Raw genomic sequence first — 60,125 nt, 5'->3', positions numbered from 1 at the left:
GTCCTGGTGTGTGTCCACCTAGTCAGTTAAAGGGGTGTGTGTTCAAGATTGGCATCCCTGGACTGGGAGAAAGGGACAGAGCAGAGGTCATGCATGTCAGGACCCTTCTGTGTCAAGCCTGAGGTGCAGCCCTGGGGCCCCCTCCTTGGGGAGACATGGTGGCAGTCTGTCCCTCCCAGGCTCCTGGGTTAGGGTCTTCCTGGGTCAAGGATTTATAAGGCCTGGGCTTTCACACAGGAGGCTCAGTCACATGACACCACCCCTGTGTGTCCTTCCTGTCACTAGCAAAGAATGGCAGGAACAGAGCCCAATGGCCAGGATTCGGATCCTGGCATTAGGGGGACACGAGGGCTCATAGTGTGTCCTCAGGCAAGTGTCCAATCTCTCCAAAGCCCCATTTTCTCTCAGTGAACATCACCTGCCGCCCGATTGCTGTGAAGCTTAGACGATCTTCATCAATATCTGAAACACGGTAGGCACCTACTGATGATGGATATTAGAATATATTAAACTCCTATACATCTTTCAAAACCCAGCTTCAATGTCCTCTTTTCCAAGAAGCCTCCCTGACTTCCCCCATTCAAAGCCCGGGTCTGCCTCTGGCCTTACCCAGCCCTGGATCCCTCCTGTGGTTCCATCCAGGCCCCGGGGGCTTTAGAATTGGGGGTCTGGATCTCAAGGGCACAGTTAAGTCTCTTTGCTTTGACATGGACAGTGGGTTAAATGAGCTCATATGTGTGATTCTGACAGCTCTGGTGCCACAGAGATTTATTGGCAAGCAGCTAGAGAGAGAGGGATCAGGCTGCTTCCAGCCTGATTTGGGGGCTGGGACCAGGGGCAGGCAGCTGGCTGTGCATCCACGAGAAGCAGAGAAGAGCCCAAGTTTAGCAGAAACGTGAACTGTGCCAGGGACCCAGGCCCTAGCAGGGTGGACACTGAGCTCTAGGACACAAAGCTCCGCTGGCCGCTGGGCAGGGCTGCAGTTGTCCCTTTCTCTGCGTGGCCTGACTTAACCTGCTGTGACCGGGAGGAAGAAACTGGGGCACTGGAAGGAAGCTCGCCCTGCACGGAGCCACGGGGTCACAGCCCCCAGGGACCAAAGGAAGCAGGGGACCTAGAAGGACCTCAGAGTTCAAAAAAAGGAAGGCAAGATGTGTCTTCTCCACAGCCAGGCCCAGGAGGGGCCTGCCCACACCCCGTGTGACAACACAGGTAAACTGGGTTGGTCCCGGGGCAGCCGGGAATCCTAACCCCAAAGGTGTCAGGGCATGGTGTCCACAACCATGGTGGGAGCGCGTTTGGAGTGGCGGATGCCCATGGTGAACGCTGGCGCCCGGGCTTTGGTCATGGTGACCTGCTCAGGGCTGTGGGTGCCAGGGCCAGGAGTCTCCTCTGGGGGCCGGGGGGCACGGGGCCGGCCCAACATGGTGAAGGCGGGCTGGCGCTGACGGTAGGTGTTCGGGTCGGGGCTCTCGTACTGGCCCGGGCCTGGGATCTCAGCAGGGTCCTGAGGGGGACGGGCGGGGGGCGTGCGGCCCACCACTGTGTAGCTGGGGCTGCTGGGCTTAATGAATATCTGGGAACCCCAGAGGGAGGGCAGGGTATAGGTGTTAGGAGCAGGGGTGGAGGTGTCCTGGAGCTGTGGGCGCAGGCGGGAGCCCAGGGTGAAAGCTGGGGGTGTCCGCTGGTGCACAGGGGCCACCTTCTCTGGGCTGTAGGCCCCTGGGCCTGGTGTCACCTCCAGACCTGTGAGAATGGGGCAGGAGGGTTGATTGGAGTCCTCACCAGCTCAAAGACCTTGCATGGCCTCCCACTGCCCCTACACATCCTGGAGCTCACAGCACTTGTCAGGCAGCCCCAAGGTGTCTCTGCTGCTTCCCAGACCCCCCCCCCACACACACACACACTACCTGTTGTCTTTCAAGCCTCCAGGCCTTTGCCCATGCTCAACCCTCTGCCCCGCATACCTTCCGTTTTCCCATTCCCACCCCCCAGGGGCTGCTCCTCACCCTTCCAGACAGCCCCACAGCCCCCTCCTCCCTGCAGCCTTCCCCACTCCCTCCTCCTAGGCAGGCCCTCACAGCCCTTCCAAGGGCCCTCCAGGGTCTTCCCCTCCAGACATGGGCACAGTGAGGTGGGATGGTCTCCATGTAGGCCTAACTCCATCACCAGACTGGGGTCTCATAAAAAGCAAGGGCAACTCCTCAGCTTAATACATGTTTGGATGAGTGAGTAGAAGGATGGGAGGTGAGTGATTGAATGGGGAGTGGATGAGTAGATGAATGGATCCATGGATATACAGATAGAGGGATTAAGAGCTGACTTGTGGGTGGCTAGATGGATGGATGATTGGGTGGATGATAAATGGGTTGATGGATTGTGAATGGAAAGATCATGGTGGATGGATCAGTGGATGGATGGAAGGATGGACAGATGGGTGGATGGATGGTTGGATGGAAGGAAGGGTGAGTGGCTGGTGGGTGAATGGATGGATGGACGGATGGATGGATGGATGGATGGATGGATGGACTCATGGTTGGATGGATGGATGGACAGACGGACAGAAGGATGGATGGATGGATGAATGGATGGAAGGAAAGGTGGCTGTCTGGTGGGTGGGTGGGTGGATGGATGGATGGAAGGATGGTTGGATGGATGGATGGATGGATGGGTGGGTGGATGGACGGATGGATGGAAGGAAGGGTGGGTGGATGGATGGATGGAAGGAAGGGTGGGTGGGTGGATGGACGGATGGAAGGATGGTTGGATGGATGGATGGACAGATGAACAGACAGATGGATGGAAGGAAGGGTGGCTGTCTGGTGGGTGAATGGATAGATGGAAGGATGGTTGGATGGATGGAAGGAAGGGTGGGTGGATGGATGTATGGAAGGAAGGGTGGGTGGGTGGATGGATGGATGGATGGTTGGATGAATGGATGGGTGGATGGACAGATGGACGGATGGATGGATGGATGGAAGGAAGGGTGGGTGGCTGGTGGGTGAATGGATGGATGGACAGATGGAAGGATAATTGGATGGATGGATGGATGGATGGATGGATGGATGGATAGAAAGGTGGCTGGGTGGGTGGGTGGATGGATGGATGGATGGATGGATGGATGGATGGATGGATAGAAAGGTGGCTGGGTGGGTGGGTGGATGGATGGATGGATGGATGGAAGGATGGTTGGATGGGTGGATGGACGGATGGATGGAAGGATGGTTGGGTGGATGGATGGATGGATGGATGGATGGATGGAAGGATGGTTGGATGAATGGATGGACGGATGGACGGATGGATGGATGGATGGAAGGAAGGGTGGGTGGCTGGTGGGTGAATGGATGGATGGACAGATGGAAGGATAATTGGATGGATGGATGGAAGGATGGATGGATGGATGGATGGATGGATGGATGGATAGAAAGGTGGCTGGGTGGGTGGATGGATGGATGGAAGGATGGGTGGATGGGTGGATGGACAGATGGATGGAAGGAAGGGTGGGTGGCTGGTGGGTGAATGGATGGATGGACAGACGGAAGGATAATTGGATGGATGGATGGATCGATGGATGGATGGATGGATGGAAAGGTGGCTGGGTGGGTGGATGGATGGATGGACAGTTGGATGGATGGATGGATCAGTGGATCAACAGATGGACTGGATGATGAGCAGTGGGTTCATGGATAGGTTGGTGAGTAGATAGATGGGTGAATGGATGGATAGATGAACTGATTGATCAGTGAGTAGATGAGCAAATGGGTGACAGGTCAAAAGAGGAAAGGGTGGATGGGAGACTGGAATCAGGTTATTAAATTCGGCACTTAAGGTGGAAGTGAGTTTTTTGGAGTCTGTGGAGGGAATTGCCACATTTGCCACAGTCCCCACTGTGCCCTGTCATCCCCTGATGTCACGGATGAGCCCCAGATGCCCTCTTGGCACCATATGTACACAGGGTCACTGTCACCCTGGCCCACTTCCTCATTCCGGTTCTCGGGGCCCCCAGCCCCTCCTTGGAGTCCCTTGATTTGTCATTCCAAAGACACCGAAATTCTAAGAGCCTGATGATGGGAGGAGGAGAGGACAGAGGTGGGAGCCTGAATGGGTGGGGTCCTTGTGGGGAAGCATTGATCAGATACTCACCCCGAGACTTGCCCCGGCCCTGCATGGAGTAAGCAGGGGTGCAGCTTCGGCCAAACCGGGTGACTTTTGGGTCCAAAGAGTAGACTGGCCCAGGGCTGACGTCCTGTGGAGACACTGGGGAGAGGAGCCCCCGGTCCTAATGGCACCTCTGATGGCCCCACCGACCCCGCTCAGTGCCCCTGGTCGGCCCCACCCCCAGCCCCATCTTGGAGAGCAGGGACCTTAGACCACTGACCTGGGGGCCCCGGGTACCTGCTTTGACTTCGTCTGACGAGCACATCAGTGCCCTTGTGATCACAGCTGTGCCCCCCTCGACCTCTCTTCTGCCGCAGACTAGGAAACCAGCTGGTGGGTGGGTCAGGACTGTGCCACAGTAAGAGTAACTAGGCTCTGAGGAGGGCCCTTTGCATGCTTGGGCTTGTCATGGGGCATGCCTAAGGGGGCCTTGAGTCGGACCTCGGGGGTCTCAGCAGGGCCTCCGTGAGCTTTGTCTGTGGGCAGGCCATCTCCCTGTCTCTGCCTCTGTTTCCCCACTGGCGGGGTGAGTGAGGAGATTGAAAGCTGAGAGGGTCCATGGAGGGCAGCCTGGCACAGGGCACTTCCCTGCTGGGGCCAGTCACTGGGGCCAGTGCTGTCACTGCCGCTTCCAAGCCATTCGGGCATAAATGCACGCGCATCGGTGTGTGGCGTGTGGGACATACACTCACTGGCTAGCGGCTCTGTGTGCATGCGGCACACACACGCAGGGAGCACCTTTGCTGACAAAGGAAGGGCGTCCCTCCCCTCATCAAGGCCTCTGCCTGGGCTGTCCTTCCTGGGCCTCTTGTCTCCTGAGGCTCCATGGAACTCCTCCTTCTGCAAGCCCAGACCGTAGGCCTCCTCCTCCAAGAAGTCTTCCCTGGGCATTAGCAAAGTCTACACTGGCCACCACTCACCCTCAACTCCCCAATCTGTCCCTCTGCCCCAGAGTGTGTCCTGTGACAAGGACAGAACCTGGGAACCCAGGTCGCCCCGGGCCACAGGCCAAGTTCTTAACCCTTCTGGTGATAGATGTGATGCTCATTCCCTTCTTTGCCTTCCTGGGGACCCCTTGGAGTTGCCTGAGTTGGGTTTCAGTTTGGTTTGGGGTTTTTGCTGATTCTGAAGATGTCAGCCGCCCCCTCCCCACGTGCCTTCGTCTAGGTGAATCAAAGTCCTCATTCAGGGCCCTCCCCACCCAGGTGCACTTGGGACCTCAGAGCAGCTCTAGAAAATGGGGTGATGGAATTTGTGGGCATTCATATGAAGGGCACAGTCTTGCTAGAACGTGACGGTGACACTGCCAATAGGCGTGGACGGCGTGCTGGGGCCAGGGCCACCCACATTAACAGCATCGATGCCCGTGACGTTCACTCACATCCTGACGCCGTCAGTCCAGCCGGGAGAAGGGTGCACCACGCGGAGGCGAGGACCCCGCTGACGGGGCCAGCCCCACCGCCCGCTGCCTGCCCAACAGCAGGAATTGTCACCCTGTCCTCTCCACAGCTGCCTGTGAGGGGCCTCGTCTTGCCGACAGAGAAACCCCTCCGCACCCACTTCTACTGAGCACTGTGCAGATCCGCAGACTGTGGGAGCTACTCGTGACGGATGTTTGTTTAACCCCGAGGACAGCTCTGTGAGGAGCGTGGCACCACTCCTCACAGAGAAGGAGACGAGGGCACAGAGCGGTTAGGACGCTGGTCCGAAGTCCAGGGGTCTGCAGCGGCCCAAAGACACACTCGGGCCCTAAGCACCACGCCCTGCTGTCTTCTGCCTACCAGGACGCAGCTTCTCCAGGCTCCCCCAGCAAGCTGCCTGCCTCCCTCGGGGGGGCCTGAGGGGACACAGGGGGCTTGGGAGGCCCCCGCCCCCACCCGCACCCCCTGCTGGCCTTACCTGGGCTGGGCCTCCGGAAGAGTGAGTAGGCGGGACTGACCACCCTGGTGCAGTCGTGCTTGACGTAGCCCACGGTGGACGGCAGGACATACAGGCCCGGTCCGGAGCCTGCGACCGAAGCCCTCAGGTGAGGGCCTGGGGCCGGACACCCTGAGACTTGGGGGAGAACCCGGGGCCCAGCCCCTGAGCCCCCGCCTGGGCTCCCAACCACCCTCCGTGGCACGTGGAGGTGGGGGAGCTGCCCCCACTGGAGGGGGAAAAGTGAGGGAGGGGCATTGTGAGTCACATCTGAGTCAAAGGTAGGAGGGGCTGCAGGCCCAGACAGAGAGACGCTGTCACATTGGGGAAACTGAGGCCCAGACAGAGATACACTGTCACATTGGGGAAACTGAGGCCCAGACACGGGGATACACTCTCACGTAGGGGAAACTGAGGCCCAGACACAGAGATACACTGTCACGTGGGGAAACTGAGGCCCAGACACAGGGATACACTGTCACGTTGGGGAAACTGAGGCCCAGACACGGGGATACACTCTCACGTAGGGGAAACTGAGGCCCAGACACGGAGATACACTGTCACGTAGGGGAAACTGTGGCCCAGACACGGAGATACACTGTCACATGGGGAAACTGAGGCCCAGACACAGAGATACACTGTCACATTGGGGAAACTGAGGCCCAGACACGGAGATACACTGTCACGTTGGGGAAACTGAGGCCCAGACACGGGGATACACTGTCATGTTGGGGAAACTGAGGCCCAGACATGGGGATACACTGTCACGTTGGGGAAACTGAGGCCCAGACACAGAGATACACTGTCACGTTGGGGAAACTGAGGCCCAGACACAGAGATACACTGTCACGTGGGGAAACTGAGGCCCAGACAGAGATACACTGTCACATTGGGGAAACTGAGGCCCAGACACGGGGATAGACTCTCACGTAGGGGAAACTGAGGCCCAGACACAGAGATACACTGTCACGTGGGGAAACTGAGGCCCAGACACAGGGATACATTGTCACGTTGGGGAAACTGAGGCCCAGACACGGGGATACACTCTCACGTAGGGGAAACTGAGGCCCAGACACGGAGATACACTGTCACGTGGGGAAACTGAGGCCCAGACATGGGGATACACTCTCACGTAGGGGAAACTGAGGCCCAGACACGGAGATACACTGTCACGTGGGGAAACTGAGGCCCAGACACGGAGATACACTGTCACATTGGGGAAACTGAGGCCCAGACACGGGGATACACTCTCACGTAGGGGAAACTGAGGCCCAGACACAGAGATACACTGTCACGTGGGGAAACTGAGGCCCAGACACAGGGATACACTGTCACATTGGGGAAACTGAGGCCCAGACACGGGGATACACTGTCACGTGGGGAAACTGAGGCCCAGACACAGAGATACACTGTCACGTTGGGGAAACTGAGGCCCAGACACAGAGATACACTGTCACATTGGGGAAACTGAGGCCCAGACACAGGGATACACTCTCACGTAGGGGAAACTGAGGCCCAGACACAGGGATACACTGTCACGTTGGGGAAACTGAGGCCCAGACACAGAGATACACTATCACATTGGGGAAACTGAGGCCCAGACACGGGGATACACTGTCACGTGGGGAAACTGAGGGCCAGACACAGAGATACACTGTCACGTGGGGAAACTGAGGCCCAGACATGGGGATACACTGTCACGTGGGGAAACTGAGGCCCAGACACAGAGATACACTGTCACGTGGGGAAACTGAGGCCCAGACAGAGGTACACTGTCACGTTGGGGAAACTGAGGCCCCAACAGAGACACCCCACCACAACTGCAGTGCTTGGTGTCCTCAGCAAGAATGTCAGGGCCACGGAGCTTAACTCCTGCTGTCTTGCTACACACAGATAAATGAGGCAGGGGCCTCGACCCTCACTGAGAATGCACAGCGTCAGAACCAGAGTGCCCGTGGCCCCTGCAGAGTGTCCAGGTCTCAAGCCTCCACACCCGCCCGTTCTCTCCTTGCCGCTTTACGCTGTCGAAGGCACTTATCACTAATATGCTACAAATTCTGCTTATTGGTTTTGCCTTGTGTGTGTCTCCCCCACAGACCTTTGCTGCTCTGTCACTGCTGTAGCATCAGCCCCTGCAAGGGTGCCTGGCCCATAAAATGCTCAGTCCTTGCCGGGTGGAGGGCTGCACAAGAGCCAACAGAAATGCTATGTTCACACCCATTCCGCTGGGAGGAAAACTGAGGTTTGGGGAGGAGCAGGGAGTCATCAGAGCCTCCCCCCTCCAGGTGGCTCCCAGAATATTCTAGAAGCCCCAGCACAGCTGGGGAGAATAGAGGACGAGATCCCACCACCATGGCCTCCCTCCCCCACAGTTGGTGCGTACCGTTCTCCGAGGTGGCCGTCCCACAGGACTTCCTCAAGCCGGTCTGAACACTCTGGCACTCAGTGGTCAGCCGTGGAGCAGGGTTGCAGCCAAGGGTCCCCATGGTGAGCAGGGGAGGTGGCTGCACGAGGCACAGGGGCCGGGCAGGTCCTGCGCCTGGTGTTTTCTCCTCAGCTGCAGCGGCTCCGGGCCGCAGGTCAGGTACTGTCCTCAGTCCTTGCAGCCTGTGCTGGTGTCGGCAGAGCCCCAGCCTCACCACACCCCCCCCTGGGGACGGCACAGACAGTCCCTTGTCCCGCAGCACAGAGTCTTGGGGCCCCGGCCCTAGCAGGCTGGTCGGCGGACGTTGGCCTGGAAGTGAGGCCAGGATCAAGTGTCGGCCCGGTGGCTGGATGGTCCAGGGAAGAATCCGGTGTCAGCAGAGCAGGTCCCCGGGGAGCCGCCAAGCTGGGCAGCCGGGGCCAGAGAAGGCTCCAGGGAGCCAGAGCCACAAACACAACACCTACAGCCATGTAGCAGAAGGGACTGGTGAGGTCATGGGCGGTGTGGCCCCATTTCTACAGCTGGGGAAACTGAGACGCAGCCCAAGGTCGTACAGTGAGTTTACCACTCTGGGGGTTGCAACTTTAGGCCAAGAAGCCTGCCTGCATTCCTCCTTCCTTCTTGCCTTCATCCAATAAGCACCTATTGAGCACCTACTGCATACAGGTTCTGTTTGGGTTGGTGGGGATACAACAGGAATACACAGACAAGAAGGTAGTGTTCTCAGGAGAGGACAAAGCACATAGTATATATAAACACAGAGTAATATAAATAAGCACATAGTATATAAGAAGGCGTCAAATGTGCTAGAAAACAGGGGCGCCTGGGCGCTCAGTCGGTTGAGTGTCAGACTTCGACTCAGGTCATGATCTCGCGGTTTGTGGATTCGAGCCCCGTGTCGGGATCTGCGCTGACAGCTCAGAGCCTGGAGCCTGCCTCAGACTCTGTGTCTCCCTCTCTCTCTGCCCCTCCCCCACCCCCGCATACGTGTGCACCCACACGTGCTCTCTCTCAAAATAAATAAACTATTTTAAAAAATGGAAGAGAGGCATTACTACAGACCCCACACATTAAAGGGATAGCATGGTCTGTGTGAAGCCACCAGAAAATTCCCATGTGCTCAGGCACTTCATGTGCCTCGTGTTGTTTAATTATCTCAGCATCTCACTGACGGAAATGCAGCTGCTAAAACCTCACCTGTGGTTACAGGTGGGGAAACTGAGGCTCAGAGTTCAGGTCCCTGAGTAACATCAGCAGAGCCAGGAGTTGAATCCAGGGCTCTCTGACTCAGATTTTAGCTCGAGGGTCCAGGTCTTCTCCCAGACTGCAACCCCAGCTCAGCCTTCTGGGAGTGCTGGGGGTCCACTGCCAGCCCTCCCTGGCACTCGAGGCCCCACGGGGCCCAGTCTTGCCCCCTCTGCCCTCGCCCCCTCTCCTCTGGCCACAGTAGCAACCTCCCAGTCCTTAAAGCCACTCAAGCCAGTTCCCACCTCAGGGTGCTTACCTGGGCTCCCTTCACCTGGGGAGACTCGGCCAACAAATCAGCCCATAACCAGTCCCATCCTCAGTAACCTGTGGGCCCCCAAAGTACACAAGCCATTGCTTCCTTCCAGAAGCAGCACAAACTCCAGAGCTGTGACCAGAACTGGGCACTGAGGATGGAGATGGGAGATAGACACCCCTACCTCCTCCTCTCCCTCCTGGCAGAGTCTCTGATTGACCCAAGCTGGCCAGAAGTGCAGGATACGGCCGCTGGGGTCAGCCTCAAGGACCCTAGGCCAGGCAGAGAAAGAACCAGCGTGCCGGCCGGAGGACAGTCCTTCATCCAGGTGCTAGCTGGGACTCAGCCCCAGCTGCCTTAGTTTCCCCACTGTGACATAGGAAGGAGCCAAGAGCGAGTGTGGGGTGGGGAACAGACTGGAATGATTGCCTGAGCCTGAAAGGGAGGTTTTGGGGGCCTCAAGTTCCAGCAACATCACCAGACTGAGCTTAGGCACCCCAGCCGGCCTCGATCCATGACCACTCGGCTCCTCCAGCTCTCACTTTCAGCTCAGAACCCGCACAACTGCCAGGTAACAGCATGTGAATGAGAAGCTAATTAATTCTAAGCCCATGCACATGAGCCACGTTTTTAATCCAATGTATTCACTGGCAGAAAAGAGCAGATCAGCAAACTGAAACAAGGAAGCCCGGACTGGGATGGGGCACGGGGCTCTGCCCTGGCAACACGGCGCCGCGTGGGGCCGCGTAAGGCCGCGTAAGGCCGCGGGCCTCAGTGCCTCGGAGGAGGCTGCAGGGTCTGAGCGCATAAGGGTTAACCCGACCTTTACCCATCTGTGTGCCCACCGCGTGCAGGCGCTGTTCAGGTGCTGGGAAAAGACGTGTGCACAAAACACACAAACTCCCTTCCTCACCCTTTTGTTGAAAGAAGCAAACAAGTGAGTTACACTGCTTTAGAAGGCAAAGCAGTGCCGTGGAGCAAAACCAAGGCTGGGGCGCCCCGGGGGGGCTCCGCCGGTTAGGCGGCCCACTTGGGCTCAGGTCGTGATCTCACGGTCCGTGAGTTCAAGCCCCGCGTCCGGCTCTGTGCTGACAGCTCAGAGCCTGGAGCTGCTTCGGATCCTGTGTCTCCCTCTCTCTCTGCCCCTCCCCCACTCAAGCTCTGTCTTTGTCTCTCTCCAAAATAAATAAACATGGAAAGAAAGAAAGAAAAGAAGGAAGGAAGGAAGGAAGGAAGGAAGGAAGGAAGGAAGGAAGGAAGAAAGAAAGAAGGAAAGAAAGAAAGAAAGAAAGAAGGAAGGAAAGAAAGAAAGACAGGAAGAAAGAAAAAGAAAACCAAGGGTAAGGAGAGGTTGGAGGTGTGGAGAGTTTCCAGTCTGACATGAAGTGGTCACTGAGAAGGTGACATTCACGCAGAGACTTGAAGGAGGTTGGGGGTGGAGGGGGCGGTCTGGGGAGAAGACACAGCAGGCAGAGGCACAGCGGGTACAAAGGGTCTGAGCCTCGAGTGCACCGGGCGTCTGGCAGGAGCAGCGAGGAGGCCCGTGGTGAGTGGAACCGAACGAGCGATGGGGAGAGAGGGAGCGGGCCGTGCAGGGTCCCTGGGGAGGCACCGCGGAGCCCCCGAGGGCCGCGGGCAGAGCTGGCACCTGCTCGAGCCGGTGCTCACCGGCGCCCTCTGGCGGCCGCGGGGAAACAGACCGTGAGCGGGGCTCAGGGGAGGGGGCTGGTCCCGGACGGGCGTGGGGAGGTGGGGGGCTTGGTGGGCGGTGGTGGAGGAGGAGGTGAGAAGCAGGTGGGTCCTGGATCTATTTTAAAACTACAAGCAACAGGGTTTGTGGCACATTTGAGGTAGGGGTGAGGGGACCGGAGGTGTTGGGGACGCTCCCTGTTACTAGGAGGGAACACGCAGGGGAGGGGCAGGTTAGGAGAAGGTCTAGAGCTCAGTTTGGGAACTGTGAGGTGTGGACTCTCCGGTGGACAGCCAGCTACGCGGGTCCAGGCTGTTGGCTCTCTGGGCCACATAACAAATCCCCCCCCCCCCCACAACACAGTGGCTCAAAAACACCCACATTTCTTACCTCACAGCTTCTGAAGACAGTCCATAGACAGAGTTGGGTCCTCTGCTCAGGCTGCAGTGCTGCTGTTGGCCAGGGCTGAGGGCTCATCCGGAGGCTCCCCCGGGGAGGGGCCCACGTCCCAGCTCCCCGGGGTTGCTGCAGGATCTGTGGCTGTGGGACTGGGGGGCCCACCTCCAGCTGGCTTCTGGCCAGGTGGCCTCCAAGCGTGGCTGCTTAGTTTCTCAAAGCCCCAAAGGAAAAAGTCTGCGCAACATGCAGGATGGAGCTTATGTCGTTTATAACAGTAACGGGAGCAGGTGTCCCACCCAGGGCCCGGGTTCTTCTTCCCTCTCTCAGCCCATCTCTTCCTGAATCCATCAGATCCTTCTTCAATCACGTATCACTGCCCCCAAATCCCCTCGCGTCCCTTCTTCCCCTGCTACCCGCCTTCTGCACAAGAACAAAATGGTCTTTTGAAGTCAAAAAGTCACCCCGTACCTGTGTCCTGGTCACAAAACATTCCCCAGGCTCCCACCGTGCCATCAACAAATCCAAGCTTCTAACCTTGCCTTTGTTTGGCCGTGAGGGCACAGGCTGCATTTATTGGGCACCTACTACATACCAGCCTCTGTGCAGGTGCAACAACACAGCCCACAAGAAACAGAATGCAAACCACATGTGCAATTTTGAATTTTCTAGCAGCCATGTCAGAAAAAGAAACAAGATCATTTTAACGATACATTTTATTTAACTCAGCATAACCAAAATGTCACTCCAGCATACAAAAGTTGTGCTTGAGACATTTTACGTTCTTCTTTCCTGCTAAGGCTTCAGAACCTAGTGTGTCTTGTGCCCACAGCACATCTCAGCTTGGGGTCCGGATGCTCAGCCACGGTCCAGATGCTCGGTGACCACACGTGGCCACTGTGTGGTCAGCACAGATTTAGAGTGCTTTAGAACCAAGCCCTTAGTCCTGTGGCAGTCGGTCCCCCAGGGGACACTGCAGAATGTCTAGGGGCACCTTCTGTTGCAAAGACTGGGCGGGAAGGGTGCTCCTGACACTTGGGGGTGTGGGAGCCAGGGATGCTGCAGGGGAGACTGATGCAGAGGGCTGCAACCAGCATCTGTCCCCGCAGATCAGGCCCGCCCACACAGCCAGCACTGACATCCCTGGACAGGATGCTTCCTGCCCTCCAGAAGCCCCACCATGCCCCCTTGCACTCCTGTCCTCCCCTCTACCCTGTAACCACCATGGTGACTTCAAAAGCAGGGCTATATTGTCCCCCCCTTTTTTTGCTTTACATAAATGGTAGTGCACTGCGTTCCCGTGAGCCCTCTTTCCCTGGACCTAGTGTGTACGATTCATCCTCTTGCTGGGTTCGACTGTAGACCATTCACTCTCATTACTGGGTGTAATATCCCGTTGCATGAAGACGGCACACTTTATCTGATGAGCTTCTAGGAGGTTTCCCCTTGAGGCTACTGCAGATAATGCCGTTCCCAACATTCCAGGCGGAGGGCACAGCCTGTGCCAAGGCCCTGGGGAATCGCTGGGCCTTTGTGTTGAAGAGCGAGGAAGCTCTTGTGGCTGGACCAGCAGAGCAAGGAGGAGAGGAGGAGAGGGAGGGAAGGGAGGAGGACGGGGTGAGGGGGCAGGTGGTGGACATGGGCTTTTACCCATGTGAGGGAGGTGGGAGCCCTGAAGGGCCCTGGGCAGAGGAGGGGTGAGGTCAGGTGTAAGAGAAAAGAAGCCAAGGCTTCTTTGGACCTGAATCTCCTCAAGAACGGATCTGACCTTAACCCAGACGAGGGGGTCTTATTTCTTTAGTTGTTTATCGCCAGTCTCCCCCACACTCCTCTACGCAACATGCTAGCACACGCACACATGGGCGCGCGCACAGGAAGAGGCGGTAGGAGTCCAGAGCAGGGGCAGAGCAAACACCTTTGACTTGTGGGTGAAGGGGGCTATCACTGACATCGCCACTGCTGTGGGTCTCAGTCCCCACCATTCCCTTCTGGAATCATCTGGAGGCTGAAAGTGGGGCTGCACCGCCAGGAGGCTGGGTCAGTGACTGGCCTGCTGTTCTCTGTCCCTGGCACACGGGTGGCAGCAGGCCAGGTGTTCATGGGCCGCCCCATCCAGCGTTAGCTGCGGCTCTGGCTCCCCAGTTGCCCTGATCTGTCACTCCCCCAGGGCCCTCGCAATTGTCCTCTGTCCTGAGGTCAGCCCCCTGACTCAGACTCACGTGCCTCTGTGGCTGCCTGCCCCTTTGTTCCGAGCGGACTCTAACAAAGAAGACTTGTTCTCCCAAGACAAGAACACAGTGAACCAGGGGAGCCAGGCTCCCCTCCGGTCTCCCTCCAGGAAAGTGGCAGCTCTCCACGTGGGACAGAGCTCTCGGGTTCTGCTGGGTGCCCGGCTGCATGTCTGCCAAGTCTCCATTTTACAGGTGCAAACACTGAGGTTCAGAGGAAGGAAGGGCTGTATTGGGAGGACTGGAGGGCTGGATAGGGGTCCCGGCAGGCTTTCCTGGAGCCTACAAACTCCTACCCGGCCAAGTGCTTTCTCTCCTCTCTGGCTCCATCCATCCCTCTGCTGCAGCCCTCTGCCTTCTTTGCTTTTCTAGAACACACCAGGCAGCTCGAGCCTCAGAGCCTTTGCACTCACTGTACCTTCCACCCGGTACACCCTTTCCCCCATACATGCTTGCTAAGTCTCTGCTCAGACCCCTCCTTGCAGACATCTTCCTCTGACCACCCAGCTCACCACTCTACCGATCCCTCTTCCACCTTACTCGTTTCTTCTCACAGAATTTATCACTAGCTAACACAGTATACCATTCTTCCCACTGCACGGTGTTGGGCTGGAGTTGTGAGAGACGACTGTGCAGCTTGCAGGAGTTTCGTGAGCTGGCTGATGCCATGTGGGTAGTCCTGATGGTGGTTTGATCAGCCACGACGGGATAGCGACACCACAGGAATGAGCATGCGCCACAGAGTTAGGCTTTTTACCCTGTGTCTCCTGCCCCCTCCCCCTTCCATTAGAATGAACGCTCCTTGGGGCAGGGGTCTGCCCACCTTGATTTCTGCTGTCACCCTGGCACCTAGAACAATGCTTGGCATCTAGGAAGCATTCAATGAATACTGGTTGAATTGAGTGACCCTCATCCCTAGCAACTGCTCCCAGACTTTGACATCAGGCCCCCCGTGACAAACCACCCTTCGGCCTGACTCTGGTCTCTGGCACCATTTCGCCAGACTCCGGAAACATCCTCCAACCTTTAGATGACACGCTCGAGTTCCCCAACACCTTGGTCCCAGGGCCGTCGATAAGCCCCCGGCCTCCAGCAACAGGGCTCCTTCTCGCAGAGGGATCCCAGCGCCCCTAGCCGCGATCCCGGCCCCGCGGGGAAGACAGCAGGAACCCCGCGGCCTCGGACTCCGGTCCCAGAGACGCCCCTCTGTGCACTCATGCCGCGCGTAACTATCGAGCGCCTGCTGCCTCCCGGGTTCCGCACGCAGATCCCGGGTTCAGGACCTCTCGCTGCCTCCCCGACACTGGCCCCGCGGCCGCGCGACCGAGACGTCGGGCCGGTGCCCACCCCAGAGGGCTGGGGGCGGGGGGCGAGCACCGCAGCTCCTCGCGCGACCTCGCAAGCAGCCAGGTGCCCACAGCACGCGCCCCTGCCCCCGCGGGTCCGCGGTTCGGAGCCCTGCAGGCGCTGTGCGCGGTGCTTTGTGGGAAACACCGACCGGGGTCCGCGGCATGCCGGGAGTTGTAGTGCGGCAGCGCGGGGCGAGCGCAGGGCCCGCCGGGACTTGTGGGCGGCACCGGGGCCGGAAGGCAGGGTGCGAACGTGCTGCGGGGCCGGAGCGCCGCTGCCGACGACAAGATTCGCGACGTCCCGCTGGCTGAGAAGATCGTCACCGAGGACGGCGGCGCCGAAAGTGCCCGAGCCCCTGCCCAGCCCTGACCCTCGGCGCCGGCCCGATCCGGAACCCTACGCCAACCCTAACCATACTGGGCACCCATAGCCCGTGTGGACGGGCCGGGACTCCAGTCTTAGCCTTGGACGCCGAACCCCCTCCCTTCCCAGAAGCCCCAAAGCCAGCTCGGTCCACCCAGGCCCCTGTCGCAGACACCCGGGCACAGTCCTGCAACCTCAGCTCCCACCTTCCTCGCAGAACCACCTCCATGCTCTGAACTTGGCCCCGCCTCATCACTCAGAACTGCTAGACTCCCGTCCGTGCCATCCGTGGCCTAACTCATGTCGCAGGTGCAGACGCCTGAAAGAAGCTTCCTGGGCAAGAGACCTTCTCTGAAGGGCTCTGGTGTGAGCGCCGACCGTGACCCCCGGCCTCAGCCTAACCCTAACCCCCGCCTCAATCCCTACCCCTCCACCATCGTCACCCATCCAGCATTTCCCAACCTCTGAAGTTCCCAGCACTGCTGGCATTGGGGCTCGATTGTTCTCTGGGCCCCGTGGGGGTGTTGAGCAGTAGCAGCCCCCATCGCCATGCCAGGAGCACCCCCCCCCCCCCACTCCTGACAACCACCTGCCTCTGCTACATATCGCCCAGGATCACCAGGGTAAGAACCACTGTCCTAGTGTGATAAAACACCAGGGGTTCCCGGGTCTTAGCCTGCAGGTAGGTGGAGGAGAGGGGAGCTACCCACCTAACCAAAGGACATTTCCATTCTGTGCCCAAGACAGGCCACAAACCCAGCCTGAGGACAGAGCCCCCTGCCCACTAGAACACACAGCTCACTTAAATGCTCCAGCAACCATGTTGAAAAAAACACAGTGAAAAAGGGACATAAATAGCATCTGGCTGGCTCAGTCAGGGGAGCATGCGACTCTTCTTGTTCTAGGGTTGTGAGTTTGAGCCCCACATTGGTGGAAAGATTACTTTAAAAAAAAGTCTTGGGGCGCCTGGGTGGCGCAGTCGGTTAAGCGTCCGACTTCAGCCAGGTCACGATCTTGCGGTCCGCGAGTTCGAGCCCCGCGTCGGGCTCTGGGCTGATGGCTCAGAGCCTGGAGCCTGTTTCCGATTCTGTGCCTCCCTCTCTCTCTGCCCCTCCCCCGTTCATGCTCTGTCTCTCTCTGTCCCAAAAATAAATAAACGTTGAAAAAAAAATTAAAAAAAAAAAAAAGTCTTAGGGCGCCTGGGCAGCTTGGTTAAGCCTCCAACTCTGATTTCAGATCAGGTCATGATCTCTTGAGGCCAAGTGTGGCGGGCTCCGCTGGGCATAGATCCTGCTTAAGAGTCTCTCTCTCCCTCTGCCTCTGCCCCTCCCCAGCTCATGCTCTATAAATCAATAAATCAATACATAACTTTCTAAAAAGTAGCATAGGGGCACCTGGGTGGCTCAGTTGGTTAAGCGTCCGACTTCCTTAAGCTCAGGTCATGATCTCACAGTTCATGAGTTTGGGCCCCGCATCAGGCTCTCTGCTGTCAGCATGGAGCCTGCCTCTGATGCTCTGTCCCTCTCTTTCTGCCCCTCCTCTGCTCACTCTCTCTCTTTCGAAAATGAATAAGCCTTTTTTTTATTTAAGTTTATTTCTCTTGAGAAAGAGGGAGAGCACACTTGAGCAGGGGAAAGGCAGAGAGAGGGCAAGAAAGAATCCCATGCAGGGATGGGCATGACTGCCTCCTCGATGTCAGTGCAGGGCTCCAGCCCACGAACCAGGAGATCATGACCCGAGCCGAAAGCAAGAGTCAGACACTTAACTGACCGAGCCGCCCGGTGCCCCCAAAATAAATAAATTTTTTTTAAACCTTAAGGGGCACCTGGGTGGTTCAGTCAGTTAAGTGTCAGCTTTCGGGTCAGGTTATGATCTCACGGTTCATGAGTTCGAGCCTCGAATCAGGCCCTCTGCTGTCAGCGTGGAGCCTGCTTCGGATCCTCTGTCTCCCTCTCTCTCTGCACCTTCTCCACTCGCATTCTCCCTCTCTCTCTCTCAAAAATAAACATTTTGATAAATAAAAAATTAAAAGGTAGCATAAATAAAATGAGTTTTATAGAATGTAAGATAAAATGTATTTTATATATAGTATATTCAAAGTACAGTTGTTTCAATATGTAATCAATATTTTTAAAAATTTTTAACATTTATTTTTGAGGCAGAGAGAGACAGAGCATGAACGGGGGAGGGTCAGAGAGAGAGGGAGACACAGAATCCGAAACAGGCTCCAGGCTCTGAGCCGTCCGCACAGAGCCCGACGCGGGGCTCGAACCCACGGACCGTGAGATCATGATCTGAGCTGAAGTCAGACGCTTAACCAACTTGCCAGCCAGGCGTCCCTCAACATATAATAAATATTAGGATGTGTGACATTCTTCATACTAAATCCTCAAAGTTTACTCTGTATTTTCCACTTACGTGCATTTTACATTTAATTTTCATTGGATGTTTTTCATCTATAAGATTTAACAAGATTGCAGATGAAAAACAGATTCACAAAGCCAAGTTGTTCCAAACATACTTAAAAGTTTTCTAGTACTTGAGTCAAGTATCTGCTTGTAAGTTGAAACTTTAATTCAGAATTCTATTTCAGGTGGTCAGTAGGGACAAGTCACTGGCGGTGCTGCCCTGGCCTCCGTTCACGGTGTGGCCCAAAGCTGTCACTTCGCCAGCCCGGCCTCCGGTGGTTGCTGGGCCAGGCTGATGTAGCACGTGGCTGGAATCACCCAGCCACGGACCCGGTGACCCATGGGCAAATCCTTCTGAACGATGTGAACTTACCACCACATCTGCGTGGATGGATATGGGCCCGGATGGGGATGGGGAAAGGATGGCCCACCGCCTCACCGCCTCACCGAAAAGCCAAAGAGTCACCAGCACTGCATCTTTCTGGGGCACAGCAGTGACTGCCTCGTCAGGTACAGCTGGTCCCCAGTCCGCGACTGCTGTGGTCGGCACGGTCAGCCCGAGGGGAGAATGGTGAGGGCACTCAGTCGGGGCAGGACAAATGAGCGGGTGTCCACATGACGGACGTGTGCACAGGTAGATGCACAGGCGACGGGCAGATGGATGGACAGACGGTCAAGGAGTGGAGCGATAGATGGATGGACAGTGGTGGATGACACACGGACAGATGGGCAGATCTCTGGTTAGACTGACAGGACCGGCCCCAGAACTCCACCCTGGTCTGCCCGTACCTCCTAGGGTCACTTTGGGCCTGTTCTGCCCCCTGCCCTGGGGGGCATCTGGGAGGGGCGCTGACTCGCCTGCAGTTCTGGCCCCAGGCGTCGTGCAGAACATGACTGCCGGCATCCGTGGCCTGTGCAAGAGGCTGGGCCCCCCCCCACCCCAACTACAGCTTGTCTTCCATCTGTCCCGCACGGAGCTGAGCAAAATGGCGGCCCGGGGCCCCAGACAAAGTCCGGACCAGCATGGCAAACCCTTTGGACAAACCCTTGACCCTCCTGCGTCCCACATGTCTACCTGCCTGCCTCCAGGGACACCCACATCGACCTCTGATGCTCACTGTCTTCTCACTGGTGCATCACCCTGGGCCACCCTTCCCCTTCAGCACCTCCTCTGTTCTCCTCGAGCTCCTGGTCACCCTTTTGACCTCCCCCCTCCCCCAGCACAATCACCTGCCCTGCAGCCCAGTGCCCACAACAGGCTTGGTGGTGGGTCCCCAAGGTGTCCCACAGCCCTTCGGGTGGGGCCCCCATCAGCAAGAAGCCGCTGCTAGAGGACAGCATAGCCTGACTTAGCAACAGGGCCTGAGGCCAGGGGTTACAGTTCTGGGAGCCCTGGCCCCACCAACTCCTGCTCAGGTCCCCCAGCCTCGGGGTGATGGAGCCAGCACCCCAAAATCAGCTGTCACCAAGATGTGCCTTCCGGCTCCTCAGGGCCTAAGGATCCTCAGGGCACCCCCAACCTTGCCTATTCAACTCCCTCAGCGCTACCCCAGCCTGAGGTCCCCCTGGTGGGGGGACCCGCCACAGTCCCCAGGGACACCGGGCCCAGCTGCGGGGCCTTTGCAGACTACCCCAACCCCACCCCGCACTGGGTGCCTCCGTTCAGTCTGAATCAGATATCACAGCCCAAAGCCTCTGCCCCCTTGATGCTCATGACAACTTAAATCTCAGGTCCTCAGACAGGCCCCAAGGGGTCAGGGAGGGTGTAGACCCCCGGGTCTAACAGCCCTGCCTGTGACAGCTACCTGGCCACCACCAGTTTGGGGCTGAGCTTCACAGAAAGAGACTCATGCAGTGTTGTCCTTCATGAGCATTCAGTGTTCATTATTTACTTGGGGCTCTGGCCCCCAACCTTGGTGCCCTGGGGATCATCCCTCCTGCCATGCTCCCTTGGTTAGCTCAGCCAGGCAACTTCAGGGCAATTTTGCCAGCCCTCCAGAGCCTTCCGTGTGGGTCTTTATTGAAGAATCATTCACAGCCTCCATAGCCTTCTCCACCATCGCTGAGACCCACAGAAGCAGAGAGTGACCACAGGAGGGGGGGCATGTCCTAGGTCTGGGGTCCTCCAGCACCAGAGCTAGATGAAGGACCCCAGAAGACCCTGCCCTCATGGCTCCAGCCCACGTCAAAGAAAGAGCTGTGAGCCCCCAACTGACCAGTAGCACCAATGAGTGGAGCTGGCCCAGCTCCGGTGGGAAGGGTGTCCCTGAAGAGAATGGGCATCTCTGGGGGGCTGGGCAAGTGGTCTCCCCTGGATACCCTCTGAGGAAACCAGCACCCCCCCCACCCACCCACAGAGAACTACTGCTATCATAGGAAGGTAGAGTCCAGGATGACAAGTCTTGGGTGGGGGGAGGCTGGGACCCTCCATGGGAAGGAGGTTTCCTGCCAAGGCCACTGAGGACTTCATCCTGGGCGGGGACAATGCCGGGAAGGAGGGGGGGATCTGCAGGCAGGCACTGCAGGAAGCTCAGGTTGGGGGGGGCGGGGGATGTAGGGGAGGACCTCAGTCCCCACCCAGGCGGCTCCATGGGCTCAGTCTCCTAACAATGAGACCAGATATCCCAGATGCAGGCGCGAAATGCCATTCAGTCCCCTCCAGTGCCGGTCCTGGGCTCCCAGAGTTCCCCCCCGCTCCCCAGGGTCCACCTCGACCCTCTCTCCAGGCCCTGTCCTGTCCCTCTTCCCCCCCTCGCTCCCCTCCCCCCACCCCAGGTTCCAGCTCCTCCTCACCTCTGCCCAGAACCCTCTTAATCTGATCAGCCCATACCAGCGGTGATTAGAGCTGTGAGTGTCCTTGAGCGTGAGGGTCTGTCATCCACACAGGTAGAGCGTTATGAGCCCCATGGAGCACTGGTGATGGGTGGGGAGGCATAGCCCAGAGAGCTGGGTCACACCCTACAAGAGGCCTCAGCAGGGACGGAAGCAGGAAGCAGGGTCAGGGGCTGGGAAGAGGCCCATTCACCGGGCCCACTGCCCCCTGCCCGGGTTAAGAGCCCAGCTTCCCGAGAAAGGCCCGCACCTCCGGCCTGGGGAGGGCCGCCTGGGGTGGACCTTGGAGTCCATCTTCCTGTGCCGCTTTCCCGGCACAAGGCTCGAGGGGGATGGGACCGAGGAAGACAGGACTCTGCCCACACAGACGCCTCAGTTTCCCCCCTGTGCTACCAGCCCCTGCTCTTGTGCCTCGGTTGCTGCCTCTGGCAATTGGGACACTGAGAGGACACAGGCGCAGGGCTAGTGGCCCATCGACACCTCATTGCCGGGGAAACTGAAGCTGCTTGGGAAAGACTCTGAGGAGGCAACCTTTGGGCAGAGACGGCACAGGGCGAGGGCACAGCCACGCCAAGGCCCTGAGGCTGCCCGACCCTGCAAGGCTCCCGGCAAGCGAGGATTCTTCCCTTTATGCCACAGGCAGCCTTGCGGTGTGAGTCACCGTGCGCAGAGAGGTGTCACTCTGGGTGCTGGTGACGCATGGCCACAAAGGACAAAGAAACGAGGCCAGGCTGAGAGGCAAGAGGAAACCGTGGACGGATTTCTCAGGACTCACTGATGACAGCTGTGAGTGGGGAGCCTGGCCAGAGTCCCTTCCCAGGCCTCCCTGTGGATCTCAGTACCTGTGTGGAACACAGCAGGGAGGTCCCAGACTCCCAAGGGCCAGAGCTGTCTCACCTGAGGGCAGACAAGCTCAGAGGCGGCGGCGGTACCTGTCTCAGCTCCATCAACCCCAGGAGACCCTCCCGTCTCCGAGAACATAACCCCTAGGAGACCCCCACCACCCCAAAATCCTCACCCTGAAGGACCCCTCTTTCAGGAGGCCCCACCCCACAAACCGCCCCCCCCAGGAGCCCACCCCAGAGACGCTGGCCGCCAGGAGGCCACCTCCCACCCACCCATCTCTGCACTTCCCGGAGGTAAGAAGGCTACTCTCCACCCCCGCCCCCGCTCAGCCTCCCCGGCCTGGTTCTGATTTCCATTCGGTTGACCTCAACTGCCACCCCTCCCTGGCCTCCAGCCTCCAATCTTCCGGTCTCTCAAACTGGAGTGCGCTCACACCTTCCCGCTCCCGCTCCCTCTGTTCTGATTTCGGCCGCGAGGTCCCCCCGCCCCCCCATCTCTGGCAGCCGCGTCGCCTCCAGGGTCGGGGGTCAGGACGGGAAACCCCCTCGGGAAACCCCCAGGGACTCGCTGGAGGAGGGGGCGGCGGGAAGCAGCCGGGTCACCACTATTTAAGCCAGTCCTGTTGGGCGGGGAAAGAGCCGGACCGGCATGGACCAGAGCCTCTGCCTCCTGCTCCCCTTCTTCCTGGGGCTCCTCCATCGAGGCCTCGGTCAGCAAGGGAAGGGGCCCCGTTAGGGGAGCGAGTTTGGGGCCCGGGGCGGGGGGGGGGGGGGGGGGAGTTGCTGGCACAGGGAGGACTCGAGCAGGGCGGCGGGGAGGCCGCTGAGGACCCTAGGGCGGGGACAAGGGGGTCCGCCGCTGGGGTGGGGGTGGGGGACAGGGCTGAGAGCGCCGTCTGCCCGCAGGTGGGCCCCTGGAGGTGGAGCCCCCAGACCCGGTGGTGGCGGTGTCCTTGGGCGGGTCGCGGCAGCTCACCTGCCGGCTGGCCTGCGCCGGCCACCGGGCGCCCTCGGTGCAGTGGCGCGGCCTGGACACCAGCCTGGGCGCCGTGCGGTCGGACGCAGGCCGCAGCGTCCTCACCGTGCACAACGCCTCCCTGTCGGCGGCGGGCCCGCGCGTGTGCGTGGGCTCCTGCGGGGACCTGACCTTCCAGCGGACCGTGCAGCTCCTGGTGTTCGGTGAGCTCCCAACCCCCCCTGCCGCCCTCGCACTTTCCGCGTCCCAGCGGCCCTGCCCTGCCTCCGACCGCTACCGCTACCGCGTTTTCCTGGGCGTCCTCCCAGATCGCCCAGCCCGCCCCCCCACCCTGATCAAAGACTGCCCCAGCTCAGCCTGAGTCACTCAGCAACCCATTCCCGCCCTCCTCACCCCCCCCCCAGTGCCCCTCCTGACTCCTGCCCCTTCTGCTCTGCTCTGTTCTCCCCCCACCACACCCCTCCTGACTCCTGCCCCTTCTGCTCTGCTCTCCTCACCCCCCACCCCGCCCCTCCTGACTCCTGCCCCTTCTGCTCGGCTCTGTCCCCCCCCTCCTGACTCCCGCCCCTTCTGCTCTGCTCTCCTCACCCCCCACCCCGCCCCTCCTGACTCCAGCCCCTTCTGCTCTGCTCTGTTCCCCCCCCCACCTGATTCCCGACCCTTCTGCTCTGCTCTCCTCACCCCCCACCCCGCCCCTCCTGACTCCCGCCCCTTCTGCTCTGCTCTGTTCTCCCCCCCCATCTGACTCCCGCCCCTTCTGCTCTGCTCTCCTCACCCCCCACCCCGCCCCTCCTGACTCCCGCCCCTTCTGCTCTGCTCTGTTCTCCCCCCCCATCTGACTCCCGCCCCTTCTGCTCTGCTCTCCTCACCCCCCACCCCGCCCCTCCTGACTCCTGCCCCTTCTGCTCTGCTCTGTTCCCCCCCCACCTGACTCCCGCCCCTTCTGCTCTGCTCTCCTCACCCCCCACCCCGCCCCTCCTGACTCCTGCCCCTTCTGCTCGGCTCTGTCCCCCCCCTCCTGACTCCCGCCCCTTCTGCTCTGCTCTCCTCACCCCCCACCCCGCCCCTCCTGACTCCAGCCCCTTCTGCTCTGCTCTGTTCCCCCCCCACCTGATTCCCGACCCTTCTGCTCTGCTCTCCTCACCCCCCACCCCGCCCCTCCTGACTCCTGCCCCTTCTGCTCTGCTCTGTTCCCCCCCCACACCTGACTCCCGCCCCTTCTGCTCTGCTCTCCTCACCCCCCACCCCGCCCCTCCTGACTCCTGCCCCTTCTGCTCTGCTCTGTTCCCCCCCCACCTGACTCCCGCCCCTTCTGCTCTGCTCTCCTCACCCCCCACCCCGCCCCTCCTGACTCCTGCCCCTTCTGCTCTGCTCTCCTCACCCCCCACCCCGCCCCTCCTGACTCCCGCCCCTTCTGCTCTGCTCTCCTCACCCCCCACCCCGCCCCTCCTGACTCCTGCCCCTTCTGCTCTGCTCTGTTCCCCCCCCACACCTGACTCCCGCCCCTTCTGCTCTGCTCTCCTCACCCCCCACCCCGCCCCTCCTGACTCCTGCCCCTTCTGCTCTGCTCTGTTCCCCCCCCACCTGACTCCCGCCCCTTCTGCTCTGCTCTCCTCACCCCCCACCCCGCCCCTCCTGACTCCTGCCCCTTCTGCTCTGCTCTCCTCACCCCCCACCCCGCCCCTCCTGACTCCCGCCCCTTCTGCTCTGCTCTCCTCACCCCCCACCCCGCCCCTCCTGACTCCTGCCCCTTCTGCTCGGCTCTGTCCCCCCCCTCCTGACTCCCGCCCCTTCTGCTCTGCTCTCCTCACCCCCCACCCCGCCCCTCCTGACTCCAGCCCCTTCTGCTCTGCTCTGTTCCCCCCCCACCTGATTCCCGACCCTTCTGCTCTGCTCTCCTCACCCCCCACCCCGCCCCTCCTGACTCCTGCCCCTTCTGCTCTGCTCTGTTCCCCCCCCACACCTGACTCCCGCCCCTTCTGCTCTGCTCTCCTCACCCCCCACCCCGCCCCTCCTGACTCCTGCCCCTTCTGCTCTGCTCTGTTCCCCCCCCACCTGACTCCCGCCCCTTCTGCTCTGCTCTCCTCACCCCCCACCCCGCCCCTCCTGACTCCTGCCCCTTCTGCTCTGCTCTCCTCACCCCCCACCCCGCCCCTCCTGACTCCCGCCCCTTCTGCTCTGCTCTCCTCACCCCCCACCCCGCCCCTCCTGACTCCTGCCCCTTCTGCTCTGCTCTGTTCCCCCCCCCACATCTGACTCCCGCCCCTTCTGCTCTGCTCTCCTCACCCCCCACCACACCCCTCCTGACTCCTGCCCCTTCTGCTCTGCTCTCCTCACCCCCCACCCCGCCCCTCCTGACTCCCGCCCCTTCTGCTCTGCTCTCCTCACCCCCCACCCCGCCCCTCCTGACTCCTGCCCCTTCTGCTCTGCTCTGTTCCCCCCCCCACATCTGACTCCCGCCCCTTCTGCTCTGCTCTCCTCACCCCCCACCCCGCCCCTCCTGACTCCCGCCCCTTCTGCTCTGCTCTGTTCTCCCCCCCCATCTGACTCCTGCCCCTTCTGCTCTGCTCTCCTCATCCCCACCCCGCCCCTCCAGACTCCTGCCCCATCTGCTCTGCTCTGTCCCCCCCCCACCTGACTCCCGCCCCTTCTGCTCTGCTCTCCTCACCCCCCACCCCGCCCCTCCTGACTCCCAACCCTTCTGCTCTGCTCTCCTCACCCCCCACCCCGCCCCTCCTGACTCCTGCCCCTTCTGCTCGGCTCTGTCCCCCCCCTCCTGACTCCCGCCCCTTCTGCTCTGCTCTCCTCACCCCCCACCCCGCCCCTCCTGACTCCAGCCCCTTCTGCTCTGCTCTGTTCCCCCCCCACCTGATTCCCGACCCTTCTGCTCTGCTCTCCTCACCCCCCACCCCGCCCCTCCTGACTCCTGCCCCTTCTGCTCTGCTCTGTTCCCCCCCCACACCTGACTCCCGCCCCTTCTGCTCTGCTCTCCTCACCCCCCACCCCGCCCCTCCTGACTCCTGCCCCTTCTGCTCTGCTCTGTTCCCCCCCCACCTGACTCCCGCCCCTTCTGCTCTGCTCTCCTCACCCCCCACCCCGCCCCTCCTGACTCCTGCCCCTTCTGCTCTGCTCTCCTCACCCCCCACCCCGCCCCTCCTGACTCCCGCCCCTTCTGCTCTGCTCTCCTCACCCCCCACCCCGCCCCTCCTGACTCCTGCCCCTTCTGCTCTGCTCTGTTCCCCCCCCCACATCTGACTCCCGCCCCTTCTGCTCTGCTCTCCTCACCCCCCACCCCGCCCCTCCTGACTCCTGCCCCTTCTGCTCTGCTCTGTTCCCCCCCCACACCTGACTCCCGCCCCTTCTGCTCTGCTCTCCTCACCCCCCACCCCGCCCCTCCTGACTCCTGCCCCTTCTGCTCTGCTCTGTTCCCCCCCCACCTGACTCCCGCCCCTTCTGCTCTGCTCTCCTCACCCCCCACCCCGCCCCTCCTGACTCCTGCCCCTTCTGCTCTGCTCTCCTCACCCCCCACCCCGCCCCTCCTGACTCCCGCCCCTTCTGCTCTGCCCCCCCCCCACCTGACTCCCGCCCCTTCTGCTCTGCTCTCCTCACCCCCCACCCCGCCCCTCCTGACTCCCGCCCCTTCTGCTCTGCTCTGTCCCCCCCACCTGACTCCTGCCCCTTCTGCTCTGCTCTCCTCACCCCCACCCCGCCCCTCCTGACTCCTGCCCCTTCTGCTCTGCTCTGTCCCCCCCCCACCTGACTCCCGCCCCTTCTGCTCTGCTCTCCTCATCCCCCACCCCGCCCCTCCTGACTCCTGCCCCTTCTGCTCTGCTCTGTTCCCCCCCCACAACTGACTCCTGCCCCTTCTGCTCTGCTCTCCTCACCCCCCACCCCGCCCCTCCTGACTCCCGCCCCTTCTGCTCTGCTCTCCTCACCCCCCACCCCGCCCCTCCTGACTCCTGCCCCTTCTGCTCTGCTCTGTTCCCCCCCCACCTGACTCCCGCCCCTTCTGCTCTGCTCTCCTCACCCCCCACCCCGCCCCTTCTGACTCCTGCCCCTTCTGCTCTGCTCTCCTCACCCCCCACCCCGCCCCTCCTGACTCCCGCCCCTTCTGCTCTGCTCTCCTCACCCCCCACCCCGCCCCTCCTGACTCCTGCCCCTTCTGCTCTTCTCTGTTCCCCCCCCCACCTGACTCCCGCCCCTTCTTCTCTGCTCTCCTCACCCCCCACCCCGCCCCTCCTGACTCCCAACCCTCTGCTCTGCTCTCCTCTTCAGCATCTTGCACTCTGGACACACGAGCTGTGGCCGCTGGGCCTTCCCCTCACCCTATGCACCAGCGGCCCCCACTCACCCCTTGGCCCTGCCCTCAAGTCTCCTCCTCAGGGCCCAGTGCTGACCTACGGACTAAGCCCACCTGGCCCCAACCCTCTGTCCATTCTGCAGCGTTCCCAGCCCAGCTGACTGTCTCCCCAGCAGCCCTGGTGGCCCAGCAGGACCGAGAGGTAGCCTGCACAGCCCACAATGTCACGCCCGTCAGTCCCGAGGCCCTCTCCTTGTCCCTGCTCCTGGGGGACCGAGAACTGGAGGGGGTGCAGGCCCTGGGCCGGGATGTGGAGGAGGAGCCCCAGCAAGGTGAGGACCTGCTGTTCCGAGTGACAGAGCGCTGGCTGTTGCCCCCCCTGGGGACCCCCACCCCACCCGCCCTCCACTGCCAGGCAACCATGAAGCTGCCTGGCTTGGAGCTGAGCCACCACCAGCCCATCCCAGGTGAGTCTTTGGGGTCTGGACAGCCTGCACTTGGTGTCCCCAGGAAGTAGGGGAAGTCACCCAGCTCCTATGTGCCTTGATGCGTGCTGCCCAGGGGCTCTTCTGGAATCCTGGCCCCACCCCTCACCTGCTGTGTCCCGGTGTGGACCGGTCACAATTCCCACAGCAGGTGGGGCTATCAAATGCCACCGGAGTGACGTTCCCTACTCATCTATTCAGTCATTCAACAGATTTATTGAGTACCTACCCTGTGTCGGACCCCCTGAGATCCTGTCTTACTTTGCCCACAGTCCTCCAGGGCTCCTACCTCCCTCAGGGTAAAAAAAACAAAAACAAACAAAAAAAAAACCCAACCAATCCTCCTTCATCCACGGGGCCTTGAATGACCTGCTGTCACCTCCTCCCTCTTCCTCCAGCCACATGAGCCTCCCAGCTGCTCCTCCAACAGGCCAGATGCAGTCCTGCCTCAGGACCTTTACACATGCTCCAGCCTCCACTGGGAATGCTCTTCCCCCAGCTGTGTCCATTGCTCCATCACTCACTTTCCTCGGGTTGCCTTCCCAGTGAGGCTTTTCCTGACCTGTCTGAAGGGTCAAAGCACCGTTACTGTCCCTTACACATGTATGTGTACACACACGAGCCATGTGACTTCTCTTATTGTATATTCTTTGACACTTTTTATCAATATCTGGCGTCCCGGATTTTCTCTTCATTTTCTTCCCGTTGTCTGTCTCCCCTACTGTTGGCTTCGCTGAGATAGGAATATGTTTTATTCACGGCTACGTCCCCAGTGGCTAAAACAGTGCCCGACACATAGTAAGTATTCAACAGATACATTCCGAATGAGCGGATGGGTAGACGGAAGGACAGATGAAATCACGGTGCCTGGCACGTGGTAGGTACGCAGTAAATACTTGCTGAATGAGTGAACAAATGAAAACATTTAACTTGGGGCTAAGAAGACAGCAGGTGCTCAGTTCGTATCAGACATTATTAATTTAACAACGTGTCTAACGTGGGAGGGGCCCTGCCCACCCCATGAAGCCCCTGGCAGGCTCTCATTAAAAAAGCACAAATCCCTTCTCCCGCAGGGCACCCTGAAACTCATGTTACTGCACTTGGGGTCATCGGGGTGGGGGTAGATCGAGGGAGCTCCCGGGGGGGGGGGGATCGATTGGAAGGGGCGGGGTGCAGGGAAAGGGTGGTGGGAGAGCACACAGAGAGGCCACTGGATCTGAAAGGTGCTTTCTGGTAAGATGTACAAACCCCTCCTGGGGCTCAGCCTCCCATCTCCAGCACAAGGGATGAGCAGAGAGCCCCGGGACCCTTCACTTTGTCAGGGAGCACCGCCCCTCTGTCCACCTACTAGCCCCGTAATTTATAAAAGCCAGTACTCACCAAGCCCACACTCTGATTGCTCTCCATGGCACCCCTAGGATGGGTGGCTCTCACGCCCTTTACCACTGAGGAGATTGAGGTGCAGAGGTTCAGATGCTTACTCAGAGTGGGGAGAGGACCGAGACAGGCCTGGCCCCACTCCTACCCACTGGGATACCCTTCGATTTGCCCAAGTGGCACCGGATGGGGCCACAGGGTCAAACCCCGTGGTCTAAATGGAGAGGCAGGCAGGAGAAGGGGCCTGGGGCAGGAGAAAAAACAACCCCCCTGTTTTCCAGTCCTGCATAGGCTGACCTCCCAGGAGCCCCCTGTAACGACCTCCCCCAAGGCCACCCCAGAGCTGAGCTCCACCCACAGCCCCAGGAGTCCTGGGCCCCCACCTGGGAACAGCTCCACCAGGCCCTGTCGCCCTGAGATCCACCAGTCACCAGCACCAGGGGGTCTGGAGCTACTGTGTGAGGCAGCCTGTGGCCCCGGTATGTCAGCGAGCTGGACCCAGGCCCCCGGGGGTCTTGAAGCCTACGAGAGGCAGGAGGCTGGGGCCCTGGCTCGGCTGAGCGTGCTGTGGGCCAGGTGCAACCCTGAAGGCTGGTTTCAGTGTCGCCTGGACCCAGGGGGACAGATGGCCAGCCTCTACCTGGTCCCTGAAATCTGTGAGTTCTGGGGGCTAGGGAGGGGGCTGGGGGAGCCTCAGAGGGAGGAAAGCCTTGCATCAAGACCTTAGACAAGGAATGGTCCCGCCCGGCTTCAATTGCCCAAACTGTCCAGTGGGCTTCCCAAATGTAAGATCACGCTTACCTGGCAGGGCGAGGACTGTAAATCTAAGGGACTGTGTAGATTTCACGGCACTTTGTAAACTCTAAACTTTATAGCCTACAACAGCCTATAGAATAGAATACAGCCACTTAGGTCATTTCAAATTTTCTAGTAGCCACATTCAGAACCATAAATGAGACATCTTACATTCTTTTCTCCTTTTTTCAAACGAAGTCCTCAAGACGTGGTGTGGATTTTACGCTGACCTCACTTCCCATTCAGACATGCCGTATTTCAAACACAGGCGTGGGGGGCGGTCACCTCACTGGACAGCCCGTTTCTAACTACAGGGTCCTATGTGCCTTTCAAAAGATTCACTCCAAAACCTTTGGATAGTCTAGCAGCTTTTGGACATTTCAAAAGACATTCTAAACCGTGAAGTCCTTTGTAAAGTTTCAGGGAACCCAGTAAATGTGGAGGCCCCTAGCAGATTCTACTAAGCTTCTCCCCCAAACCCGCCGAGAGGTGTTCAGAGCTCCCGACACTTCCTTCTCTAGGTCCCCCAACAACATCCGCAGCCCTGTGGCCGGGCAGCTTGGTGCTGGGGCTGCTCTTCCTGGCGTTCCTCACCCATCGCCTGTGGAGACGCTGCAGGCCTGCTGGCTGACCACCAAACCCCAGCAGACCCTCTGGGCCCCTGCCCCACGCAGACTGGATTGAGGAGGACTGGCCTGAAATGGCCTTCCTTGCCTTCCACTCAGTTGCAAACAGAGGACATCTGCAGGGTTCTGGATCTACACGGTTGAGAGCCTACCACGACCGCTAACTCTGATGGCCAGCATCTGAGTTTCCCCTCAGTGGGACCCCTGGGGCCCCACCTCCCAATGGGCCAGAGCTAGGGAATAAAGGGCGTGTGGTCTGACCTCAGTGGTGTCTGTGGTGTTTCGGGGATGCCAGAATCTCCTACCCAGCCCCAGCGACCCTCTGCACTGGGGGGGGCTCCCCTGAGAGGTGGGGATGGACAGGCACCCCGCCCCCACTTGGCCAGGGCTGGGGGAAAGGGCGCAACAGGGAGCGTGGGGTGGATTCTGCCCGGGTGGGAGAACACAACTGCTTGTGGCTTCTCCTGGATGTGGGACACTGAAACTTGAGAATAACTGGGATTCCTCAAAACAAGTGGGGACAGGCATGGTGGGGGGGGGGCGGGGGAATGGGGAGGAGTGTGAGCAAAGACACAGAAGTGGCTCGTTAAAGGAAATTTTATCTCTCTTGGGGTGGCTTGGGGGCTAAGTCAGTCGGGTGGGGTTGGGGAGAGCTGGAAATCAGATGAGCAGGTGAAAGGCTGTAGATGCTGAGGATTCCGCCTGCGGGCACTGGGGAGCTACCGGAGAGTTCAGAGCTTCAGAGGCTGTGGTGTGAGAGAGCCCTCTGGTGGTGAAACAAGGTAACAGCATGGGACGGGGAAATGGGGGCCTTGGTTGGTCCACTCATTCGGGGAGCTGTGGGAGCTCAGAGCAGATCCCCCAATTCATCCTGGTGGGTGGTTGGCGGGGGAGAGGAGACCTCGCCCCACCGGGTGAGCCTGCAACTCAGACGGAGATTGGACTAGGCTGAAGGCCAGGCTGAGCACAGACTCAGCGGAAAATCAGAAAACAGGGCGGGGGCGGCGCTCTGTCCTGGAGTTGGAACAATCGCCCGCACGCTCCGCCCGGCATCGCTGATAACCAAGGAAACCGGTTGCTAGGGGACCATGCTAATGAAGGACTCGCCCACTACCAAGATGGCAAACAATCCGGCTTCAGGCCAGAAACCATGTCCTTTCCTAGAGAGCCATTTTGGAGTCTGGTAAAACTCAGGTTCCGGACCGAAGCCTGGAAAACTGTCCAACCCACGTGAAGAGGAACCCGGAGGGAAAGTGCCAATTAAAACCCAAGGGGGCGGGAAGTGGACTGCTCCAGTTATTTGCCAGAGTCTTCCGGGGGGATCCGGGCGGGCTCTGCCCTTAACCAAGATGGCCGCCCCGAGGCGCCAGCGCACTGTGGAATACGGCGGCGCTTCCGGTCCCGCTGCCCTCAGCGAAGATGGCGGCAGTGGAGAAGCGGCGGCCGGCCGTGGCTCCGGCGGCCAGTTTCCCCGACAGCGGCCGGCCGGCGGTGTCCCGGGCAGCTGCAGCGACCGAGAGTGAGGAGGACTTCCTGCGGCAGGTCGGCGTGACGGAGATGCTGCGCGCGGCTCTGCTGAAGGTGCTGGAGGCGCGGCCCGAGGAGCCGATCGCCTTCCTGGCGCACTACTTCGAGAACATGGGCCTGCGCTCGCCTGCAAACGGCGGCGCCGGGGAGCCCCCGGGCCAGCTCCTGTTGCAGCAGCAGCGCCTGGGCCGCGCGCTGTGGCACCTTCGCCTGGCTCACCACTCCCAGAGGTGCGGGGCGGGGCCGGGGCGGCGCCGCTGCGGACCTGCAGCCCCAGCTCGCTGCCCGCGGGCGTGCTGGGCACTGTGGTGCGCAAGCCTCCCGGCGGGGGGGTGGGGGTGGGGGTGGGGGTGGGGGGGCTGGCGCCTGTAGTTCTGGCCGTCTTCGTGTGTTGTGATGACTTTCTGCAGGTGCTGAGTTCCCCCTCGAAGCCCACGCCGCTTTTAAAAAATCACAAAGCTCAGAGAGGACTTCACCCAAATTCACGGAGCGAGACCTCCGAGCCAGGTCCTAACAAGCTAGGTTTTTTCCTAGATGTGTTGTTACTAGCGTCGTTGCATCCCCATCCGTTAGGCCAGAAAATGGATATTTACAGGGCTGGGCGGTGGAGTCACCCAAGACCCCTACTCTAGGAGGTAGCTCCCATGGGGCAGGAGTGGTGTCCAGAAAGAGGCCTGCTTTAGGCACAGGGAGAGGTGCTGCAGGCACGAAGCCGGCGGGTGCACTGGCCTGGAGGCTGTAGAGCTGCAGTGTGGGACCCACAGGCTGCTTAGCCTTCTGGTGGCTGAGGCCTGGTGGGGTGGAGGACATGGCCACCCAATGGAGCACGGCCCCGCCCCCAACCGCTCTGAGCCCAAGGAAGGTGGTTGAGGACCATGGATTGAATGAATGGTCCACATCAGGGGGGTTGAGGAGAAGCTTTCTGACATGCACCGTCCACCAGACCAGGTCATGACTGGATGTGGATGGCTAGGTCTTGGTTGAGACCCCTGGAGAGAGGCCCCTAGAAGCAGAGCCTGAGGCAAGCATCTGTGGGTAGGTAGTTTTATAAGGGGTGCTTCCAGAAGAACCAAGGAAGGGAGCGGAAGCCAAGCAAGGGAGTGTTCCAGCCTGATCACCAGGGGGTCCCCGCACGTTTCAAGCACGTGCCCGCCTTTGGGCAGCCTCCCAAGAGAGTCATGGGTACAGGCCATAGGACAGCACAGAGAAGCTGGGGAGAGGTCGCAGGTGTGGGAAGGGGTGTGGAGGGTGGGCATCTGAGAAGAGCATGCATGTGTCTGAAGGTCTGCAGGGGCTGGGGTGGGAAGGGAGTCCCAGGTAGACCCTGGGGCCACCCACTGAGATGGGAGGTCATTGGTTTGGGGAAAGCGTGCAGTGTTGCTCCAGGACTCTGAGTCAGGCTCTGGGAGAACCTTGCAGCTGGAGAGTAGACAGGTAGGTCTGCAACTGGGACAGGAGGTCGTCAGCTGGGAGGGGTGTGAAGGCTTCAGGAGAACCAAGAAGAGCTCAGGACCCACCCCTGAGGAGGCCCAGCCTCAGAGAGCCCGCAAAAAAGCATGATCAGGCCAACCAGACATGCAGGCGGGAACCAGCAGAGAATGGCATCCTGGGGCATCTTGCAGGGAGGAAAGGGGCCACCATGTACAGTGGTGCGGGTCAAGCACTGCATGAAGCACTCGCCTACAGGCAGCCACAAACGAGGATATTTTTAGAAATGGCTTTTTGCAGAGCTTTTTCCTAATTCACACGGAGGCACTTTGTGGACTGGGGGCAGTCCTGTGCCCGTCCGGTGGCCCGTAGTCGAGGGCTGCAAAGCGTCTGTTGGATTTAAGGCCAGGAGGGCCCTATTCCTTTCCCGTGGGTGCTGTGGCAAATTACCACAAACTTGGTGGCTTAAGGCAACAGGTATCTGGGGCACCTGGCTGGCTCAGTAGGTAGAGCACACGACTCTTGATCTCAGAGTTGTAAGTTCGAGCCCCACGTTGGGTGTAAGAGATTACTTAAACATAAAATCTTTAAAAAAGAGAAATACACACAAAAACTTATTCTCTCACAGTTTTGGAGGCTGAGAGTCTGAGATCAAGGTGTCAGTGTCCCGGGGCCATGCTCCCTCTGGAGGCTCCAGGGGAGAGGGTCCTTCCTGCCTCCCCAGCTCGGGGGTCTCCAGGCGGCCCTCCTCCCTCCAGGGTAAGCCTCCCTCCTTCTGTGTCTCTCTGTCCTCTTGTTTCTCATCTGAGGACATTTGATGTAGGGCCACCTCATCTCATCTCCACATCCTGAACTAGTTCCCTCAGCAAAGACTGTATTTCCAAATAAGGCCAGTCACAGGTTCTGGATAGATGTGCAGTTTGGGGGGGACTCTGTTTACTGCAGTGCAGGGGCATGGGAGCCGTTGGCTGGAGGCAGTTTGGAACGGCAGGGCCACCGAGGGTGCAGTGAACGAGGGCATGTCTGCCGCTGGCATCGGGGCTCACCTGGGCCCCCCAGAGATGGAGCCAGTGGCTAACTCAGAAGACAGTGCAGTCAGGAGCCCTGAACCTTGCCTGACGGGCCAAAGGCAGAAGCCAGGCCAGGCAAGTCCCCGGGCGGAAACCAGGGGCGCCCGCTGAAGCCGGGCAGCTTCGCCCTGATGCGGAGGGGCTGACTGGGCCGGGTTGGGGCTGTCATCGGCATGAAAGGTTTGGGAAGAAGCCATCCAAACTCCCCTTGTCCTACGTCTTGCAAAATCAGAAGCGCTGGCCCCCCGGGATTGGTGACGGTGGCAGTGGTGTGCAGTCGGCCACCCCCCTGCCAGCCCCAAGTCCCCGAGAGCACAAAACAAGCTTTATGAGACCTGCCGAGGGCCGTGTGGCCACTGAGGGGAAGAGCCGGAGCCCGAGCTGGGTGTTGTGGCCCCCGGGGCCTCTGAGCCACTGTACCGCCACACGAAGAGCGCCACCTCGCGCCCCCATGACCCAGGAAAACGCTCAGAAGGCACCACCAAGCTCGGTTCCTTAGCTCACTCTGAGTGGGGCCATCCCAGGCCCTGCCGGGGGCCGAGTAGCACCTCTGGCCTCCACCCACCCGGTGGTAACGACCAGCAGTGTCCCCAGATCTCACCCCCATTGAGAACCTCTGGTCTAAAGCGAAACGTTTTCACGTCTCATTCTGGAGATACATGCACGTACACGTATCTTTAAAACAAACGCTCGCGCTCTTTAGCGTGACGTGGCCAGAGCCAGGTGGCCCCGCATGCGGTGTGGGTGAGGGGCTGACTTGAGGCCAGTGCCCTGGAGGCCAGGTGTCTCCTTCCTCAGCACCCTGCCTGGGACTGTGATTACCTCTTTGCGTGTCTCCCTGCCCCGCGAGGCGGACGGCATCCGGACAGCCCACTGGACCGTGGCCCTGGACGCGGCTCAGAGCGCAGGAGACCCTCCCACGTGTGGGGCGCTGTTTTAAGTCCTTGGCATGAATTCCATCCCTCTATCCTGCAACACAGGCATTAGGACCCTCATGGTCCAGACCCGCAGGGTGGGGGGCTCAGGAGCTCGGTGAACAGGGGACCCAACCGGCTCCTGGGGTTTCTCGCACCAGGCTGTCTCCATCTCTAGGGAGGAGCGAATTCGCTCAAGAGAATCGGTGGCTGGAAAAGATGAGTCTTGGGCCACGTCGGTGTCGGTCGAGACAAGCCGTGTCACGCGGCAGTAACAAACAGCCCTGACACGAAGGACTGCTTCTCACACCACGAGGCCGTGGCCGCGAGGGGCTGTGCTCACGGACTCTTGCTCGGTTTCCCCAAGTACGGCAGCGGGGAGCGGACCGTGGGGACACCACAGTCACTCCCAAAGCTGGCTCGAGAGAGGACTGCGCGTGGCTCCGCTCACCTGTCGGTGGTGGAGCCACGTCCTGTGGCTCCTCTCACTTGAGGGGCGTGGCGGGCCTTCAGAGCGCCCGCATGTCAGATGGGGTGGCTGCCACGTGGGGAGCGTGCACGGTGGCTCTGGAGATGCCACGGGCCTGGGCGCCAGGGGGCCGGCGTGTGAGCCTTCAGGGGACCCTGACGGCAGCCTCGCGAGAGACCCTGAGCCACTGCCGAGTCCCCGACCCGCAGAAACAGGCCATGAACATTTGCTGCCATTTCAGGCCGCTGGGCTCAGGGCAGTTTGTTACGCAGCGACACGTAGCTGCTGGGGCGCCAGTGACGGCCGAGTCTGTTCACAGTGGACCTCCCCCACGTTCTTTCCTCCTCCCGGTGGAGGGAGTTAATGTTTCGGGCTCCTGCAGGGGCCCCTGTGTGGCTCGGTCGGGTAAGCGGCCAACTCTTGATTTCGGCTCATTTCAGCTCAGCTCGTGATCTCACGTTTCGTGAGTTGGAGCCCCACGTCGGGTTCTGCGCTCACATCGCGGAGCCTGCTTCCAATTCTGTGTCCCTCTTTCTGCACCTCCCCTACTTTCGTGCTTCCTCTCTCTCTCTCTCTCTCTCTCTCTCTCTCTCTCTCTCAAAAATAAGCAAATGTTTAAAAACAAAACCCAAGTCCTGCACAGGGCTGGTTTGAGGCATTGGCTCACGTGGGTGGCAGTCGTGGTAAAGGAGTGAGCACTAAACGCCACCCCAGCGCTCCCCGGGGCAGTCTCACCGACCGCTGGCTCCAGCAATGGCAAGGGGCCAACGAGTGAGAAGAGAAAGGGGTTTGTAGCCCGACCGATGGAGAAGCGAGTCCCAGCTGGCAGAGAGACCCCCCAGGCTACACTTCTGCAGCCTCTGGGCCTCGGTTTCCTCCTCTGTCGTGGGGCTCCGATCCACAGAGCTCGCTGGGTCAGCACATCCGCCCACAAGCCCCACACCGGGCAGCAGTGATGACCGCAGTGGCGGCCACGTATTGACCAGCATGTACTGAGCACCGGCCGTGCGCCAGCCCAGCCTCCACTAAGCACCCGCTGCTTATGGGCCAGCATTTGCTGGGGTCCATTGCTCGCTGGCCCATAGAAAGGTGAGACAACGTGCCCAGGTCACACGGGAGGTGAGTGGAGCCTCCGCGTACCTTCCCTCACCTGGAGCGGAGCGGAGCGGACAGAGGAGGAGTGTAAGCCTCACAGTCGCCCGGCCCCCTCCTCTCTGGGATCCTTGGCCTGACCGTGAGCCTGCACCGAGCCTCAATACCTATTGGTCACGGTGGAAATGCTAACGGGCCACCAGCCACGGTAGCGCTGGGCCACCGGCCAGGCCCTAGGCTGCCAGTCCAGTGAGGGAGTGAGACATGGGGTGAACCAGCCACCCAGGCTCACCCTGCAACCCGCACGTAGCCGCCGTGCTCCCCAATCAGCTCGTGAAGCCCCCTGCACGGCCAGGCCGTGCAGTGGAACCTGAGCCATGCCCACCTTGCGCCTGACAGCTCACAGCAGGGTCAGCCCCCTCCTGTGCCGGCGCTTTTGTGCCCCAGTCGCTGTTGTAGCCATTCAGCTCTGCCTTTGCAGCGACCACAAGCAACATGTCAATGGATGCACGAGGCCTTGTGCCAATAAAGCTTTATTTACAAAATAGACGGGGGGAGGGGTGCGGGGCTGGGGCAGACTTGACCCCCTGGTGTAGTTTGCCTACTTTTGGCCCATGGGACTGTGACAGAATGAAATAAGCTAATCCGTATTAAACGCTGGGCTCAGCTTTTGGCCAAGAGTGACCACCCCGTAAGCGTAAATGTGATTGTCGGGCGGTCCCTGTGGGGCAGTGCCCGTTGGTTGACTTAGCAGACATTTCTAGAGCCCCTGCCATACGCCAAGCAGTGCTCTAGGCACTAGGGTTCCTGGGCCGACATTCCGAAAGGACATCTTACACTAAGTCGGATGGTGGTAACTGCCGTGGAGAAAAATAGAGGAGGCAGGGGAGGTCCCCACAGGAAAGGTGACATCTCAGTAAAAACTCAGGAGCTGGAGGGCCTGTGGGGGAAGGGCACTCCAGGCAAAGCACATAGTCCGTGCAAAGGCCCTGGGGCTCCCCCAGGCCTGGTTTGTTGGAGGAAGATAGGTGGGGACAGGGGAGGGGTCCCGGGGCTGTGCTGGACTCTGCTCAGCTGGCCCAACACGCCTATCCTCCCGCAGGACGGCCTTCAACAACAACGTCGGCGTGGCCTACGAGTGCCTGAGTGCCAGTGGGCGCAAGAAGAAGCCGGGGCTGGACGGGCGCACCTACAGCGAGCTGCTCAAGCGCATCTGCCGGGACGGGGAAGCCCCCGAGGAGGTCGTCGCTCCCCTGCTGCACAAGATCCAGTGCCGGGACCATGAGGCCGTGCCGCTGGACGTCTTCCGCGCCGGGATGCTCACCTGCTTCGTGCTACTGGAGTTCGTGGCGCGGGCCGGCGCCCTCTACCAGCTCCTGGAGGACCCCACGCTGGCTGTGGCCGACCGCCGCGTGGGCCAGGCCGTGCTGGACACCCTGGAGGGGGCCCTGCAGGCCAGCGCCGGGGCTGCTGTGCCTGCCTGCTTCCTGGAGGCTGGCTCGCGCCTGGGCCCCGACAGCCTGGCGCTGGCCATGGACCGCGCCCTGGTGGCTCGGCGGCCCAGCTCCCCCATGACCCGGGAGGAGTTCCTGGAGAAGGCTGCCGCCCTCTTCATAGCCAAGGTCAAGCCGGTGGGCTGAGCGCCCACACGCCTTCCCTGCCTCCTCCCCCTGGGCGGCTGGAGGCACCACAAGGTAGTAGCCCCCTGCTCCCTGGCGGAGTGCAGGTCTCAGGCCGGAACTGGAGTGTCCCTGCATGCAGCGGGCAGTGCGGGGAGCCCTCCCCACGCCCGCCTTCCAAGCTGGAATCGTACCCCAGCCCCTTTGGAGAGGAGGCCGAGGGCCCCAGGGAGCGGGCACCCCGTCCCCCCACCCCCACAAAGGCCCCTCTCCTCGGCAGTAATAAAGTCTGTGCTCGAGGCCGACCCGGTGTGTGTGCCCCCCTCCCTCCCCTCCATGTCCGCTGAAATGCTTCTCCGCTCCTGCCTCCGCTGCTCAGCGAGGCGCCCTGGACTCACAACCCTGAGACCCGGGAGGCCCTGCTGTCCACAAGTGCCCCACCCAGCCAGTTCCTGGCCACGGGTTCCCCAGCTGTCGAAGGAAGAGTCCGGCTGGGCAGGTAGTCGTGACGGTGATGATGGAAACGGCGGACATGTGTGAGCCCTGCAAGGTCTTATGTGCCTCCGAGGAAGGCACATCACTACCCCGATTTTGGCAGATGGGGAAGTCGAGGCCCAGAGGAGTGAAGGGTCACCCTACCGGCAAGGGGCGTACTCCAGAACCCACACCCTCCACCACCTCTGCCACCTGCCGTCGGTCCACCCAGAACCCACACACGCCTGCGAAGGCCGTCCTGTCACTGTTCGCCAAGCACCCGCTGGGCACCCCTCTCCCCTCCAAGGGGATTGTTGCTTGCAAGAGGAACCCCTCTGGGAGCAGGAGGAAGGAGTCACATTCCCAGCCCAGAATGGTGGCCGGCCGATGACCTCACTCTCGTGGCCTCAGCCTCCAACTCTGGTAAATGGGACCCAGGACTCGGCCCCTTTTCTGATTGAAGGAGACCCCGTGGGAACAGAGCTTAAACCATTTTTCAGGCTACCGATGGCAAGGACCACCTTGTCTCCCCATCCCTCCCCCCTGCACAGGCCAGGTGATCAGCGAACTGTGAGTTGTGGCCACTGACTATGTGTTTTGCAAAACCGACCACAGCAACATTTCTGTTCCCACACGCTTCCAGAACGTCCCCACCCCTCCCTCGAAAGGCAGATCAAGAGGTGAAATCCGCATTCCCTTTCACTGAGTTCGGGTGGCTTTTGTAGCACTACAGGATCTCCACGGCTAGGTCACAAAAGGTGGCAGGTCCCGTGCCCCCCGCCCCGGGCTCACCGGTTCACTCAGCAGCCCCGAGTGTGGGACAGCAGGCGACTGGCAGCACCGACTGCGCAGATTCACGAGCGAGACGGATCACCGTGTTTGCCATGAAGCTTTAGGGTCATTTATCCTGCAGCAATGGGCAACTGGAAGGTTAAGGAAAAGCAAGCCGCTGAATAAGTGTTGGCTGGAACGCTTCTACTCTGTCCTGCGCCCACACACAGGGATTGCTCCAGAAATTTGCAACCCAGCCGCCACGGGGCCGGGCAGCAGCAGGGACAAATCGTGGGTGAGGCCCCTGCCCACGCTCGGCTCGTAGACAGGTGGGCCATCTGCATTAGGTGCATACCTGTCCCGGAGCCCAGGCAGGTGGGGGCCTCAACGGTCAGCTCTGCGGTCACTCCTTCGTGACCTCAGAAGCTGAGGTGGGCACTGTGTGCTGGGTCACCCCTCCCTGCTGCCCCTCTGCAGGGGAGCCACGCTGCTCAGGAAGCTCCACTCCTTCTGGGGCAGGCATTGCTAGTGAGTGATGGCCAGAAGCCAGCCCCTTTGCCTCAGGTGGAGCTAATTTGGGGGCAGCTCATGTTCCAGAGCCCCCCAGAATAGAGGGAGGCCGAGTCCAGCCAGGACAATTGCCCTGCCCCATCCAGCCTCGCCCGCTGCCTCCCTGGGTCACCATCATGCGTGGTCTTAGGTCCGGAACTCCCCATTCGTTACGACCCCGGCTTGATCTCTGCCAGCCGCCAGAGTCCAGGGAAGCTGACACAACGTTCGCACCTGGCCTCAACCTCATAGCAGTGTGGACCATGGGACACTACAAACCTCCCCCTCTGGAAACACCCCCTTGCCCACTCTCTAAATGCTCCTGCCCCGCCCCGTAGCGGTCTCCTCCTCTTATCTCAGCTTTGGGGGTCGGGGGACGTGGCCCCCCAGCTCTGTCCAGGGCCTCTCCTCACACATCCTCCTCACTTAGAATCTCACCGGCCTGAGGCACCTATTGCCGCCCGGACGCCAGGGTTCTCAAAGTCATGGCTTGGACACCTTGCCTTGCTCTGCTCCAGACTTCGAGAACCAACCACATACCTAGGACTTCGGGAGACATCCCAAGGACACCCTAGGCCTGCTGTATCTGGGACTGAGCCTCTAGCTGACCTCCCAAACCTGGGGCTCCCCTGGAGTTTGTGGCCTCTGTGGAAGCCCCCTGTCCACCCGGGTCTGGGGGCGTGGCTGGATGCCTCCTCCCCCTCAGCTGGCCCTTTTCTGGAACAGCAGGTGTCTCCTGGATGGCCAATGAGATGCAGCCCTGGGATTGTTTTTGACACAGTTGAGCTGGGAGGACCTGGCCTGAGTTCTGGAGCCATTACACCACCACAAGTCCCGTGAGCAAAGTCAGCACTCAAGAAAGCTGACCCAGGAGACTCCCCACCTCCTTGTCTTGCCTCTGCCCCCTCACTCTGTCTCAGGCACACCAGTCTCTAGCTGGAGCAACTTGTCCCCACCTCGGGGCCTTTGTATGTGCTAGCCCGTCTCTGTAACACTGTTACTCCAGACCCACATGGCTCACTTCCTCCCTTCATTCTGGTCTCTGCTCAGATGCCACCTCCTGAGGGACACCTCCCCTGACCACTCTCCAAACCAACCCTCCAACCACTCCTGTTGCTAATGCCTCACCATACTGTATTTTTCTTCTTGGCAATTATTGCTACCCAAAATCGCTATTTATTTACCGATTTGTTTATGGCCTCTCTCCCTACCTCTCCAAAGGTGGGTGGCTTTGCTAGTCCTGTTCTCTGTAGCCCCAGGGCCTAGATCTGTGCATGGAAGTCATGAATCAATCAATTTTCCAGCGGAAGAATCTGAAGCTTACAGAGCTAAGTGTATTCAATTCCCACGACTGTTGTTACAAATCACCGTGAATTCAGTGGCTTAAAGTTACACACACTGGTTCTCTGACAGCCCTGGGCTCACAGGTCCTAACTCCCAGGTGTAGGCAGGGCTGGCTCCCCCGGGGGCCCCAGGGGGCCCCATCTCCTCGGTTTTCCGGCTTCCAGAGGTGCCGTCCTTGGCCCATGGCCCCTCCTCATCCTCAGAGCCAGAAGCACGGGCTCTGCCCATCTGTCTGACTTTGGTCCTTTGGGAATGGGGTAGATTACACAGGGCCCAACCACCGTGATTACCCAAAATGATCTCCCATCTCAAGATTCTTCTTCTTTTTAATGTAAGCTTTATGCCCAACGGACTCCGACTCATGACCCTGAGATCGAGTTGCATGCTCCAGCCAGGTGCTCTCTTCCCATCTCAAGATTCTTAATCTCATCTGCAAAGTCCCTTTTGTCCTGTGAGGTGGTATAGTCACAGGCTCTGGGATTAGGATGTGGACGGCTATGGGAGGTGAGGGGGGCATTATTCTCTCCCACGGTAAGTGACCGGCCCCATGGCACAACCAGGAAAAGGCAGGGCTGACCTCGAAGCCAGTTCTATTGCATCCAGAGCACACTGGCCTTGAAGCCTCTGTCTTAGGACTCCATTTCCCTCTACCCTTGAGGGGCCACATTCTCTCCTGTCCGTCCCTTTATTCCACTCCTGCAGTCCCTGCCTCCTGAGATCACGTCTTCCTTCTCAACCGGCATGATTGCAGCAAAATGCCACTGTATACCTCTCCATAACATCTTCAACGCCCATGCTAAGAGTTTTCCAAATATTATCTCATGTAACTCATTTTACAGATAGAGAAACTGAGACCTGGCTTAGCATCCCAGGGCCATTTCCAAGGTCAGAGCAGAACTTAGGTTTGAATGCAGGGCGCTCCTGTGGCACGTGATGGGAGGCCCACATCAAACTGGCTTCATAAGAACGAAAGTAATTTATCAGCTTGCACCTCTGGAGCATTCAGAGGTCAGCATGGCTGCATCCAGGAGCACACACAGGGTCATCAGGATCCCCGAGTGCCACCTTTGTTCGTAGGGCTTGTGGTGATAAGACGGTCCCCTAACCTCAGGCCAGGTCCCCACTCAGTCACCCCAGCCCAGTGTTCTCAGAAAAAGTCCCAGAGCTGCATCTCATTAGATGGTTAGCCACATGCTGTTCCTGAACCAACCAGTGCAGCCAGGGGCTTGGAACGCTCTGATTGGGTGACCCGTCCCTGCAGCCAGGGTTTGGGGGGTCAGTCCAATTTGAACCTTACAGACTAAGAATGAGAAGCCCCTAAGGGAAAATCAAGGTGCTGTGGACACCCCAGATGACCAGCACTCCAGGATATTTCAGAGCCCAAGGAGCAGGCCTTCCTGGGGGATGAGGCCCCATGTGGCACCTGCTGGAGCGGCCATAAACTTGGTACCTCCCTTTACCTCTCCAAGGCCACCCCGCCCACCCAACACTTTGTGGGGCTGTGGGGATTACATAGGGAGATCCTGGGAAGCCTCTCTGGAAGAATCACGATTAGCTCTCACGACCGTTTATCTATAAGCTACCACACGCCAACGCCGACACTGCTGCTATAGGCAGAGAATGAGCGTCAGAGTGCACTTGGCACAGGGTACACAGTCCTTTTACAGCTGAGGGGCCCACTCCACGCGCCTCCAAGGAGGGCAGAGGTTCTGAGACTCGAAGCCCAGAGCCCCCTTTATGGATGAGACAGTCAAAGCCCCAGGCTTGGGTCAGCCATCTGAAGCTCAGCTCTGCCCAAGGTTCCTTCTCAGAGTACCCTGACTCTCTCCCCTGTGGAGATGTTGCTCACCTTGCCCCAGACAGGTTTACACCTGCCTGTCCTCAGCTGGGACACCTGGAGGAGGGCCGAGCCCAAGGTGTTGCAGCTATTGGCTGCCCCTGACACCTGCCAACAAGGCCACAGGCACATCCCAGGGCGGGACCACAGCAGGGGCCACTGGCCCAAAGCCCACTCTCATGGGGAGCGGTCACCCTGAGGTTGTGCAGGATGTTGGCCTGGGCACCACGTCTGACTCTCATGCCCAAGTGTCCCAGCAAGGGTTGTGTGTCTAGGCCTCGGACCAGCCAGATCTGAGCTCAGCCACAGTCGGAAGGACAAGCTGGGGTGGAAGGTCAGTCTACGATTCGGGCACAAGCAGGGCTCAGCCGAGGGTGGGACTCAGGCGGGGGGTTCGACCAGGATGGGTGCTGAATCAACACTGCCGAATGAAACCCGAAAGCGGAGGTGCACTGATCTCCCCAGCTTCCCTGGGGAGCAGTGTCTTGCCCATCTCTGGATTCCAGTTCGTCGGACCGAATTGAGCAGGGAGGTCACTCCTCACCTCTGCCTCGAGAAACTGAGGCACCGCCCAACGAGGACCGGGTCTGCGGACCCCAGACACTGCCTCACCCCACCCTCCCGCCTACCCACTGCCGGCCGGGCCGCCCTTTCCGCTCGCTCAGAACCGCCGGAGAAGGGAATCCGCCTCCGTCCTCCCTTCCCGGGCCAAAGGACCCCGCCCCGGCCCGCCCCCGGCCCCACCCCGTGCTGGGACGTCATAAAAAAGACCCCAAAAGCTCAGCGGCCGGTGCCGGGACGACGCAGCCCAACCCTGCCCGCCTCCCCGCGCACAGGCGTCCTGGATGCTAGTCCGAGAGGGGGGCGGCGGCGGCCTCCCGGGGGTCGAAAGCTCCAAGGCGCCTGCGCGCTCGGCCCCCTCCCTCCCTCCCCGCGGTTGCGCCTGCGCGCTCGGCGGGCCGGGGGCGGGGACTCCACTTCCCGGCGTGCCCCGCGGGCGGGCGCGCAGGTGCGGTCCGGGCCCGGCCGCCGCGCGCAGGCGCAGTCGGGGGGAGGGGGGGGGGCCGGCGGCGGCGCGCAGGCGCAGCGTGGGGCGGGGCGCGCGGGTCAGGCCGAGGCGAGCGCCGGGCGGGCGGCGGTGCCAGAGCGAGTGGAGCGCTCAGGGGCCCAGAGCGGCGGCGGCGGCGGCGGCGGCGGCGGTGGCGTAGAAGAGGAAGGCGGCGGCGGCGGCCCCAGCCCCGGCGCCTCCCCGGCCGGCGCGCGGCCCGGCCCGTCCCGCGCCTCCGCGGCGGCCCCACGGCCCAGCGCGCCCCCGACCCCGGGCCCCGCCGCCGCCGCCGCCGCCGCCATGGCCCGGCCGCTGGTGCCCAGCTCGCAGAAGGCTCTGCTGCTCGAGCTCAAGGGGCTGCAGGAGGAGCCGGTGGAGGGCTTCCGGGTGACCCTGGTGGACGAGGGCGACCTGTACAACTGGGAGGTGGCCATCTTCGGGCCCCCCAACACCTACTACGAGGGCGGCTACTTCAAGGTGAGCCCGCGGCTCGCAGTCCCGGTTCCCACCCGGCCTCTGTGCCCGCGGCGGTCCCCGTCTCCCTCGGTCTAGCTGGTGGTTCTCTCGGCCACCCCTTCCGTCCCTGGAAGCAGCGGCCGGTCTGCCGGATCCCCGGAGAGAGGGCTCGGGGCGCTCCCTGTTTGTTTGGGTGTGGGGCTCGTGCTTACCTCAGCCTCTGGCGGACCCGGGCCCTCAGCTGCCTTCCCCGCCCCCTGCCCGGAGGAGACAAAGAGCCTCCCCAGACCTAGCAAGCTCTATTGTTGGGGAGCACGGGGTTGGGGAAGGGAGGGAGGGAGGCCAGACTGGGGGGGCTGCTCCGCCACTTGTTTGGGTTCCAACAAAGGCTCAGATGGGGCCTTGCCAGCTGGGGCCTGCTTGGAAAGCAGCCACTCTTCCCGATAGCAGCCGGCCAGGCCCACTTGGCTTCCTCTGGAGCTTTATGTAAGTTGTTCTCTAGGGAACGTTGAGGCAAGACTGTGGCATCACTGCCACTCTCCACTTTGTCCCTGGGAGCCACACCTCAGAGAGCAACCCCACGGACCTGGGACCCGGGACCCTGGCCTCCAAACCTGGGGCCCCTCTCTTGCCGCAACTTGCTTTTCTCGGGTTTCGCTGAGCAGGTGTCCTTTTGGGGCTCAAATCTCACGTCTGGGTCGTTTTCTCTGTCCCCTGTGATAGTTTCATCCCGGGCAGTTCTTTTCTGGGAGCAGGGAGGGGGTGCTGGCCCTGGCACTGGCTGTGTTTCGCGCTAGTGTGACAGAAAATCTGAGCCAGAACCCAGGCAGCTTTCTTGATCTCACCGTTTGAGCCCCCACGTGGCCTTCGAAGGACCCTTGTCAGATTGTAGGGCTTTGCTCTTTGAGGGGAGGGATGGGGCAAGGGGTCTGCCTGCATGAGAGGTGGGGAAAGGGCCCTCAGCCTGGGAACACCCTCCCCCAGCCCTGCCAGGTTGGAGGGGGGGGGGGCGAGCAGAAACCACAGCTAGGCCAGGCTGTGGGGGAGGGGCGGGTGATACTCCCAGGACAGATGTCTGCGTTTGCACTTTTGGCTCCTGTTTTAGCTGAGCCTGCTCAGTGGCTGTGAGGGAGCAGCCTGGTTTGCTGGGGGTGAGTCCTGAGTTGAGATTCCCCTGGTGTTGGGGTGGGATGGGGGGAGGACTGTGGACCGCTCCCGCCTGAGTTGTGCATCAGCAATCCGGCCTCTTGCTTGCGGGTACTGGGTTTGGGGTTGATCACCTAACGGTCCAACTAGATCCCTCCCCCAGCCTCCTTTGTGTGCTTCAGGCTGGAGGGGTGGGAGCTCCATTCAGAGCCGGAGGTGGAGTCCCACCCTGAGGCAACAGCGAGACTAAGAGACGAAGTGAGCTCACGGATCTGGAAGGAAAGGATGTGGGCTTCTGACTCTTGCTCACTAACTGGTTGCAGGGGGTCCTCCACACTAGGGTTGGGGGATTGTCCCGTTTTTCTGGAGAAGAATGGACTGGGGGTGGGGCCCTGCCAGATTCGAACACATCTGCCATAGGTTGTGTTGTGTTGTGTCCTCAGAGAAGCCGGCGGGGGACCCGGGGTGGTTTTGGCACCCACCCTGATCCTCCTGTCGAGGCGTGACTGGGTGGGGAGACCCTCTGCGGCAGGTGTGGAACAGCCAGACTGGGAAGTGCCTGGCGGCCACCGCCACTTCCCAGCCGCTTCCTGCAGCGCCTTCCTTGTCCTTCATGGGCCATGGTGAGCATTTGGGCAACGCAGTGTACTCAAGGGGGTGCCAGAGAGACGCGGTTCAACGACCTCCTCCCAGCTTGCTTGCTGTGTATCCTTGGGCAAGGTACTTTCCTTCTCTGAGCCTCAGTTTGCTCAGTAGTGAAGGCATCTCTGGGGATGCTTGAGACAAGATGAGGTGGGACTTGCTGGGTGTTTGAGAACAGCTGTCCTCGGGGCCATGGCTTAGAAACCTGTAGGGCAGGTTCTGAGCTCCAGGTTTGCTCTGCAGTCACCAGTAAGTTACCTGCCTCCCAGGCCTCAGCACAATCACCCAGGAACAGAGGGACTTCTAAATGCCCCCGTGCCCCTGCCCAGGAGGGTGACTCTCCAGAGATGGGCCTGGGAAGCTCCAGCAGAGGAGCCCAGGTTTGGCTCCCAGCACACTGGCTCGCCCGGGAGAGCCTGGAGCACCACCAGGACGCTAGGCCAGACATCCCCATGTCTGGGACTGGGGCTCAAGCCGCAAACGAAGCTCCTTCACCTGCTGAGGCCTCGGCAGGCAGCCCTCCCCAGTCTGCCCCAGGACCTTCCTGTCTGCTTTCCTGGCCCCCCAGGATGGATGCTTGTGGGCAGAGAGCCCATCCGTCCAGCGCTGACTCATCTCCTCCCACAGAGCCCAGCCCACAGAGGTGTCGGGAATGATTGCCGAGTGAACACACATCTATTTTTACCCTTCCCCACAGCCTGGAAACTGAGGCCTAGGAGTCGCCGCCATGCTGGGGGTGCACAGCTCCCTGGGGCCTGGCTCCTGGCCCCTCCCACGGGCCTGTGTCCTTGTTTGTGTGTTCGTGGGCACAGTCCCTGAGCAGTGGCCAGCACTGGCTGAGCTTTTCTGCTCTCTGCCCCTCCCCAGGCACGCCTCAAGTTCCCTATCGACTACCCCTACTCCCCGCCAGCCTTCCGGTTCCTGACCAAGATGTGGCATCCCAACATCTACGAGGTGAGCCCACCGGGCAGGCCCCTCCCAGCTCCCCTGTAGTGGGGAGGGCACTGCGCTGCCTGGTGGCGGTGCTGTGGGCGCTGACCCCTCTCTCCTGTCCTCACACAGACGGGGGATGTGTGCATCTCCATTCTCCACCCCCCAGTCGATGACCCCCAGAGTGGGGAGCTGCCCTCAGAGCGCTGGAACCCTACGCAGAACGTCAGGTGAGGCTGGGCCAGACCTTGCGGGAGGGACTGGTCAGCACATGGACCCCTGGCCCCCGCAGCATTCCTGACCTTGCTCCTTCGGGGCCTCTTCAGGGCCATGACTCTCCAGAGTACCGTGGCATCTGTCCAAACTGGCCTCCCACCAGGATACTGGGGGCCCCAAAGACCCCAGGACCAATTCTGCTAGCCTCTCCTCTCATTTCTTGGTGCCCCCTGCCCCATCCACCATGAGGAACAGCCTCTGGGAGTCTCGGGTCTGTGTCTTCCCTCCCATGGCCCCTCTGCCTGCCCCTGGGATCTCCCCTCCGTCTCAGGGCTGAGCTGCTCATCCTGAGTGGGCTAGCCTCCCTGCCTCGCAGCCTGCACGTCTTTAGTCCAGCCCGAACTATTGTAGAAGTTGGTGGCACAGAGGGACCTGTTTGCCCGCAGAATGCCTCGGGGATAGGGACATGTGGGACAAAGGTGGTCCTGGCCTCAGCTGCTCCCGCGTCATGTTGTCCTGGGAGCTGGGCGGGCAGGTGGATGGACTGGGGGGGGGGGGGGGGGGTCGGACCCTGCTGTTCTTGGGGCCTGAGACAAAAAGGGACAACGAGAAGTCCAGTCAGATGTCATCTGCAGGGTTGGGGGGCTGTGAGGGTCCCCAGGCAGGTGCTGGCTTCAGAGTGTCCGGAAGCTCCCCAGAGACGCTTGGGCCTGGGCATAGCCTGAGAGCCCAGCTCCTAGGTGGGTGGCGTGGGCCAAAAACGCCCTGCACCTGTTGACTCCCTACTTCCCCAGGACCATCCTGCTGAGCGTCATCTCCCTCCTCAACGAACCTAACACCTTCTCGCCGGCGAACGTGGATGCCTCTGTGATGTACAGGAAGTGGAAAGAGAGCAAAGGCAAGGACCGGGAGTACACGGACATCATCAGGTGAGGAGGGCTTCTGTGCAGGCCCACACACCTCCAGCTTGCTCATGGCCAGCAGTCCCAGTAGGGACTTGCAGCCCTGGGGAGGAGCCAGCCAGCCTGAAGCCTACACCTTGGTTCTTCTGCTGGTCTCCTTGCCCTCAACCTTGCCCCCCCCCCTTTTTTTTAAAGAAAATGGGTGTTCTCTTTCTCTGTCGCACGGTGAGGTGCCCCAGTGTGTGTCGCAGATGTGTAGCTTAATGCCTGTGAGATGTGTAACACGGTGTGTGCATTCAGAGCACCTGTGGTGCACGTGTGTCGCACACAGACCTGGTGGCACATACATACAGAAGCCCCTGAGTGGTGACCGCCAGGCTTTAACAAGGGTTCACTGCGGTTTCTTTGCTTTGTAACTAAAATAGCAGAGACTCTCCCGGTCTTCCGTCATGCCCCCGCCCCTCTCTCCTCCCTCCTGGGGAGCCTCTCCCCTCCCTCCTGGGGAGCCTCTCCCAAGCATTGCGGGGCCTCCTGTCTGCATTTTGGCCCCTGACGCCTATCTATAAACGCTCCGGGCCCACGGTCCTTCGGGTACCTGCTCCTGACATCAACTCTGTTTTCCTACTTTCTTTTGGGGAGGAACATATGTTTTGTGTACTGCTGAGGCCTGGTTTATGTCACGTTGTATCTTTTCTGCTCAGTGGTTTCTTGCTGTGAACATCATTTACATTTGTAATTTTGAAGCTTGGAATCATTTCCTAAAGGCAGAAAATGATCATGATACTAGCGCATTTAGAAAATTGCTATCTTTTCTAGAAAGTAAGTTTTGTCTGGTTAGGAAAGCAATGCATCACTTGGGGATTGGCCAGGACTAATCCTCCACCTGGCGGGTGGTCATTTCCAGTGCTCTCCCCTTCTGAATAAACAGGTGAGCACCCTTGGAAAGGGACCTTTGCACGGGATGGACACTCAGCGGGCAGGTGCGGGACCAGGGTGGGAACCTGGTCTAAGGCCCTGGGTGTACACGCTGTCCGCTTAGGTCCTAGAGCTGCTCGTGCTTGACCCCCTTTTCTCTCTGCCTGGATTTGTGTGAGCTGCTCTGTGTCTGTGGTCCATTGTTACTTTTTAATGCGGGTTTACTGACTCGTTTCATGACAGACTTAACTCTTTGTTAGGTTTTTCCTAGATACCCTTTCAGTTTGTCATTTTTTAAGTTTTATTTAGGTAATCTCTACTCCCAACATGGGGCTCGAACTCATGACCCCAAGATCAAACATGCTTTTCCGACCCTGCCAGTCAGGCACCCCCCCCCCCCCATCATTTACCTTTTAATTAAAAAAAAAATGGGTAAGTCATGTGCACACCTACATTAGGACCCAGCCACTTGAGGTCTGAGTATTTACCCAAGAGAAACGGGGCGCTTGTCCACACCGGTACGCACACGAATGTTCAGAACAGTCTCGATTTGCCAAAGCTGTCAACGGCCCAGGCGTACAGCCGCAGGCAAGGAGGGAGCAGGCCGGGGCCTGTCCACGTAGCCTCAGAAAGCACGTTGGTGTCTGTCAGAGAGGCAGAATGTAAAAGACACAGCAGAACCTCCGGGGGTGAGGGCTATGTTTGCGACCTCGCTTGTGGGGCAGCGTCTCAGGACATACGTGGGTCAAAACTCACCGCCATGCACTTTAAGTTGCCACAGTTCACACAGACGAAGCCCCAGAAACAACTGTGTGCTGAGAAGGCAACACATGCTGTGTTCGTGATAGAGAAACACACGCATCCTGAGAGAAACGAAAAGGAAGCCCCGTAACCCTAACACCTGACGGTTTCTGTGTAGCCCTCCAGACACCCACGTCCACCACCACCCTGCCCTGGCAGCCGCTGATCTGCGTGCTAGAAACGTGGAGAACCGCGCCGTGCACGGGCCTCACACGCTGTTCCGCATCGTGTGCCAGAGCTCTTTGCCGCCTCGTGCTTCACGCTGGACACACGCAGGTGTCAGGGGTCCACAGCCCGTAGCTGCAGGCCGTTTCTGTTGATTTTGGTTCTCTTTCCTCTGAGTGAAGTTGTGCCGGTTTTCTTCCGTGGACCTGGCCCGTTTTTTGCTGCTTCCGTGGTATTTTACGTGAGCAGAATTTTCTGAACGATTTCTGCGGTGTTGCACGTGTGACCTGAGTGCATCAGAGCCCCCCCAAGCCACACACGCGGCCCCAGGGTGACCCATGCGCATGTAGGGCAGCCCCTTCCCCCGTTTGTTTGTCCCCCGTTGTCATCCCAGGATAGCCGTCCCCCGATGCCGGGCGGGGTCACAGCCTTGGGTCTGTGGAAGTGAGGAGGCGCTGAGCGGGGTGTCTGCCACGAGCGATGCCGGGTGCTCTGCAGGCCTCCCGGTGCTGCTGCGCGGGACCCTCGTGGGGTCTCGGGGCGAGGGCGCTCGGCTCAGCTCCGTGGCGGGGGGTCCTGCCCACATGGCCTGTTCTTCGCCCCAGTTTTTCCCAGCACCTCCCACGTGGTGCCAAAATTAAAACCAGACTGTTTTTATCCCTGAAGACTCCCCGTGGGCTGGCTCACATGCGCCCACGTGAGCAAGGCTGTGACGGGCGCTTCTGCCCGCCTGTCCCCCCGCCCCCGCCAAGTGTGTTCCCCACACAAGGGGGGGCAGAGCCGGCTGACTTGGAGCCCCCCCCCCCCCCCCCCCCCCCGTGGGGCGATGCTGCAGGGTGTCCGTCTGGGGTGTCATCTGTGCTGGGACGTGGGCTCTCAGTGTCCACCCTGCCACAGCTCATGGGGGCACCACGCCGAGTCCCCAGGAGAGCTGTCTGCTCTGTCCTGGGCGTGACCCATGGCGCCTGTCACCTCCTGGGCCCGCGTTCGCTTGTCCCCATTTCCCCCTGGCGTTGGCCCTCTTCATCCGCTCCGCCCCTGTCCGGCCGGCACAGGCAGCTGGAGATCTGGTCCAGCCCCGGTCCCGTCGCCCCTGGTGGCTGATGTCTGCCGGCTCGAACCGCAATAGTGGCTTCACCCTCCCACGGGGTGCTGCCGGTCTCCATGATTCCTCTCTGGTGGCTCAAGGGGCCCTCCCCTGTGGCGTCTGTGCTCCTGCCTGCAGGGCCCCGAGGAGACAGAGCGGTGACCTGTGGGCCCGTGTCTCCCGCAGGAAGCAGGTCCTGGGGACCAAGGTGGACGCGGAGCGGGACGGCGTGAAGGTGCCCACCACGCTGGCTGAGTACTGTGTGAAGACCAAGGCGCCAGCGCCCGACGAGGGCTCAGACCTCTTCTACGACGACTACTACGAGGACGGCGAGCCCGAGGCTGAGGCCGACAGCTGCTTCGGGGACGACGAGGACGACTCCGGCAACGAGGAGTCCTGACAGGGCGACCCCAAGAATAAACGTACAGATTTTACCTCAGCAGCCCCGGACTGTGTGGCGAGACTGCCCCATGGGAGGGGTGCTGCCCGGCCCCCTGGGTGGTCTCCTCCCGGGCGTCGCCCCCCCTTCCCGTGCGCGTGTGTCCCGGGTCCCTTGCAGCCCGCCAGGTGGGGCGGGCCTGGGCGGCGGTGGCCTGAGGGATGCGGACCCGCCCGTGTGCGTGTTCAGCTCCTGCTGGCCGAGCCAGAGACTTGGGCCTGCGGCTCGCGCTGACGGATTCACTTGTGGTCACCTCTTCTCTCTGCTTTGGTTTGTTTGGAATCTAAATAAAACGACTTTATGAGAAGCTACAGAACCAACTGTCCTTGGCCTTCCCGAAGGACCGCAGAGAGCGGTGGGCCACCAGGTGCCCCTTCCGGGCCGGGTCACAGCCCCAGATTCTCGGGGCCAGCTGGTCTGCTGGCGGGGCCGGCCATCGGGCCCCAGGCGGCCCCTCTGTGGCCGCAGCACCCCCAAGGAGTCCTGCGTGCTGGTGTCACCCAGGCCCGGTGGCTTCATTTCAGTGTAACTGTTAAGTCCAGAGTGGCCTGGGCTCAGGGTCAGATGGCATCAGGACTGAGGTTCCCCCCCTTGGGTCAGACGAGCACACGCCCAGCCTGACCAGTAACTGCGCCTGGGGCTCAGACGACCCCACACAGGTGGGGGACGGGCCAGAGGGGCAGGTACATCCAGGGTGCACACAGATCCCCACGGCGGCCTGCACACGCTTTTCCCGGTTTGCCCTCGCGGTCTGGTGGTGTTTTAACCTGAATGATGTTTCTCCATTAAAACGTGGAAGGTTTCACTCTTCATCTCTGGCTTTTCTTAAACCCGGAGGGAAGTGCAGGGTGGGGAGGGGCCCCTCTGGACTCAAGTGGTGTTCTCGGCGGGACTGTGGCGGCCACACCTGTTCCCGCTCCTCCTGCACCTAGTTTGGGCCTCTGAGCTCTGTGGTGTATCACCAGCGACCCAGCCTCCTGAGTGGGAGCCTGGGCGTGTGACCCTCGCCCGTGTGCTGAGCAGGTGCAGGCAGGGCCAGGCCAGTGGCTCATGTTTATAACCTCCACAGGGCGCCGAGGCCAGGCTGGGCACTCCCTTCACCTCAGCCTAGAGGCATTTCCGGGGAGCGGTGTGGGGGGCTGGCAGCCTGCACGAGAAGACCTTGGTGGAGGTCTGGAAGCGGACGGCACGGTGGGGTGGCCCGTCCCCGCCCCACCCTGTCCGGGTGTCCTCACGGCACGGCGGCACGGGCTCCGGCGGGAGGACCCCGGGAGCAAGGCTGCTTCAACACTCGGGGGTCACACGCACCACTTCTGCACAGGGCTGGACACGGGCGTGCACCCACCCAGACCCGAGGGGAGGGGCGCGGACCCCACGTCTCCATAGGAATCGTGTTCCCTTCATACCGTCCCCCACACAACTGCCAAGGAAGCTTCTGCACAGAGATCTGACTGATACCTGAGGCCTTGGGGTTCACATCCCATAACCTATCTGCAAAACAGAGATCATAATTAGGGTTGCCCGGGGGCGCCTGGTGGCTCAGTTAGACGTCCCGACTTCAGCCCTGGCCACGATCTCACGGTTCATGAATTTGAGCCCCACATTGGGCTCTGTGCTGACAGCTCAGAGCCTGCTGAGAATTCTCTCTCACTCTCTCTGCCGCTCTCTCACTGTCTCTCTTTCTGAAAAATAAACCTTAAAATAATTAGGGTTGCCCAGTTAAATATAAATTTCAGATAAATCATTCTTACTGTATATATGTGTATATATAATATGGTGGGTATATATCCTGTGCAGTGTTTGGGACATGTTTAGAAAGTATTTGTTGTTTATCTGAAATTCCAAGAACTCTCTATTTTTATTTATTTTTATTTTATTTTTTTTAATTTTTTTTTTTCAACGTTTATTTTTTTTGGGACAGAGAGAGACAGAGCATGAACGGGGGAGGGGCAGAGAGAGAGGGAGACACAGAATCGGAAACAGGCTCCAGGCTCTGAGCCATCAGCCCAGAGCCCGACGCAGGGCTCGAACTCACGGACCGCGAGATCGTGACCTGGCTGAAGTCAGACGCTTAACCGACTGCGCCACCCAGGCGCCCCAAGAACTCTCTATTTTTAGTTATTCGATTTGACCGTCCGGATACTAATGGAGCCTACTTCCTGGGGGTGGTTACGGCTAAACTAGACAGGACATGTGAACACACGCTATAAATGCTGATTTTTCTGGAACTCATCCCTGGCCTGACACACCCGACTGGGTGAGGACAGGATGCCACCAAATGGGCAGTAATGGTTTCCAGAGTCTCTGCACCTGGGTGAATTCATCTGCCTGTTGTGATCAGTTGTTTTGGCCACCTCTCCTTTATAATGACCCCTCCGGTAGCAGGACAAAATGCCCGACTCAAACTGACTTAAACAGAAAGGAATTTAATTGGCTTCTGTGAGTGACAAGGCCAGGGATTTCAGGCATAGCCTGATCAAGGCACTGGTTCTGTGCAGTCTCTCCCCAGACCTGTGGTCACCAGAATAACAGCTCCAGAGATGTCCGAGATGTCCGTGCCCTGATCCCGTAACCTGAGAGCCAGAGAGCTCTCTGAGAGCCAGAGCAGGCAGGGGTGCAGGTCTCCCCTGGAGCCTTCACGGGAGCCAGCACTGCCCACACCCGGACGTTAGCCCCGTGAGGCCCGTTTCCTACTTCTGGCCCCATAGCTGTTAAAGAATAAGCTTGTGTGGCTTCAGGCCCTGAATGTGTGGTAATCCGTTAATCCGCTAGAGCTTCAAGAAGAAACCGTCACTTGCCAGGCTCGGCTTCCACTGAGTGGCCCTCGTTCTCAGGTGTGCTCCTGTCACCTTGGGCCCACCCAGGCTGACAGGCTAATCACGGCAAGTCCAGAGGGTGAGAGCTGCTTTGGAGAATCCCCACGGAAGAGGTTCCAGACCACGGTCTTCATTGAGCTGACTTCCTGGGCACCACGGGAGCCCGTAGCCCCTCTGCTGGCCTTGGGGGCCTGTGTGCAGGTGAGTGGGAGCCAGAGCAAGATGGGGACGGCCCCTGACTGTCAACTTGAACCTCTCAGGAAACGGGGACTTGGGGCCACTGCTAGGCTAGTAACATCAGGTGTCTGGGGCCTCAGAGCTGAGGTAGCAACGTCACAGGAGGGGGTGGGGCCCCTGCCCCTAACCTGGCTCTCTCCCCAGGGGCAACACCCTTGAGATTCACATCACCACAGGGTCTGCCCCCCACTCCTCGCCCATACTGGTCTCGCTGCAGAAAGCTAGAGCCCGCCTGTGCAGAGCTGGGGGGCAGTCCTCATGCGCTCAGGACTGTGCCTCCCACCTAGCCACAGGGGCAGAGCTGACCCACGAGGGTGGCAGAGTCCACACCAGAGGAACCTGGGGCCTGCATGCCATGGTGAAGCCCCCAGATAAACCCACCCTGGAGCCAGCACCAAAGACCCCAGACTACACTGGTTCGGGTAACCAAAAGGCCCCTGTTGCCTCCTGTAATGCAGAGTCTGGGAAGACACAAGCGTCAGGCACAGCTGGATCCCAGTGCTCACAAGAGGTCCTCACGAACCTGCCGCCTCTCAGCCGTGGGATCATGAAGGCTTTCTCTCCTGGCGGCAAGGACGGCTGCCCCTCGGGTCCCACGGAAAGCGCTTGTTTCTAGTGCCGCTGGACCCAGCCTAGGTTTCATGCTGGCCTCTGGACAAATCACTGGTTGAGGCAGAGCCCACGCACGGGGCAAGGCCGGAGCCTCTGCCGAGGGGAACCCAGCCAGGGGCTTGGCGTTTTTGGACACACGCCTTCTGGAGTTCGGGGCAGCGGTGGGAACAGGGGAAGACTGGCCAGACAGGAGCCAGGAGGGGGCTGCAGGCTGCGGAGCGTCCCCAGGACACAAGAGCAGCCTTATGCGCAGCATCAGGGCCATGGCCCGGCACCCAGAGTACAACTGGCCTCCAGTATGGAGAATACCTTCAAGATGTTCAAGGTGCTGGGGGCAGGTTGGAGGGGTAACAGCTTGCATCCCAGGACGCCCTCCCCCAGCTTTCCCATCCTCCACTGCTCTCCTCCCCCCATCCCCACTCACCTACCCCTTCCTGTCAACTGTAGCAGGACCAGAGGCTCCTGGCCTTGCCCCAGTGTCCACGGGAGCCCAGTGCAACATGGCAGGCTGGGCGCTGACCCTCCGGGGTGGGCCCCCACCAGGGCGCTTCGGGGCCAGGCCTGCAAATGCTGAACATCCAGAGTGTGTAATTCAGTGGGTGTTCGTACATTCACCGGGTTGTGTGACCAGCACCTCTGGAACATTCCATCTCCCCGGAAAGCAACTCTGTCCCCACACAGTCACGCCCCACCGCCCAGCCCCTCCCCCACGAACCCCCTTCCGTCCATGGATGAGCCTGTTCTGGACGTTTCACACACATGGACTCACACCCCCGTGTGGCGCCTCGCGTCTGGTTCCCTCCCTGAGCGTCGTGTGTTCAGGGTCTGTCCGTGGGGCGGCGGGGGTGGGCGCCTGGCTCCTGCTCGCAGCTGAGGGGCATGAACCTTTTGCAGTGGACGTCCACCTTTTGTGTGTGTCCATCCACCTGCCGATGGACATTGGGGCTGTTTCATTGGCTGCTGTGAACTGCCTTGAAGCACTTGTCTGCCCACACGCGCCCATTAGGACCGAGGTCCCCACTGGTTTTGCAGGAAGCTATGGTTTTTATTGTTCTTCAACAGACATCCTCAGGTGAGACTGCACTTAGAGGTGTGCTCCCAGGCACCAAGCAGCCTCCTCTTCCTTCGCGCCGAGGCCTCGAGCCTCGTCAGGGGTCTGGCATGGCTCCATCTGGCTGCAGATTAGGGGAGGCCCGCCTGCTGCTGTCCCGGGAGAAGGCTTATCTCCCCGCCTGGCTGTTCCTTCCTGGCCCGGCAGGGCTCCTCCCCCCGCCCCCCCCCCCCAACTGACCCCCAGGTGAACGGGAGGCCACCAACAGGAATAAGCAGGTGCCCCACCCTGCCTGCCTGGGGACTCAGCACCCGCCCAAGGTGGTCTCTGATGCTTTGATGACATAGTGTGATCTGGGGCATCAAAGCCACACAGCAGGAACTCAGAACAATGGGACTCTATCTTCCCACATTCTGGGGCCAAAAGTCAGAGATCGAGATGGGCTGGGCTCCCCGCCTCCACAGGCTCCAGCGGGGAGGGTCCTTCCTGCCTCCTCCAGCTCCTGGAGGCCCCAGGTCTCACTTGCTTGTGGCTGTGTCAATCCCGAGTCTGCCCCCATGATCACATGGCCCCTGCTCTGGGTCTGTGCCAGAATAACCCTTTCGTCCGGATGTCAGCCATAGGATAGGGCCTGCCCTGTCCGCTGCTGGCCCTCTTCTCAGGCCCCTCTCCCCTGGGCGGCTCTGATGTCTCCCTAGAACACAACAGACGACGGACCGCCCGGGCTCAAACCCCTCCCAGGGCTCCCTAACACCAGAATAAAACCTGCCCTGTCCTCCTTCAGTCACTGCCTGGAGGGGGTGGATTTCAAAGCTCCCCCTTTCAGAAAAATGCACAGAAAAAACTAAGCTGAAACATTTTAGCAGTGGACAGATGGGTAACAGAATGAAAGTCTGATGTCATCTCCTCATCTATGAGTTTGAGGGTTGTTTTTTGTTTTGTTTTGTTTTGTTTTTTACGTTTATTTAAGTGACCTCTAAGCCCAAAGTGGGGCTTGAACTCACAACCCTAAGGTGAAGAGCTGCAAACACCTCTGACTGAGCTGGCTGGGCGCCCCTGAGAGGTTTTGGAAGAAAAAGCAGAAGGCAAATGAACCAGAGCAGACGCCGTGTCCTGTGATGGGGCAGGGGTGGCATGCTGGGGCTGAGGTCCTGAAGACACGCTGCCCAGGACAGCCTGGTGGTCACTGGGGTGCAGGGAGGGAGCCAGCGGCACCACACGGCAGGACTCCGAGGCAGGACACGGGCCAGTGAGGCCTGAGGGGTCGGCAGGGGCAAGGTTTGCGGGTCTCCAGAGATGCTGCATCAGAGGACGGGCTCCTTGGCTTCTTCGCACCCCCAGCCCGGCTGCTGCACAGAGCAAAGCTGCAGAAACAGGCCAGAGAGCTGGGCTGCTTCCTTGCCTTTCTGTCTGAGGAAGACGTCCAGATCCGGAACCTGGGACCGTCCCAGTGAGGGTGCAGGCCTAGAGGCCAGGGGTGGGGGCGCGGAGTGAGGAGGGTACCCTGTGTCCCTGCTCTCACACACAGGTGGGTTGGACACGAGGTCACAGAAGGGACCAGTGCAAATGAGGGAAATGACAGTGGGTGATGAAGCTGGGCTGCTTTTGAGCAGATCAGATATAGAACAGATACATTTTAGCATAAGTCTACCCCAGATACTGCATGGGATAGACTAATACTTTTAAAATCACTCTTGTTTTTTTTTTTTAATCTGAAATTCAAATGTACCTGGGTGTCCTGCCTTTCTATTTGCTAAATCTGACAATGGATGGCCCTAGAAGGCTTCTCCTGCCCCAGGTGGGGCCGGGACTGAGCAGCAAAGGGATCCATCTGACCAGTGGGAGGAGACAGGGAAGACTTTCCAGAGAGGGAACCAGAAAACTGGGCCTTGGAGAGGACACAGCTTGGTTTTATAAACAAAAGCAAAGACTGCCTGGTGGCCCTAATATTTCCCACGAGATCTGTCCTCAGCCCAGCCCAGGGAGGGCAGGAAAGGGGGCCGTGGAATTCTATCCAGGCCAGAGGGACTTTGAAGCCAGCTGGCTGCTTTCCGCCTCATTCCGCACGTAGCCCTTGAGCCCCGACACTGCCTCCTCCCCACTCCCGACCGGCTGTTCTCAGACTTGCAGCTCACCTCCCGCGGCTGCTGCCTCTCTGAACAGCACAGCCTTCAAGAAGCGGCTCCAATCTAGAGCAGCCCTCCCTTTACCCACAAGGGGCAGAGAAGTTTCCCTGCTTCCCTTTCAGGTGCTTTGGCTGCTCCAATGATTAATGGATGTAAAACAGATGAGCAGGAGAAAAACAGGCAGAAGAAGTTTCGTAACACATGTACTGAGTGGGAGACAGTCGCGAAAACCGAGTGACACTCAGAAGTGCGGAAGCCATCCCCTTCAGAGAAAGCCAAAGATGGCGCTGGGGGTGGGGGGGGGGGTGTTATGGGAGGTGACCCGGAACCGCACAGTAGACGGGGGCAACCTCCTTACAGGGTTCTGAAGGGACACACCCTTACCCAGGGACTGTCCCTTGTGAATGTAAATGTTTCTTGCAAAAGGGTAACTGCTGCTCGACTTTTCAGAGCATCTCAGGTATCTGCGGCTCTTAAATATCCAGTTGAAAACAATCAGGATGCACAGGAGGGACACGGTGCCTCACCTGGCTGTGGCCGGCACTCCCTGATGCCTCACGATGGCCAGCGTCTCCTCATGGGCTTGTTGTCCATTTGTAGGTCTTCTTTGGAGAAGCGTTGTATTCAGACCCTTCATCCATTTTTTTTGATACTGATTTTTGAGAGAGAGAGAGAGAGAGAGAGAGAGAGAGAGAGAGAGAGAGAGAAAGCAGGGGAGGGGCAGAGAGAGGGGGGACAGAGGGTCTGAAGCAGACTCAGTGCTGATAGCA

General features: G+C 60.0%; 4 protein-coding genes across 6 annotated transcripts; 3 read left to right on the top strand and 1 right to left on the bottom strand.

The window, feature by feature from the left end:
* Positions 1–738: 738 nt before the first annotated feature.
* Positions 739–6,232, bottom strand: ODF3L2 (outer dense fiber of sperm tails 3 like 2). The gene is made up of 3 exons (XM_047848336.1): positions 6,058–6,232; positions 4,144–4,246; positions 739–1,746 (listed from the first exon to the last, which is right to left on the bottom strand). The coding sequence occupies exons 1-3, from the start codon at positions 6,145–6,147 to the stop codon at positions 1,262–1,264; spliced, it is 678 nt and encodes a 225-aa protein (XP_047704292.1). The 5' UTR covers positions 6,148–6,232; the 3' UTR covers positions 739–1,261.
* Positions 6,233–22,535: 16,303 nt separating this feature from the next.
* Positions 22,536–30,932, top strand: MADCAM1 (mucosal vascular addressin cell adhesion molecule 1). 2 transcript variants are annotated; one of them, XM_047848391.1, is made up of 5 exons: positions 22,536–22,823; positions 23,020–23,292; positions 27,533–27,721; positions 29,533–29,907; positions 30,568–30,932. In XM_047848391.1, the coding sequence occupies exons 1-5, from the start codon at positions 22,763–22,765 to the stop codon at positions 30,675–30,677; spliced, it is 1,008 nt and encodes a 335-aa protein (XP_047704347.1). In that variant the 5' UTR covers positions 22,536–22,762; the 3' UTR covers positions 30,678–30,932. The 2 variants fall into 2 exon arrangements, with proteins under 2 accessions (XP_047704347.1, XP_047704346.1); XM_047848390.1 differs by having other exon boundaries at positions 22,541–22,823; positions 27,533–27,856.
* Positions 30,933–32,065: 1,133 nt separating this feature from the next.
* Positions 32,066–39,096, top strand: TPGS1 (tubulin polyglutamylase complex subunit 1). The gene is made up of 2 exons (XM_047848352.1): positions 32,066–32,429; positions 38,275–39,096. Exons 1-2 carry the CDS (start codon positions 32,092–32,094, stop codon positions 38,810–38,812), a joined length of 876 nt encoding a protein of 291 aa, XP_047704308.1. The 5' UTR covers positions 32,066–32,091; the 3' UTR covers positions 38,813–39,096.
* Positions 39,097–45,075: 5,979 nt separating this feature from the next.
* On the top strand, positions 45,076–53,325 carry CDC34 (cell division cycle 34, ubiqiutin conjugating enzyme). 2 transcript variants are annotated; one of them, XM_047848374.1, is made up of 5 exons: positions 45,076–45,291; positions 47,926–48,012; positions 48,121–48,218; positions 48,999–49,133; positions 52,213–53,325. In XM_047848374.1, the coding sequence occupies exons 1-5, from the start codon at positions 45,115–45,117 to the stop codon at positions 52,472–52,474; spliced, it is 759 nt and encodes a 252-aa protein (XP_047704330.1). In that variant the 5' UTR covers positions 45,076–45,114; the 3' UTR covers positions 52,475–53,325. The 2 variants fall into 2 exon arrangements, with proteins under 2 accessions (XP_047704330.1, XP_047704331.1); XM_047848375.1 differs by having other exon boundaries at positions 45,082–45,291; positions 52,261–53,325.
* Positions 53,326–60,125: the final 6,800 nt, after the last annotated feature.

The sequence above is a fragment of the Prionailurus viverrinus genome, unplaced genomic scaffold (genome assembly GCF_022837055.1).
Source record: "Prionailurus viverrinus isolate Anna unplaced genomic scaffold, UM_Priviv_1.0 scaffold_60, whole genome shotgun sequence".
Taxonomy (NCBI): Eukaryota; Metazoa; Chordata; class Mammalia; order Carnivora; family Felidae; genus Prionailurus; species Prionailurus viverrinus.
The sequence above is the reverse complement of the archived record's forward strand: the minus strand, read 5'-3'. Positions and strand labels throughout refer to the sequence as shown.

What these genes read in the sequence shown, in the direction of transcription:
- ODF3L2 (XM_047848336.1), bottom strand. Translation starts at nt 6,147, where the DNA reads ATGTCCTGCCGTCCACCGTGGGCTACGTCAAGCACGACTGCACCAGGG. An exon ending in CTTCCGGAGGCCCAGCCCAG is followed by an intron (nt 4,247 to 6,057) that starts GTAAGGCCAGCA and finishes GTGTCTCCACAG; the next exon opens with GACGTCAGCCCTGGGCCAGT. An exon ending in GGGCCGGGGCAAGTCTCGGG is followed by an intron (nt 1,747 to 4,143) that starts GTGAGTATCTGA and finishes CCATTCTCACAG; the next exon opens with GTCTGGAGGTGACACCAGGC.
- MADCAM1 (XM_047848390.1), top strand. Translation starts at nt 22,763, where the DNA reads ATGGACCAGAGCCTCTGCCTCCTGCTCCCCTTCTTCCTGGGGCTCCTC. An exon ending in GCTCCTCCATCGAGGCCTCG is followed by an intron (nt 22,824 to 23,019) that starts GTCAGCAAGGGA and finishes GTCTGCCCGCAG; the next exon opens with GTGGGCCCCTGGAGGTGGAG. An exon ending in CGTGCAGCTCCTGGTGTTCG is followed by an intron (nt 23,293 to 27,532) that starts GTGAGCTCCCAA and finishes TCCATTCTGCAG; the next exon opens with CGTTCCCAGCCCAGCTGACT.
- CDC34 (XM_047848374.1), top strand. Translation starts at nt 45,115, where the DNA reads ATGGCCCGGCCGCTGGTGCCCAGCTCGCAGAAGGCTCTGCTGCTCGAG. An exon ending in ACGAGGGCGGCTACTTCAAG is followed by an intron (nt 45,292 to 47,925) that starts GTGAGCCCGCGG and finishes GCCCCTCCCCAG; the next exon opens with GCACGCCTCAAGTTCCCTAT. An exon ending in AACCCTACGCAGAACGTCAG is followed by an intron (nt 48,219 to 48,998) that starts GTGAGGCTGGGC and finishes CTACTTCCCCAG; the next exon opens with GACCATCCTGCTGAGCGTCA.
- TPGS1 (XM_047848352.1), top strand. Translation starts at nt 32,092, where the DNA reads ATGGCGGCAGTGGAGAAGCGGCGGCCGGCCGTGGCTCCGGCGGCCAGT. An exon ending in CTGGCTCACCACTCCCAGAG is followed by an intron (nt 32,430 to 38,274) that starts GTGCGGGGCGGG and finishes ATCCTCCCGCAG; the next exon opens with GACGGCCTTCAACAACAACG.